This window comes from Anomaloglossus baeobatrachus, chromosome 10 (assembly GCF_048569485.1).
Source record: "Anomaloglossus baeobatrachus isolate aAnoBae1 chromosome 10, aAnoBae1.hap1, whole genome shotgun sequence".
NCBI lineage: Eukaryota > Metazoa > Chordata > Amphibia > Anura > Aromobatidae > Anomaloglossus > Anomaloglossus baeobatrachus.
This window is the reverse complement of record NC_134362.1, coordinates 88,161,149-88,233,237: the sequence shown is the minus strand read 5'-3', so window position 1 is coordinate 88,233,237 and position 72,089 is coordinate 88,161,149. Positions and strand designations below refer to the sequence as shown.

At 47.3% G+C, this 72,089-nt stretch overlaps 1 protein-coding gene across 2 annotated transcripts; it reads left to right on the top strand.

Moving 5' to 3' along the window:
- The first annotated feature begins 21,320 nt into the window (after nt 1-21,320).
- LIN7C (lin-7 cell polarity scaffold C) lies at nt 21,321-48,794 on the top strand. 2 transcript variants are annotated; one of them, XR_012727229.1, is made up of 6 exons: nt 21,321-21,414; nt 25,483-25,601; nt 27,538-27,609; nt 41,184-41,393; nt 43,864-47,668; nt 47,715-48,794. XR_012727229.1 is itself a non-coding variant. In XM_075325500.1 (5 exons), the coding sequence occupies exons 1-5, from the start codon at nt 21,378-21,380 to the stop codon at nt 44,017-44,019; spliced, it is 594 nt and encodes a 197-aa protein (XP_075181615.1). In that variant the 5' UTR covers nt 21,321-21,377; the 3' UTR covers nt 44,020-48,794. The 2 variants fall into 2 exon arrangements, 1 of the variants encoding a protein (XP_075181615.1); XM_075325500.1 differs by having other exon boundaries at nt 43,864-48,794.
- The last annotated feature ends 23,295 nt before the right edge of the window (nt 48,795-72,089 follow it).

The following is a 72,089-nucleotide window of genomic DNA, read 5'->3' as shown; positions in this document are numbered from 1 at the left end:
AATCGGATCTGATCTTGCGTAATACTCTGGGCAAGAGTGCCAGAGGCGGGAATACATATGGGAGGCGGAACTGCGACCAATCTTGCACCAAGGCGTCTGCCGCCAGAGCTCTTTGATCGCGCGACCGCGCCATGTGCTTTCCTTCCAGCCACTGTTGAAAGGCTAGTAGGGCAAGATACACTGCCCTGATTTCCAGAACATTGATCTGAAGGGTGGACTCTTGCGGAGTCCACTTCCCCTGAGCCCTGTGGTGTAGAAACACTGCTCCCCACCCCGACAGACTCGCATCTGTCGTGACCACTGCCCAGGATGGGGGCAGGAAGAATCTTCCCTGAGACAATGAGGTGGGAAGGAGCCACCATTGTAGAGAGTCCTTGGCCGTCTGGGAAAGAGAGACTTTCCTGTCTAGGGAAGTTGTCTTCCCGTCCCATTGGCGGAGAATGTCCCATTGAAGTGGACGCAGATGAAACTGCGCAAAGGGAACTGCTTCCATGGCTGCCACCATCTTCCCTAGGAAGTGCATGAGGCGCCGCAAGGGGTGCGACTGGCCCTGAAGGAGAGATTGCACCCCTGTCTGTAAGGACCGCTGCTTGTTTAGCGGAAGCTTCACTCTCGCTGCTCGAGTATGGAACTCCATGCCAAGATACGTTAGTGACTGTGTCGGTGACAGATTTGACTTTGGAAAGTTGATGATCCATCCAAAAGTCTGGAGAGTCTCCAGCGTAGCATGTAGACTGAGTTGGCATGCCTCTTGAGAGGGTGCCTTGACAAGTAGATCGTCTAGGTAAGGGATCACCGAGTGTCCCTGAGAGTGCAAGACTGCTACCACCGCCGCCATGACCTTGGTGAAGACCCGGGGGGCTGTCGCCGGACCGAATGGCAGAGCTACGAACTGAAGATGGTCGTCTCCTATCACAAAACGTAGAAAACGTTGATGTTCTGTAGCAATTGGCACGTGGAGATAAGCATCTTTGATGTCTATTGAGGCAAGGAAGTCTCCTTGAGACATTGAGGCAATGACAGAACGGAGGGTTTCCATCCGGAACCGTCTGGCGTGCACATGTTTGTTGAGCAGTTTTAGGTCCAGAACAGGACGGAACGAGCCGTCCTTTTTTGGCACCACAAAGAGATTGGAGTAAAACCCTCTCCCTTGTTCCTGAGACGGTACAGGAACCACTACTCCTTCCGCTCTTAGGGAGTCCACCGCCTGCCGCAGGACATCTACACGGTCTGGATGTGGGGAGGTTCTGAAGAACCGAGCTGGAGGACGAGAACTGAACTCGATTCTGTACCCGCGAGACAAAATGTCTGTCACCCACCGGTCTTTGACCTGTGACATCCAAGTGTCGTAAAAGCGGGAGAGCCTGCCCCCGACCGGAGATGCGGAGGGAGGGGACTGGAAGTCATGAGGTAGCCGCTTTGGAAGCGGTTCCTCCATTTGCTTTCTTGGGGCGTGAGTGAGCCCGCCAGGAATCTGAGTTTCTTTGCGTCCTCTGAGTCCCTTTGGACGAGGAGAATTGTGTTTTGCCCGAACCTCGAAAGGACTGAAACTTCTGCTGCCACTTTCTCTGCTGAGGTTTGCTTGATCTGGGCTGGGGTAAAGAGGAGTCTTTACCCTTGGACTGTTTAATGATGTCAGCCAATGGCTCGCCAAACAGTCTATCTCTAGATAAAGGCAAGCTGGTTAAACATTTTTTGGAACCAGCATCTGCTTTCCAGTCCTTTAACCACAATGCCCTGCGCAAAACTACCGAATTGGCAGACGCCATTGAGGTGCGGCTGGTAGATTCTAGGACCGCATTGATAGCGTAAGAGGCAAACGCAGACATCTGCGAGGTAAGGTGCGCCACTTGCGGCACCGCTGGATGTATGATAGCATCCACTTTTGCTAAACCAGCTGAAATAGCTTGGAGTGCCCATACGGCTGCGAATGCTGGAGCAAACGACGCGCCGATAGCTTCATAGACAGATTTTAACCAAAGGTCCATCTGTCTGTCATTGGCATCCTTAAGTGAAGCGCCATCCTCCACTGCAACTATGGATCTAGCTGCAAGCTTGGAAATCGGGGGGTCCACCTTTGGACACTGGGTCCAGCGCTTGACCACATCAGGTGGGAAAGGATAACGTGTATCCTTAGAACGTTTAGAGAAACGCTTTTCTGGATGAGCGTCGTGTTTCTGGATTGATTCTCTGAAGTCAGAGTGATCCAACAGAGCACTTAATTTACGCTTGGGATAGAGGAAACGAAACTTCTCCTGCTCTGCCGCTGCCTCTTCTGCTGAAGGGGCTGGGGGAGAAATATCTAACAGCCTATTGATGGCTGAGATAAGATCGTTTACCATGGCGTCCCCATCCGGGGTATCCAGATTGAGAGGGGTTCCAGGATTAGACTCCTGATCACTCTCTTCAGACACATCACATGGAGACTGATTGCGCTGAGACCCTGAGCAGTGTGATGACGTTGAGGGTCTTTCCCAGCGAGCCCGCTTGGGGTGGCTGGGGCAATCATCTGAGTCATTATACTCATCCTGAGAAGCCGGGGACCCCCTTGCAGTCTGGATTAAATCCAACTGCGGAGGATTAGAGGACATAGACCTCGCCGTGTCCATAGACTGAGCACCAGGCATGGATTGCAAAGTTTCCAGGATTTTTGCCATAGCCACAGACATATTATCCGCAAAAACTGCAAAGTCTGTCCCTGACACCGGGGCAGGACTTACAAGCGTCTCAGCCTGGGTCACTACCTCTCCGGACTCCGGCTGGCGAAGCAGCACCGGATCTGAGCATTGCACACAATGGGGGTCATTGGAGCCTGCTGGTAGAGCAGTCCCACATGCAGCACACGCAGTGCACACAGCCCTAGCCTTGGCAGCCTTGCGTCTTGTGGATGACATGTTGCTGCCTCCTCAGAGCGATCTGGGGTATTCAGCCAGGAAGCGACCTCACAGTGCAAGAAATCAATAAATATCTATGTCCAGTGACACAGTACACTAATACACAGTAAGGCACTAGAGGGGCCAGCTGAAAAGCCGCTTACCGCCCGCTTAAGAGCGGGTGTGTGGTCTCCCAAAGCCCCTCAGTCTAGGTCTCCCAGAGCCTTGCGTCCTTCCTCCAGCCAGACATGCATGTAATGGCTGCCGGCGTCCTGAGAGAGGAAGGGGGGCGGGCCCTGGGCGTTCCTGACCAAGAGCGGGAAGCCTGCTTCCCTCTGTGCATAGTGAGAGGGCTGGAGCATGTAAATCAGGCTCCAGCCCTCGTCGCTGCCGTGAAACAGCGTCTCTCCCCCACCCTGATTGACAGGGTGGGGGCGGGAACGATCGGAGCTGCCGGCGTCCTAGGCCCAAAAACCGGGGACTAGAGTTATAAACGCCCCCGCCGTAAAAGCGCGGTCGGCGTATCCCCGGCGCACCACAAGTCACAGCAGCGCCGCCGGTCCAGTGAGGGTCGGCGCTGCGTTCCCAGAACACAAAGTCCCCCAGATAACTGTAGGAACACCAGCTCAGTGTACGGTCCCCGGCGCACTACAACGCCCAGCCAGCCCGGAGTGCGTCTGTGCCTGCCGGGGACACAGAGTACCTGTATGATGCAGGGCCCGGTCCCTGATGGTACTCCTGCTCGGCATCCACCAGGTTCTCTGGGTCTGTGGATGGAGCCCGGCGTCAGAGCTTTGAGGCCGGCAGGATCCCACTTCCACAGAGCCCCCAAGGGGATGTGGAAGGAAAACAGCATGTGAGGCTCCAGCCCTGTACCAGCAATAGGTACCTCAACCTTACAACACCATCCAGGGGTGAGAAGGGAGCATGCTGGGGGCCCTATATGGGCCCTCTTTTCTTCCATCCGAAATAGTCAGCAGCTACTGCTGACTAAAATCTGTGGAGCTATGCATGGAATGTCTGACCTCCTTCGCACACAAAGCTAAAACTGGAGTACCCGTGATACCACGGGGGGGTATAGCCAGAAGGGGAGGGGCCTTGCACTTTTGGTGTAGTGCTTTGTGTGGCCTCCGGAGGGCAGTAGCTATACCCCAATCGTCTGGGTCTCCCAATAGAGCGCTGAAGAAATACCCTCGTTCACCAATTTATTATGCCTCAAATACCCATCCATGTCCGGCGTAATCCACGGAGGTCCCGCGTGGCTTCCAGCTCAGCTACATGAAGGTGACAGGAGCTGCAGAAGCAAATACAAACTGGATACAGCCGCACACTAAATACCATCAATGTATAAGGGAACTCTGGTACTGCATTACTGCTATATGAAAAAATTAGATTTTTAGTTTATGAATTGGCCAATGCATGTAAGCCTGGAAACCAACAGCAAGGTAAATCTCAATATTCCGGGTCCCTAACTAAAATGCCACTATCTAGGTTAAAAACATCCATGTCTGGGCAGCTAGACTAAAAATCTAACTTGAAATGCCACTATCTGGACTAACCTCCATGTCTGGGCAGCTAGGACTCCTGGTATAAGGATTATGAACACAATCTGGTTTATAGGGCGGAGTGCTCAGTCTGAAATATTTGCAGTGAGTTTCTTTCTGACTGAGCACTCCGCCCTATAAACCAGGCTATGTTCATAATCCTTATACCAGGAGTCCTTGCTGCCCAGACATGGAGGTTAGTCCAGATAGTGGCATTTCAAGTTAGATTTTTAGTCTAGCTGCCCAGACATGGATGTTTTTAACCTAGTGACAGCGATGAAGTCACAGGTGAGTTGCGGTCTCGGGGGGAGGATCCAGCTAGCCGCGGGTAACCTGAGTGACAGCAGCACTAATCGCGCTGCTCAATTCAGTCACTCAGGGGATTAGCGGTCACCGGTGATCCTTCACGGGTGACCGCTAATCAGTACGCAACACAGACAGAGCTGCGGTATGACAATGAAGTCGGGTGAAGTTCACCCGAGTTCATTCTCATCGCGCAACTCTGTCTGCTGTCAGCCGACATGTATCAACGACATTTTACATCACATACACGAACATTCCACGTACACATACACGGACATTTTACACGCACACACGGACATTTTATATGCACACACGGATAGCATACGCCAAATGACAAACGTACCAGAGAAACACCCATAAAAAACGGAACACGGACCTGAAAAACGGACCGTGTCACACGTACGTTTTTTATGCGGAAGTGTGTCTTAGGCCTTAGGAACATTCTTAGGAACTTATTTCTCTTGTTGCTACATGGGGGCCACCACTCATAGCACTAGATATGACATATTAACACATGTGACCAGTGCACCCTATCAATAAAACCAGTGATGACCCAGTAATATCGACACTCCACCCCTAGAGTGATTAGCTGCAGTCGTCATGTGTCAAAACACCAACAAAACACCATGTCGTTACGTCATGTATACATTTGACCAGCACATTCTACATCACAAATTATTCTGCCCTTATTGAAGTGTACGCCATAGTGTCTTACATAGAGCAGGGGAAGGCAAGTCCAAAAATCACTTATCTTCATCTTTCTCGCTAGGATCTGGCATTATCGCTTAGTACCTTGTATATATTTGCAGGATGTACTCCACCTTCACTCATCATGTAATAAATTCTTCATCACTCCTCAGGGCAAGATACCAGATCCTATGTCCTAAAAATGTGGTATGTATACCACTAAGGACACACATCTTCTTTAGGAGTACATGCAGTAGCTTTGTGCTGTACACACAGGTACACAACTGTATATTATCTTGGCTTTGGGGATACTTTGATGTTATTTATTTGAGCAGAGGGTACTTGGACACACAACTTTGAGAAACTTTGTAACAGATCTGTGAGAGGCACCTCTTTTCCAAAAACTTGAATTGAGATCTAGGATTAAGTAGGAATGGCAACATGTACATTTCTGATCATGATTTACAGGCAGAGCATAACGGTGGTTGTAATCTTCGATTTTTACTTTTCTACATTTTGGGAGACTTGGAAGGAAGACCACTGAGAAATCCACTATTCATCATGCCATCCCTGTTAACAGATCAGGGACTAAAGGGTACTTTACATGCTGCGATATCGGTACCAATATCGCTAGCGAGCGTACCCGCCCCCGTCGGTTGTGCGTCACTGGCAAATCGCTGCCCGTCGTGTACAACATCGCTTACACCCATCACACGGACTTACCTTCCCTGCGACGTCGCTCTGGCTGGCGATCGCCTTCTTTCTAAGGGGGCGGTTCATGCGGCGTCACAGCGACGTCACACGGTAGCCGTCCAATAGCAGAGGAGGGGCGGAGAGATGAGCGGCCGGAACATGCCGCCCACCTCCTTCCTTCCTCATTGCCGGTGGACGCAGGTAAGGAGATGTTCGTCGTTCCTGCGGCGTCACACATAGCGATGTGTGCTGCCGCAGGAACGACGAACATCATCGTGCCTGCAGCAGCAACGATATTTGGAAAAGGAGCGACGTGTCAACGAGCAATGATTTTTCACATTTTTGCGCTCGTTGATCGTCGCTCCTTGGTGTCACATGCTGCGATGTCGCTAACACCACCGGATGTGCGTCACTAACGACGTGACCCCGACGATATATCGTTAGCGATGTCGCAGCGTGTAAAGCACCCTTTACACTAGCTGGATGTATAGTCGAAACCAGAAGTTTACAGACGCTATCTAAAAATACACATCTGCATGTTCTTCTCACTACCTGACATAAAATCAGAATAAACCTTCCCCAATTTAAGGTCAATTAGGAACCAAAATTATTTATATTTCCCAAATGCAGGATTAAAAGAAATCTGCCAAGATCTCAGGAAGAGAATTGTGGACTTGCACAACTCTGGCTCATTCACAGTGAAACGAGTACTGTATCAACATGGGCTGAAAGACCACTGTGCCAGGAAGAAGCCATTGCTCCAAAAGAAACATAAAAAAGCCAGATTAATGTTTACAATTGCACACAGGAACAAAGACCTTCATTTGTGGAGATGTCCTGTGTTTTGATGAAACTAAAATTGAACAGTTTGGCCATAATGACCATTGTTATTTTTGGAGGATATAGGGAGAAACTTTGAAGCCTAAGAACACTATCCCAACTGTGAAACACAGTGGTGGTAGCATCATTATGAGGTTGTTTTGCTGCAGGAGGACATGGTGCACTTCACAAAAAAGATGTCATCATGAGGAAAGAAGATTATGTGGCAATACTGAAGCAAGATCTCAAGACATCAGCCAGGAACTTAAAGCTTGGTCGGAAATGGGTCTTCCAAATGGACACTGACCCAAACCATACTGCCAAACTGGTTACAAAAGTTGCTTAAGGATAACAAAGTCAATATTTTGGAGTTGCCATCACAAAGCCCTAATCTCAATCCTATTGAAAATTTATGGGCAGAGCTGAAAAGGCAGGTGCGAGCAAGGCGACCTACAAACATGGCTCAGCTACACCAGTAATGTCAGGAGGAATGGGCCCAAATTCCTACCAACTATTGTGAGAAGCTTGTGGAAGGATATCCAAAATGTTTCACCCAAGTCATACAATTTAAGGGCAATGGTATCAAATACTAATGAAATGTATGTCAACTTTTGACTTTGCAATCTGATGTGTGATAGCATGTGTGATCTGATATGTGTGTGTGTATGCAATCTGATGTGTGTGGGTGTGCAATCTGATGTGTGTGGGTGTGCCATCTGATGTGTGTGGGTGTGCAATCTGATATGTGTGGGTGTGCAATCTGATGTGTGTGGGTGTGTGACCTGATATGTGTGGGTGTGCGATCTGATGTGTGTGGGTGTGTGACCTGATATGTGTGGGTGTGCGATCTGATGTGTGTGGGTGTGTGACCTGATATGTGTGGGTGTGCGATCTGATGTGTGTACATTCCACCGCAGGTCCTTCCGTTCGGCAACTGATATGATTGCGGGGTCTTCTGTCTTCTCTCTTTTGGGGGTGTCTGCTTTCTCTAATGAAGTGTCCTGCAATATTTTTTTACTTTTGTAGCAGCATGGACACTTCATTATTGAACCCCAACTAGAGCTTATTTTCAGAGTAGGGTTTATATTTAAGCCTTAGGCGGGCTTTACACGCTGCGACATCGCTAGCATCGGCTAGCGATGTCCAGCGCGATAGCACACGCCCCCATCGTACATGCGATATATGGTGTTTGCTGCCGTAGCGAACATTATCACTATTGCAGCTTCACACGCACATACCTGGTCGGTGACGTTGCTGTGACTGCCGAACAATCCCTCCTTCAAGGGGGAGGTGCGTTCGGCGTCACAGCGACGTCACCGCGACGTCACCAAATGGCCAGCCAATAGCAGCGGAGGGGCGGAGATGAGTGGGACATAACATCCCGCCCACCTCCTTCCTTCCACATAGCTGGTGGACGCAGGTAAGGAGATGTTTGTCGTTCCTGCGGCTTCACACACAGCGATGTGTGCTGCTGCAAGAACGACAAACAACATCGTACCTGCAGCAGGAGTGACATTATGAAAATGAACGACGTGACACAAATCAGCGATTTTTGTCACTTTTGTGCTCGTTCAATGTCGCACCTAGGCTTTACACATAGCGATGTCGCTACCGGCGCCGGATGTGCGTCACTAACGATGTGACCCCGATGATATATCAGTAGCGATGTCGCAACGTGTAAAGCCCCCCTTACTCCAGAAATGCTGAAAATTCCTGCTAAGGCTTATTTTCGAGGTAGGGGGTATTTTCGGTGAAACACAGTAGGTGCATTACTGTACATTTATCAACATTAAATCTCATTGGCTAAGTGTTTGCCCATTCCAACATCTTATCTAGATCGTTTTGTAATACTGTTTCATGTGTAGGTCAGTTTTTAATATCCTACATAGTTTGGTGTCATTACCAAAGACTGACACTTTACTCTCAATCCCATCCACAAGGACATTAATAAAGAGATTCAAAAGAATCAGTCCTAGCACAGATCCCTGCAATACTCAACTGTTGACTATAGTCCAATTAGAGAATGTACCATTTATGACGACTCTTTCTTTCCTAAATTTTAGCCAGTTCCTTACCCATCTGCTGTGGATGTAGGACAGATGTATTGATGATTGGTCAGTGGTGTAGACTGATCAATGCAGTGTGTTTCCAGGGCCACCATCAGGGCATTAGTGCCCAAATTGGTGTATGGGGCCCAGTGAAGAAGGGAGTATGGCCTAGGGTAATTACTTAGCTCTATTAAGCCCCAGGCCGGCCCCCAATCATAGCACTATATCCACAGCCGCAGATACTGGATGATGTGCACTGTTCTGCCCCAATACCACTGGCGCCACCACATGGCTAATTTGCATGTGACAGCGCATCACATGCAAATTAGCCATTTTGTGGCGCACACTGACGCAGCGTAAAGTATCCACAGTAAAGACGGTCGGCCGTCTCTGACATTATCAGTGACGTCAGACACTGGCAGCCACACCCTGTTGCTTCAGGCGCATCACATGCAAATTAGCCATGTGGTGGCGTCAGGGACAATGGGCCAGAGCAGTGTGCGTCATCCTTGTCAATCTCATCACACTGCTGCGGGCCACAAGGAGGTGGCAAGGAATGGTAAGTGCTCCATGTAGGAGCTAAAAATTATATGTCCTACCATTTACTCTGGAGGGGAGGGGACGGAAAGGAAGAGGGCAAAGTGTTACTACAAGGGCACATTATAGGGCGATCAGGGAAATTGTGAAAGGGGGCACAATATTGCCAGGAGCAGTTTGTGTGGGGGATTGTTATGAAGTGGGAACCATGGACGATCACAAAAAATCCCATTAATCAGGAAAAAACAAAAAAACGCAAGAGTAGTTGGAAACTAAGCTGACCGCAATCCCCTATCTATCGGACAACACTAGAAGTAGCAGTGGGATGTTCCTAATACACCTAGACACCTCGTCACTGCCGGGGAAACTTTCTACACCTCAAAGATAGGAATGAGGAATCCTAACTTGCCTGCCTCAAAGCAGTCCCCAAAGGAATAGCAAGCCCCCAACATGTAACAACAGTGATGTAAGAAAACACAATACACAGATAGATAATATGGATTAGCAAAGGTGAGGCCCGACTTACTAGATACAACAGTATAGAAAAGATAACTGATTGCGGCCAGCAAAAAATCCTGCAAAAAATACCAAACTCTTGATAGAAAAAATACCTAAGACCACATGGTCTTTCCCCCACTATATCAGGTACTCTTGTGCCAGACACTTTAAACAGAACTGCAGATATAAAGGGAAGGAACAAAATCACTGAACAAATAATATTCAAAAGTGCAAACAATCAAAATCAGAACAGAGAGAAACTCCCTTTCTTGCTGAAGGAACTGCCCTCTCAAACATAGCAGAGAGCCAGATCCTCACATACAAGAAAACAAACACGGAAAAAAATGGAAACAAAAACACAAACACCCATAGGTGCAAATTCAGCAACTTGGCAAAGAAAACCAGCAGACTTATCTGGAGTGAATTCTGGCGCAGGATAAATGGAGGAAACTGAAGGACAAACTCCAAGCCATCTTCAGAGGCAGAAGGAACATTTATCACCGGCAGCAACTAAGCAGAAGCTGCTCTCCTATATACACCAGGCTGGTCAGCAATAGGACTTCCTGGATTCCAAATTAACACCAACGCCTGTTTGAGTCACAGATTCAGACTCAGCTTCATTAACATTCCTGGCACTAGAGGGAGCTCCACACCAGCACCCATTCGGATGAAAATTCACAACAGTACCCCCCCCCTTGAGGAGGGGTCACCAAACCCTCACCAGAGCCACCGGGTCTGTTAAGATGTGCATGATAAAAGGCACGAACCAATCTGTCAGCATGAATGTCAGAAGCAAAAACCCAAGAATTGTCCTCCTGACCATAACCCTTCCACTTAACAAGGTACTGAAGCTTTCGTCTATTAAGACGTGAATCCAAAATTTTCTCTACTTCATACTCTAGATCCCCTTCTACCAACACAGGCTCAGGAGGCGCCGACGTAAGAACTGCTAGTTCCACATGTTTCTTTAACAAAGACTTTGTGAATTTTAAAAGACTCAGGAAGAGCCAAACAGAAAGATACGGGATTAATAATCTCCGAAATCTTATAAGGCCCAATAAATCTTGGCTTAAATTTAGGAGAAGAAACTCTCATAGGAACATTTTTGGAGGACAACCAAACCATGTCCCCCACTTTAAACCGGGTACCAACAGTCCTATGCCGGTTGACAAACTTTTTGGCATTCTCCTGGGACTGAAACAATGCATCCACCACTTAACCCCAAATCTGCTGCATTCTCTCCACCACAGAAACAACTCCCGGACAGGCCAAAGCCTCAACTTGCCCTTAAGAAAACCTGGGATGAAACCCAAAATTGGCGAAAAATGGAGACATCAAAGTAGCAGAGCTAGCCCTATTATTGAGAGCAAACTCTGCCAATGGCAAAAACGAAACCCAGTCATCCTGATCCGCAGATACAAAACACCTCAAATAGGTTTCCAAGGTCTGGTTTGCTCTCTCAGTCTGACCATTGGTCTGAGGATGAAACGCAGAAGAAAAAGACAGCCCAATTCCTAATATAGAACAAAATGCTCTCCAAAATCTGGACACAAACAGAACTTCTCTGTCTGACACAATATTCTCAGGAATACCATGTAAACGAACCACCTGTTGAAAAAACAAGGGCACCAACTCTGTTGAAGACGGCAATTTAGGCTTTGGTACCTACCAAATGGACCATCTTAGAAAATCTATCACCAATAATTGAAATAACCGTCATCCTCTGAGAGACAGGAAGATCTGAAATAGAATCCATAGTGATATGAGTCAAAGGTCTCTTAGATACAGGCAATGGCAATAACAACCCACTAGAACGTGAACAACAAGGCCTGGATCTAGAATAAACCCCACAAGATTGCACAAAACTCCTGACATCCCAAGATAACAAAGGCCAACAAAAAAACCTACTCACTAGATCCCTCATACCAAAAATCCCAGGATGACCAGCCAAGATGGAACAATAAATCTTGGACATAACTCTACTCCTCCATTGATCAGGAGCATACAGTTTCACCACAAGACATCTCTCAAATTTGTCCCCCTGAAATCTCTCAAGTGCTAACCTCAAGTCGGGCGAAACGGCGGAAAGGACCACACCTTCATTCAGGATGGTAGATGGCTCAGCAACATCAAAAGAATCAGCAAAGAAATTTCTAGAGAGGGCATCTGCTTTAATATTATTGGTGCCCGGTGTGATGGTGGGCTATGGGGGAGGTGTATCTTGCTGTACAGATTCCTATTTCAAGCTGGGTTCATTGTCTTATTTGAACTACTTCTGTGTACATTTCTATTGTTGTAGGTAATCACCCCCTAAAATGCAAGGTTATATCCTCTTGAGGCACTTCCATCCCTGGGAGTAGGGGGAGGTGGGCCTAGAGTCCAACTAGTGTAAACTCTGCTTACCTGGGAGATTCTGGCAGAGTGAGCTGAAACTTGAAGGGAGCAGGAGCTCCAGCCTGTGTGGCTGTGGACACGGACGGAGCTAGGCCTGTGTGGCGGCCCGTGGGATTGTGTGGAACTCTTTGGACTACTGTAAGGACGATTGCTTTGTAATCCGGTCCGAGGATTGTCGGGAAGGGCCCCCGAATCTGTTTTACGTGGACTTATCGTGTGCTGTTCCAGTGTTCTTGTGAATAAACCTGTTCGATCGTTCCTCGGCCTGTTGTCTCTCCTTGCTCTGCTGTACACCCCGTCACAAACTGGTGGCAGCGGTGGGATCAGAGCAGAAGAAATGGAGGACAACAGTCAATCGACATCTGAAACCAGAACCTCAGGATACAGGCACTGGACTGTGGCAAGTCTACAAACAAAGGCCCGTGAATTAGGTGTCGGCTACAAAGGACTCTCTAAGGAGCAACTACTTGAGGCATTGGAACACGCTTGCCTGCAAGATGGCACCGAGGAACAATTTCCACAGCAAGGGGAGCAAAGACGGGAGCCGGAGGTGAATACCCAAAAAAGTCAATGGGTTGTGTGGTACAAGGAAAAGATGGCACTGCTTGGAGATGAGGCCACCATAGAAGATAAGAGGGAGGCCATGCGTGGAGCTGAAGAGAAGGAGCGCAGGATGGAGGAGATGGCATTGCTGGATAAGCAGCTCGCTGTGGAAGCCGCGAGAGGTTCCAGACAGACTGTAACCCCAGCACCCACCATGAGGGAACTTCCCAGGGTGTCCCGCAAAGACTTTAAGCCGTTTAATGAGGCTGCAGGCGACATTGAGGGCTTCTTCCAAGACTTTGAGCATCAGTGTCGATTAATGGAAGTCCCGGACAGGGAGCGTGTCCGGCATCTGGTTGGGCTCCTAGAGGGGGGAGCTGCTGAAGCCTATAGAGCTATGGACCCTCGGTGGAACTGTGAGTATGCGGATATTAAACAGACTATTCTAGAACATTATGCTGTGACCCCAGACACTTACAGGACTCAGTTCCGTGCTTTAGCCTGTGATGGGGAAGTGTCTTTTAAAATATATGCTCATAGACTCAAACAAATATGTAATCGCTGGCTGGAGGCAGAGGAGGCCTTATCTTGGGGGACCTTCATGCAGGTCATCCTAAAAGAGCAGTTCTATGCCAGGTGCCCAGCGGAAATCAGAGAATGGGTGCGTGAGAGAAAGCCGTCAACTGTGGAACAAGCTGCTGCTCTCGCTGATGAGGTGCTCACCATCAAGCCTCAGTGGAGGGTTCTGTTGGAGGATGGAGAGACGCCTAATAGCTCCACAACACCGGATGCCCCCAGTTATTCTGTCCCCATTGTTCCCCGTTCCTCTAAGCCACCACATGTTGATACCCGTGTTAATGTGCCTCCAGTTGCTTCTACTGCACTTTCTGGAATACGCCGGGGAGAGGAAGTAACAGAGCGCAGGTGTTATGTTTGTAGGCATCCCGGGCATTTGCAGGCCTCATGCCCAGCCAGGCCATGGAGGAATCATCCTCAAACCCCTACAGCACCTTCAGGTGGGAGCCGGCCTCCAAGTTCCCCTACCCCTTACCCAAGAGGACGCCTTGGATGGAGGGAGACTCAGCTCAGATGCTATCAATGTGGACAGCCAGGGCATCGGCAAGTCTCCTGCCCAGCTGTTCAAATGAGGACTGATCCTGCACCCAATCGGATTGTTAATTATTTACAGCCCAGTGCCATGGAGGAAGATGTGGCACCGTTATGTGAGGACTGGCCTAGTGACTCAGCCCCCCATGTTGCACCACCAGGAGTTTACGGGGTGCGACCCGCAGTTATGACGACTTCTGCTCATCGAGGTAAGCACTTGCAGGAGGTTGTGCTGGATGGACAGAGACTTGTTGGATTTTGTGACTCGGGTGCTTTCCTCACACTGGCTGATCCCCGAGTGGTTCGGCCTGAGGCAATCCATAGAGGACCTGGGATTGTTATTGAACTGGCTGGTGGACAATGGAGGACTATTCCCACAGCCACTGTGGATCTGAACTTTGGTTTTGGGGTCAGGCGATGTGTGGTTGGGGTGATGGGTGGTCTGCCTGCAGACATTCTCCTAGGCAATGATGTGGGAGATATACAATGCCGATTTGTGGGTGCAGAAAGCAGAGTTTGAGTGAGGGAATACACAAAAGGAACCTTGTCCTTCCAACCCTATCGCTCTACAGGGGATTACCTACACCTTTTCCATCCAATACAAGTGTGGAAGCCAACACCAGAATGCTGATGGACTGTCCCAGCCAGAAGAACCATAGACTATTCACAGCTGAGCAACATGGACGTAAGTGAGATGGCCAGAGGTCTGTGTAGACCTCGTGGCATACTCACTTATTAAAAAGGGGGGACAGGTTGTGATGGTGGGCTATGGGGGAGGTGTATCTTGCTGTACAGATTCCTATTTCAAGCTGGGTTCATTGTCTTATTTGAACTACTTCTGTGTACATTTCTATTGTTGTAGGTAATCACCCCCTAAAATGCAAGGTTATATCCTCTTGAGGCACTTCCATCCCTGGGAGTAGGGGGAGGTGGGCCTAGAGTCCAACTAGTGTAAACTCTGCTTACCTGGGAGATTCTGGCAGAGTGAGCTGAAACTTGAAGGGAGCAGGAGCTCCAGCCTGTGTGGCTGTGGACACGGACGGAGCTAGGCCTGTGTGGCGGCCCGTGGGATTGTGTGGAACTCTTTGGACTACTGTAAGGACGATTGCTTTGTAATCCGGTCCGAGGATTGTCGGGAAGGGCCCCCGAATCTGTTTTACGTGGACTTATCGTGTGCTGTTCCAGTGTTCTTGTGAATAAACCTGTTCGATCGTTCCTCGGCCTGTTGTCTCTCCTTGCTCTGCTGTACACCCCGTCACACCCGGTATAAAAGAGACCACCAAATCAAAACGTGTAAAAAATAGAGCCCACCAAATCAAAACGCGTAAAAAATAGAGCCTGCCAAGGATTCAGTCTCTTGGCAGATTCAAGGTAGGTCAGATTCTTATGATCAGTGAGAACCACAATTTGATGTCTAGCCCCCTCCAACCAATGTCTCCATTCTTCAAAAGCCCACTTCATAGCCAATAATTCCCGATTACCCACATCATAGTTTCATTCAGATGGAGAAAATTTCCGAGAGAAGAAGGCAAAAGGCTTCAGTTTGGAAGTTATAGGATCTCTTTAAGACAAAACAGCTCCTGCTCCAATCTCTGAGGCATCTATCTCCACTTGAAATGGAATAGAAACATCAGGTTGCTGCAGGACTGGGGCAGAAGTGAACCTCTTTTTAAGCTTCTGGAAGGCCATAATGGCCTCTGGGTCCAATTCTCAACATCAGCTCCCTTTTTGGTCAAATCCATCAAAGGCTTAACAATACTAGAGAAATTGCCTATAAATTTACGGTAGAAATTTGCAAAACCCAAACATTTCTGAAGGGATTTCAAAGAAGTAGACTGAACCCTGTCATGAATGGCCTGAACGTTGACTGGATCCATTTCAATAGAAGACAGGGACAAAATAAATCCCAAAAACGAAATTTTTTTGTACGCCATTTTGATCCCTTACCGTACAATGCATTGTTCTTGAGAACTTGAAAAACAGTCCGAACTTTCTCAACATGAGTCCCAATCATCAGAAAAAATTAAAATATCATCCAAATAGACGATCAGAAAGACGTAGGGGGCATTAGTGATCCCAAAAGGCATCACTAGGTACTTAGAATGCCCCTCAGGGGTATTAAAAGCTGTCTTCCGTTCATCACCATCCTTAATTCGAATGAGGTTGTACGCCCCCTTAAGATCAAGTTTAGTAAACCATGTAGCCTCCTTAACTCTGGAAATCAGATCTGACATCAGGGGCAAAGGATACTGATATTTAACAGTGATTTTATTAAGGAGGCGATAGTCAATACAAGGTCTCAATGACCTATCCTTCTTGGACACAAAGAAAAAAACGGCACCCAGGGGTGATGATGACGGTCTAATATGACTTTTTTCCAATGACTCCTTAATATAAGTTCACATAGCATCATGTTCGGGCACAGACAAATTGAAAATCCATCTCTTAGGAAATTTGCAACCTGGCACTAAGTCAATGGCACAATCACACTCCCTATGGGGAGGCAAGGAATCAGATCCAGTCTCATTAAACACATCAAGGAAGTCTGACAAATATTCAGGTACATCAAGTGTCTGAGCAGAAATAGACAACACAGAAAAGTCATTATGCACAAATTGACAACCCCAACTAACCACAGACAAGGATCTCCAATCTAGAACTGAATTATAGGTCTACAGCCATGGGAATCGCAGTACCAAAATATCATCCAAGTTGTGTAGTACCAAAAATTTACAATTCTCCTGATGAGCTGGTGCAACCCTCATAGGCACCTGAGTCCAAAATTGGGGTTTATTCTCAGCTAAGAGAGTAGCATCAATGCCCCTTAAAGGAATAGGAGTTTGCAAATGTACCATGGGAAAGCCACAACTTATAGCAAACCCAAAATCCATTAAGTTCAGGGATGCCCCTGAATCAAAAAAAGCCATAGCAGAAAACGAGCATAACGAACAAATTAAAGAGACTGACAAAATAAATTTAGGTTGCACAGTACCCACAGTAAATGAACAAGCAAATCTTTTTTTCTCGTTTAGGGCAGACAGAGATAGTGTGAGAAGCGTCTCCACAATAGACAGAACTTGTTTCTCCATCTAAAACCCTGCCGCTCAATATTAGAGAGAGCCCTATCACACTGCATAGGTTCCAAAAACTGTTCCGCAAGCAATATATCTGCACGTATCGTTTTGCGCTCACGTAAACGCCTATCAATCTGAATGGCTAAGGTCATAAAGGCATCGAGACCCGAAGGGATAGGAAATCCAACCATAACATCTTTTACAGTATCCGCAAGACCCTTCCGAAAAAGTGCTGCAAGTGCATCATCATTCCATTTTGTAAGGACTGCCCACTTTCGGAATTTCTGGCAAAAAAATTCAGCGGAATCCTGACCCTGGACCAATGCCAACAAGGCTTTCTCAGCTTGATCCACAACATTAGGTTCGTCGAACAACAATCCCAGGGCCTGAAAATAGGAATCCACATCAGCAAGAATCGGATCACTAGGAACCAAGGAAAAGGCCCAGTCCTGAGGATCACCACGCAAAAAGGAGATGACAATCCTAATCTGCTGCACGGGACTGCCTGAGGACTTAGGTCTTAAGGCAAAAAATAATTTACAATTATTTTTAAGTTCAGGAATTTAGAACTATATCCCACCAAGAACAATTCAGGAATGGGAATTTTAGGTTCTACAAATGGAGTCTGTCTAAGATAAGCCGATATACCCTGAACCTCAGAAGCAAGATGCTCAACACGATCAGACAACTGGTTAATATCCATGTCAGCAAAAGACCTTCCACAGAACCCAAAGAATAATAAGAAAAATATACAGAATAAAAAAATGTTTTTTCCTTCTTTTGAGTACCTTTTTTTGTGTGGCCGGTGATACTGTTATGAACTGGTAACCGTGGACGATTACAGAAAATCCCAATAATCAGGAAAAAAACAAAAAAACACAAGAGTAGTTAGAAACTAAACTGACCGCAATCCCCTATCGGACAACACTAGAAGTAGCTGTGGGATGTTCCTAACACACCTAGACACCTCGTCACTGCCGGTGAAACTTGCTACACCTCAACGATATAAAATGAGGAATCCTAACTTGCCTCGGAGCAGTCCCCAAAGGAATGGCAAGCCCCCAACATGTAACGACGGTGATGTAAGAAAATACAATACACATATAGAAAATATAGATTAGCAAAGGTGAGACCCGACTTACTAGATACAACAGGACAGGAAAGATAACTGATCGCAGCCAGCAAAAACTCTGTAAAAAATACCAAACTCCTGATTTAAAAAAGACCTAAGATCACATGGTCTTTCCCCACTATATCAGGTACTCTTGTGCCATACACTTTAAACAGAACTGCAGACATAAAGGGAAGGAGCAAAATCACTGAATAAATAATATTCAAAAGTGCTAATAATCAGAACAGAGAGAAACTTGCTTTCTTGCTGAAGGAACTGCCCTCTCAAAAATAGCAGAGAGCCAGATCCTCACATACAAGAAAATAAACACGGAACAAAATGGAAACAAAAACACAACACCCATAGGTGCAAAACCAGCAACTTGGCAAAGAAAACCAGCAGACTTATCTGGAGTGAATTCTGGCGCAGGATAAATGGAGGAAACTGAAGGACAAACTCCAAGCCATCTTCAGAGGCAGAAGGAACATTTATCACCGGCAGCAACTAAGCAGAAACTACTCTCCTATATACACCAGGCTGGTCAGCAATAGGACTTCCTGGATTCCCAATTAATACCAACACCTGTTTGAATCACAGATTCAGACTCAGCTTCATTAACATTACTGGCCACCACAGGGAGCTCCATACAAGCACCCAGTCGGATGACATTCACAACAGGGGATATTATATAGAGGGGCAGTGTGTGTGGGGTTATATTATACAGAGGGGCAATATATGAGGGTATATTATACAGAGGAGCAGTGTGTGGGGGGGATATTATACAAGGGGGCTGTCTGTGGGGTTATATTATACAGAGGGGCAGTGTGTGCGGGAAATATTATACAGTGGTGCAGTGTGTTGGGTAGAATATTATACAGAGAGGCAGTGTATGTGGTGGGATATTATACAGAGAGGTAGTGTGTGGGGGATATTATACAGAGAGGCAGTGTGTGGGGGGATATTATACAGAGGAGCAGTGTGAATACAGAGAGGCAGTGTGTGTGGGATATTATGCAGAGGGGCAGAGTATGGTGGTGTATTATAAAGAGGGGCAGAGTGTGTGTGGGGATATTATATAAACAGGCAATGTGTGGGGGAATATACAGAAAGGCAGTGTGCGTAAGGGGATATTGTACAGACAGGTAGTGAGTGGGGGGATATTAAACAGAGAGGCAGTGTTTGGGGGGATATTATACAAAACGGCAGTGTGTGGTGGAATTTTATACAGAAAGGCAGTGTGGGGGGGATATTATACAGAGGGCCAGTGTGTGGGGATATTATACAGAGAGGCAGTGTGAGTGGGGGATATTATAGAGAGGGGCAGTGTGGGGGGTATTGTAGAGATAGGGAGCATGTGAGGGGTATATTACACAGATGGGCAGTGTGTGTAGGGGGATATTATACAGAGAGGCAGTGTGAGGTGTACTATGCAGAGGGACAGTGTGTATTGGGAGATATTGTACAGAGAGGCAGTGTGGGGGTGTTTTATACAGAGGGGCAGTGTATGGGGGATATTACACAGAGGGGCAGTGTTAGAGAGATTATGGAGAGGGGTGGTGTAGGTGGGTGTATTATTTTTATTACTTTTTCTGGGGGAAATACTTCAAAATCTGGAAAAATTTGAAGGATGACAACACTTTCAGCCATGATTGTGTTTTTCCAAGAGTGGCAGTGGGACTGGGGAAGGTTTGAGGGGTGGAGGCAGAGCTGGGGTAGAGCCTGTGAGGAGTCTTAAGGGGGCTATAAAATTTTGCCAGTTGGAAGCTCTGAAATTCCTTGTGGCGACCTTGTGTATCAGTGGATCATTACCCAACCCAATGGTCCCTAGCTGCATAAGTGCACACCAGCACTAGGAGTGTCACATGGATGTACTGAATGGTGGTTAAAGGGGTTGCCGTATGGGGGCCAATAATAGCACACGGCAGGATATGTTATAGATGCCGAGAGACATTGGCCTCCATCACCCTCCTGCCATAAGTGGGGAGGTGGCAGCACCTGCACAGATCTCCCTATGACAACTACGAAAACTGCAGAGCAATGTATCACACAATTTGGACATTACCTACTGATATTCCAGAACTGTTATCTCACATTACAGGAAGGTTTTGAGCTTTACTTTTCTATAAGTGGAGAACCCCTCTATTAATGAAGGTAAGGAAACCAATTACAGGCATGCATCCCTGCAGAGTTCACTATTATTTAACCCCTTTACAACCTTGGAAGTACCTGTACATCCAAGGTCAGGTCTGTCTCTTTAATGTGGGCTCATGTGGTGAGCCTGCATGCTTCCCTTCAAATGTTGGCTGATCTGATCAGCATGCATGGCAGCTAACAGGCGCAGGTGGATTGGAGATCCACCAATGTCTGTTAAATAGTTAAATCCCATTGTCAATCTCTGACAGCAGGACCAACGTGGTCCAGCAGGGAGCGCACTGTTTCCTCCTGCCATAAGCGCCCCCATGACACGATCACAGGGCATACATGTTTAGTATCTACACACTCGTACTGATCCGGGGAATCACACTGACACATCAGTTTTATCATATAGTGAACACGGTGAGTAAAAAAAACAATTCTCAAATTGCACTTATTTTGCAATTTCACCGCACTTGGATTTTTTCCCCCATTTTCCAGTACACTATGGAGCAGGATGAATGTTATTGTTCAAAAGTACAACTCGTCCCGCAAAAAACAAGCCCTCATATGGCTGTGCTGACGGAAAAATAAAAAAAAAATATTTCTCTTGGAAGGAGAGGAAAAAACGGAAAATTGCCCAGGGGGTGAAAGGGTTAAGTATCACCTCCAGAGCTTAGATGCAGAGCGCAGTCAGAAGCAGCAGCATTAGGATAATGCGTGTGTATTGAACTATGCTGTAAACTAGTTGATAACCCTCTGTCTATTAAATGTGACACGTCCCCTTTAAGGAATATGCACTTTGGCGTCTATAGACCGTGGTTGCGCCGTTACTATGACACCACGTCCCGCCATCAGCGGCCGCCTCTCTCACCAGTCTGACCTCGCACAGCAGCGCTCACAGGCCACACCCACGGACTACAATACCCAGAAGCCTCAGGACACGAGAGCTTATCATTACTACGTCACTTCCGCTCGGTGATTTCCGAACAGTTCATACAGCTGGAGACAAGATGGCGGTGTCCGGGGAGCCTGTCCGGCTGGAGAGAGGTGAGCGGTGCCGGGCTTGTGACGGGACCTCGGCGGCCGGAGACTGACAGCCACAGTGATCCTCCGTGGTTACTGCTGATCTATGTGTATGGGAGGATGTGGAGGAGCAGGGACCCGGTGCAAGGAGCCGCTGTGCCCGGCTTATCCCAGCGCAATGTCTTCTGTGTCTGAGCGCTGATCCTGGATTAGGGGCCGCAGACAGGAGCAGTGGATTCCAGATAAAGGAGATCTCCTGTCACAGATCCTTTCCCCTGTCACAGATCCTTTCCCCTGTCACAGATCCTTTCCCCTGTCACAGATCCTTTCCCCTGTCACAGATCCTTTCCCCTGTCACAGATCCTTTCCCCTGTCACAGATCCTTTCCCCTGTCACAGATCCTTTCCCCTGTCACAGATCCTTTCCCCTGTCACAGATCCTTTCCCCTGTCACAGATCCTTTCCCCTGTCACAGATCCTTTCCCCTGTCACAGATCCTTTCCCCTGTCACAGATCCTTTCCCCTGTCACGGATCCTTTCCCCTGTCACGGATCCTTTCCCCTGTCACGGATCCTTTCCCCTGTCACGGATCCTTTCCCCTGTCACGGATCCTTTCCCCTGTCACGGATCCTTTCCCCTGTCACGGATCCTTTCCCCTGTCACGGATCCTTTCCCCTGTCACGGATCCTTTCCCCTGTCACGGATCCTTTCCCCTGTCACGGATCCTTTCCCCTGTCACGGATCCTTTCCCCTGTCACGGATCCTTTCCCCTGTCACGGATCCTTTCCCCTGTCACGGATCCTTTCCCCTGTCACGGATCCTTTCCCCTGTCACGGATCCTTTCCCCTGTCACGGATCCTTTCCCCTGTCACGGATCCTTTCCCCTGTCACGGATCCTTTCCCCTGTCACGGATCCTTTCCCCTGTCACGGATCCTTTCCCCTGTCACGGATCCTTTCCCCTGTCACGGATCCTTTCCCCTGTCACGGATCCTTTCCCCTGTCACGGATCCTTTCCCCTGTCACGGATCCTTTCCCCTGTCACGGATCCTTTCCCCTGTCACGGATCCTTTCCCCTGTCACGGATCCTTTCCCCTGTCACGGATCCTTTCCCCTGTCACGGATCCTTTCCCCTGTCACGGATCCTTTCCCCTGTCACGGATCCTTTCCCCTGTCACGGATCCTTTCCCCTGTCACGGATCCTTTCCCCTGTCACGGATCCTTTCCCCTGTCACGGATCCTTTCCCCTGTCACGGATCCTTTCCCCTGTCACGGATCCTTTCCCCTGTCACGGATCCTTTCCCCTGTCACGGATCCTTTCCCCTGTCACGGATCCTTTCCCCTGTCACGGATCCTTTCCCCTGTCACGGATCCTTTCCCCTGTCACGGATCCTTTCCCCTGTCACGGATCCTTTCCCCTGTCACGGATCCTTTCCCCTGTCACGGATCCTTTCCCCTGTCACGGATCCTTTCCCCGTCACCCAGGGGGGGAGGGGGAATCCATTACCTGTGACCTTTGGAGGATCTGTCACCTGGGGGGGCTGTCTCCTGTCACAGGGATCCGTCAAGGATTTTTCCTATTTAGGAGCACTAACATACTGTACATATTATACAATATTTCTCTTTTCGTAACAGTTATAAATAATTATATATAAAAATTGGCCAAATGTTTTGTTTTTCTCTTTTAAATCCCCGGTTGATGGTGCTAGAAACAGTGACGTGAATTGGCAGTGGGTTATTTTGTGCATTTTTCTTCCTTTATTTTATGTTGTAAAGGGTTTTTGTTTCTTTCCCATGTATGTATGTATGTATGTATGTATGTATGTATGTTGGGAAGGTGTATGAGCCCACAGGGGAGTCTCGGCTAGCTGACCGGATCTCATCGGACGCTCCAGGTCTTGCCGCCCGGCACACTAACCATATGACCACCAAGTCCAGAGAAAGAACCTTCCCTCGTGCTTCCTAGATGGTATACACAGCACAAGTGGCCACTTTATCTGGTCACTGGTTCTGTTTAAGCCTAAATTCACAAAGTGGCACAAATAATGGTGCAAATCTGTTTGCTGATGGGTGTAGATTTCATTCTCTGACACGGCAGCTGTCTGCAAAGGGAAGATTTACTAAAGGGAATATGTCTTTGAATAGACTTAGAGAAGTTTTAATCCAATGGTAGAAATATATCTGTAGCTATAAGTTTTAACTTTTTTTTTTTTTCTCTTAAAGATTAGCATAGGTAATACCAGGCTCCATCCATCGCCCACAGGGCAGCGTGCGGGTCTGATTAGGTGCAGACCTGACTTGTCACCGTTCAGCGCCTATAGGGCCCGCTGGGCATGAGTGCTTCTCCTTGGGGCAGGTCTGAGGAGTGACATATTCCACCTTGTGAGAGTGGCGCTCAGTGGGCATCTATGATGCTCCATGGGTTGAGTCCGAGAAGTCACATCTTCTACGTTGAGAGCGGTGGTCGGTGGGAATCTGGTGGGCGAATCTGAGGAGTCACATCTTCTACATTGTGAGAGCGGTGGCTGCTTAATATATGTGCTTCTCTGTGGTGCATGTCTGAGGTGTCACATCTTCTACATTGTGAGAGCGGTGGCTGCTTAATATATGTGCTTCTCTGTGGTGCATGTCTGAGGTGTCACATCTTCTACATTGTGAGAGCGGCAGCCGGTGGGCATCTGTGCTGCTCCGTGGGACCGGTCTGAGGAGTCATATCTTCTACATTGTGAGAGCAGCGGCGGTGGGCATCTGTGCTGCTCCGTGGGGCCGGTCTGAGGAGTCATATCTTCTATGTTGTGTGAGTGGCAGCCGGTGGGCATCTGTGCTGCTCCGTGGGACCGGTCTGAGGAGTCATATCTTCTACATTGTGAGAGCAGCGGCGGTGGGCATCTGTGCTGCTCCGTGGGGCCGGTCTGAGGAGTCATATCTTCTATGTTGTGTGAGTGGCGGCCGGTGGGCATCTGTGCTGCTCCGTGGGGCCAGTCTGAGGAGTCATATCTTCTATGTTGTGTGAGTGGCGGTTGGTGGGCATCTGTGCTGCTCCGTGGGGCCGGTCTGAGGAGTCATATCTTCTATGTTGTGTGAGTGGCGGCCGGTGGGCATCTGTGCTGCTCCGTGGGGCCAGTCTGAGGAGTCATATCTTCTATGTTGTGTGAGTGGCGGTTGGTGGGCATCTGTGCTGCTCCGTGGGGCCGGTCTGAGGAGTCATATCTTCTATGTTGTGTGAGTGGCGGTTGGTGGGCATCTGTGCTGCTCCGTGGGGCTGGTCTGAGGAGTCATATCTTCTACATTGTGAGAGCAGCGGCGGTGGGCATCTGTGCTGCTCCGTGGGGCCGGTCTGAGGAGTCATATCTTCTACATTGTGAGAGCAGCGGCGGTGGGCATCTGTGCTGCTCCGTGGGGCCGGTCTGAGGAGTCATATCTTCTATATTGTGAGAGCAGCGGCCGGTGGGCATCTGTGCTGCTCCGTGGGGCCGGTCTGAGGAGTCATATCTTCTATGTTGTGTGAGTGGCGGCCGGTGGGCATCTGTGCTGCTCCGTGGGGCCGGTCTGAGGAGTCATATCTTCTATGTTGTGAGAGCAGCGGCGGTGGGCATCTGTGTTGCTCCGTGGGGCCGGTCTGAGGAGTCATATCTTCTATATTGTGAGAGCGGCGGCCGGTGGGCATCTGTGCTGCTCCGTGGGGCCGGTCTGAGGAGTCATATCTTCTATATTGTGAGAGCAGCGGCGGTGGGCATCTGTGTTGCTCCGTGGGGCCGGTCTGAGGAGTCATATCTTCTATTTTGTGTGAGTGGCGGCCGGTGGGTATGTGTCACTTATGTGGAGAAGGGATTGAAGCAGGGGGCACAGAGTTTGCAGGAATCTACACTGTGTGCAATCATTAAGCGATTTGTATACTTGATGATTAATTTAATTATTGAACAATTGCTGAGCTGTCAGTCCAAATATTCAATAAACCTGAATATTAAAGAAATCACCCGAGTGATGGTATAATCTGGCGGGTATTTAGGCTTGTTCCGGGCAGCTTAGCACCATGCAGTAACCCATGGTTGGGCATGTCCCTGAAGACTAAGAATTGTTTTTTTTCTTCCTCAGATATCTCAAGGGCCATTGAGCTGCTGGAGAAGCTCCAGAGAAGCGGAGAAGTTCCCCCGCACAAGCTGCACGCCCTGCAGAGAGTCCTGCAGAGCGATTTCTGCACCGCAGTGAGAGAGGTGAGCCGCAGGAGGTCTCCATGAGGTGGTACAGCTCTGTATTTTTCTCCGCAGTGCCTCCTTTATCCCTGTGGTGTGTTTGGTGCTGCGGCTGTCTCCCACTGGACTGACCTGCAATACAGACTATAGACAGATGTGGCGCTGTGTATGAGATAAAACAGCCATTATTTCCCCTGTTCTGACCATCGCTAACAGGCCTCTGGTTAGGACTTGAGTAGCTGAGTACATATAACTCGTCCGTACACACAGCTGTATAGAGGTGGCTGACATATACGGCACTTCACAAGAACACACACATTCCATGCAGATTTTAGGGCCCCCGTTTTTAATAGATCTGCTTTATGGAGCACAGATTATGCCCCTGTATTGGGATCTCTGCTTGCAGGTGTTTAGGGTTCTGTAAAGGGAATCTGTGCCGTGGATGAAGGGTCATCGCCTTCTATCTGCTCATATCAATCAATGCTTCAGCTACTTAAAAGGAGCCAACCACCAGGATTTTGATATATAACCTAAAGCCAGTGCTATACTGGCACTATCAGCCTGAGTCTATACATACCTGTAGTGGTCAGCTCAGATATTTGGGTTCTGAAATCCAAGAAAATAAAGTTTTTATAAAATCATCAGCTTCTTGAGTGACAGCAGCTGAGGATCAGATAATATCTGGGGGTATTCAGTGTTATCCCCTCCCCTTGGTAGAATTAGCATAAGTATTATACAATCGATTTTACTTTTTCACTAGCAGGACCTGTGTGAGGTCATACCCATGTGACCAGAAGGGGTGGTGCCTCAGCCAACAAAGTTTATACCAGGAAGCCATATTTTTCTGTTTGCTGAGGCCCCGCCCCTTCTGGTCACATGGGTATGACCTCACACAGGTCCTGCTAGGGAAAAAGTAAATCAATTGTATAATACTTATGCTAGTTCTTATTGAGGGAGGGGATAATTCTGAATTCCCCCCCCCAGATATTATCTGCTCCTCAGCTGCTGTCACTCAAGATGCTGATGATTTTATAAACTTTACTTTCTTGGATTTCAAACCCTAAACATCCAATCTGACCACTACAGCTAGGTATAGAATCAGCCTGATAGTGCCAGTATAGCACTGGCTTTAGCTTATATATGAAAATCCTGGTGATTGGTCCCCTTTAAATAAAAATCCTCTAACATAGTGTTAAAGGCGTTTTGTCACTATTAAAGGGGTTCTTCAGCACCGCTTACTTTCACATCGGTAGATGAGGATGACCCTGCCATGGCAGATGCCTACCAGGACGTGAGCACAGCTGGCAGGTATCACTGGAGAACCCTTAAAGGGTAACCGTCGTTTTAATTTTTATATCGTAAATCAGTAGTGCACATGAAAATAAGCAACTTTGTAATATGTGTTATCATACAAATCTGCTTCCTTCTCTGCCAGAATTGCTCAGTCATTATCAAAATTCTCAATTATTTGGTGAAATCTGTATCACTGAAGACTTTCCCAATACTAAGATAGGAGATGGCTGCTGTTACATAATGTGTGTCCACTTAATGACCTGAGGGCTGGTAGCCACACACAATCAGTCATTCTCTGTCAGCCATATCCCTATATAGTGATCGTGTATTCACTGCACAGCAACCAATAAAAAATGTCGTCCTGCCTGCTTGTTAAGAATGGAGCAGAGCTTCTCCAACCCGGTGCAGCTGAAAAGCCAGGACAGTATCATCAGCTGCCAGAGGGGGAAGAAGACTGATTCTGTCCAGTGTTCAGGTGTTCAGCAGCATCAAGATCATCATCTGAAAAAAATAATTTGTATTTATATTGGTAGAATCACTGCACATGGCTCTAAAACCTCTTCTATTAGCCTTTAAGGATTTATACAAGAACTTTTAGTATTATTTCACGATATTCATATTTGGCCATTTTCAGCCGGTTCAGTAACGTTTTGCTTTCTTTCAGGTCTATGAACATGTGTACGAGACAGTGGACATAAACAGCAGCCCAGAAGTTAGAGCCAATGCCACCGCAAAGGTAGAGGCCAGATTCTGATTGATATACGGCCAGCATTTCATTCCATGAGGGTGACACTGCATCCTGTAACCCCACTCCTCCAGTATCGGTTACTTCCCTCCCAAGTGTCCCACATTCGGAGACTATACTTTCCCACAGACATGAGAGGACCTATGAGCCTCAGATCACTGGAAAGTGGAAGAATGGTGTGAACGCCTCCTCTGTTGTCACATTCAGGTCTTCGCCCTCTCATCAACCTGTTTTGTTATAAAGTTCTTGCTCAAGTTTGCTATAAAATGTCTTGGAGGAACCGCACACCAGTGGGCACAAGATTTAATTTAACAGTTATACTGATTCTCTCCTGTCCAGATGTCACCACAAGGAATGAGACATAGAATGACAGAGTGACAAGTAGCAGAAAGGCAGCAACACTTCTAAACCTAAGAATGGGACACCTGCTGCACTTTCCTGTCCAGAATCGTCCATGTTTTCTGGCCTGTCTATCCTTCCACATTGCATCCATGCTTCTTCCAGGGTGTCTTTCCTGTGCGTGACAGCGTTGCTGCTGCTCGTCACCATATGACGGTGCACTATATGTCACATATTGTGGTGTGAAATGTGGACACGAGAGAGAATCAATAACACTGGTGAAGCACATCTGCTGCCTATTGGTGTGCGTTTCCTCCAAGTGATGTTTTAAGGAGTTGGGTGGTCCGCTCCATGGGAACAAGCCTCTGGTCATGTCTTGGCATCAAGTGAGGGTAGTGCAACCTTTGCAGCCCACACTTTCATTGAAATGTTTCCAGCTTTCTTAGACTTTTTCCAGACAAGAAGGTGTGGGACTCATTAAGATCCTGAATCATGTATCTACATCTGCTGAATGGGTGGTAACCCTTCTGTCAGTGTGAGTCCGATCACTGAGACCTCCGATGATTACTAGGTGAGGGTCTTGTTCTGTTACATAGACATGGCGTGTGTCCATCAGGTGAGTGCTTTACCTTCTGGTGTGCAGGTTGAGGCGAGGCTTCCAGGCATCTTATACCTTTGTGTCTCGGGGCTGGTGCTCCCCAGCCTCACATTGTTGCTGGAGAAATTGTACCTTCCAGTTGCAGCCTGTAGACACCCAATGTCAGATCAGGTAAGAGAATTGAGTTGGAGGACACTTTACATATCGCTGCCCACTTGTAGCTGCTACATTTGGGTGTGATAAGCAGGACACACACTGCGGTAGACCATTGCCTACTAAAGTACTGTTATACTGTTATTTTCCCACTGGATGGCAGTATGGTAGACCTCATCATGACTCTGCTGTTAATACAATGTGATGTGCAGGCCGCCTTTTATAGTAACCGTCACACTCCTGCAGCCATTGCACCTGTCTCCCGGGGCATTGAAGGGATGGTCCTCTGTCTATCTTGTGCTGCTAGGCATTATATATGAATGAGATTAGCACTTATGTAGATACCTTTCATTTTCAGACGTGCCTCTGTGCGGCGCTATCACTCCCCATCATGTGGGGCCTGTGCCGGGAATATCATGCTGTGATGTCAAGATAATTCGAGCTCATTTTGCAGGCTCTGGATATTGACGATACAGCCCACGTGACCCAGTCTTACTCTATGACCACGGCACCTTGATTGGCTGTGGGTGATATTTCACCGTACGTAAAAAAAAAAAATCTTTGTCTTGCACCCGCCCTCTTTTTTGGATTACTAGCACCTCGGCAGGCGCCACCCCCAAGCTTGTGCACTCTGGTCTGAGCTCCGTGCCTGCGTGTAACATCACAGTCAATGTATGCTCCATAAATCAGGCAAGACACATACAGATGCATCTCAATAAATTAGAATATCATCAAAAAAGTTAATTTATTTCAGTAATTCAATACAAAAAGACAATGCATATATTATATAGTCATTACACAGAGTGATCTATTCCCAAGTATATATTTCTTTTAATGTTGATGATTATGCCTTACAGCCAATGAAAACCCAAAAGTCATTATCTCAGAAAATTAGAATTACCACAAAATACCTGCAAAGGTTTCCTAAGCTTTTAAATTGGTCCCTTAGTCTGGATCAGTAGGCTACACAATCATTTGGAAGACTCCTGACTTGACTGATGTCCAGAAGGCAGTCATTGACACATTCCACAAGGAGGGTAAGCCACAAAAGGTCATTGTTAAAGAAGCTGGCTGTTCAGAGTGCTGTATCCAAGCATATTAATGGACAGTTGAGTGGAAGGAAAAAGTGTGGTAGAAAAAGGTGCACAAGCAACTGGGATAACCACAGTCTTGATAGGATTGTTAAGAAAAGGCCATTCCTAATTTGGGGGAGATTCACAAGGAGTGGGCTGCTGCTGGAGTCAGTGCTTCAAGAGCCATCACACACAGATATAACCAGGACATGGGCTACAAGTGTCACATTCCCTATGTAAAGCCACTCATGACCAATAGACAACGCAAGAAGCGTTTTACCTGGGCCAAGGAAAAAGACTGTTGCTCAGTGATCCAAGGTGTTGTTTTCAGATGAAAGTAAATTTTGCATTTCCTTCGGAAATCACGGTCCCAGAGTCTGGAGGAAGAGTGGAGAGACCACAATCCAAGCTGCTTGAGGTCTAGTGTGAAGCTTCCACAATCAGTGATGGTTTGGGGAGCCATGTCATCAGCTAGTGTAGGTCCACTGTGTTTTATCAAGACCAAAGTCAGCGCAGGCGTCTACCAGGAAATTTTAGAGCACTGCATGCTTCCCTCTGCTGACAAGCTTTTTGGAGATGGAAATTTCATTTTCCAGCAGGAATTGGCACCTGTCTACACTGCCAAAAATACCCATACCTGGTTTAATAACCACAGTATCACTGTGCTTGATTAACCAGCAAACTCACTTGACCTAAACCCCATAGAGAATCTATGGGGTATTGACAAGAGGAAGATGAGTCACCAGACCCAGCAATGCAGACGAGCTGAAGGCTGCTATCAAAGCAACCTGGGCTTCCATAACGCCTCAGCAGTGCCACAGGCTGATCGCCTCCATGCCACGCCGCATTGATGCAGTAATTCATGCAAAAGGAGCCCTGACCAAGTATTGAGGCATTTACTGTACAGACTTTTCAGTAGAGCCAACATTTCTGAGTTTAAAATAATTTCTTCAGTTGGTCTTATATAATATTCTAATTTTCTGACATAATGACTTTTGGATTTTCTTTGGCTGTAAGCCATAATCATCAACATTAGCAGAAATAAACACTTGAAATAGATCACTCTGTTTGTAATGGGCGGCACGGTGGCTCAGTGGTTAGCACTGCAGTCTTAAAGCACTGGGGTCCTGGGTTCAATTCCCACCAAGGACAACAACTGCAAGAAGTTTGTATGTTTTCCCCGTGTTTGCGTGGGTTTCCTCCCACACTCCAAAAACATACTGATACCTAGATTGTGAGTCCCAATGGGGACAGTGTTGCCAGTGTATGTAAAGCGCTGTGGAGTTAACAGCGCTATATAAATGAATAAATATTATTATAATGACTCTATATAATGTTTCCCTTTTTTGTATTGAATTACTGAAATAAATTAAACTTTTTGATGATATTCTAATTTATTGAGATGCACTTGCATAGAAGTGTGAGGCCTCTGCTTGCTGCCTCCGGGTCGGAGCTTTCTGACTGTCACTGAGCTTATCTATGCTGCTGTGGACAGTAAGATATATACCGTATTTTTCGGACTATAAGACGCACCGGACTATAAGACGCACCCTGGTTTTAGAGGAGGAAAATAGTAAAATAAAACCTTAAGCAAAAAAATGTGGTCATGACACACTGTTATGGGGCGAGGATCTGCTGCTGACACTATTATGGGGGTAATGTCCCCAAATTCTCTACTAAGGTACCCCATCCTGGTGATGATCCTCTTGCCTTGTATATGATCCTGCTATAAACCCCCATCCTGCTCATATACCAGCATCCTGCTCATATACCCCCATCCTGCTTATATACCAGCATCCTGCTCATATTCCCCCATCCTGTTCATATACCCCCATCCTATTGATATACCCCCCCCATCCATCCTGCTCATATTCCCCCATCCATCCTCATATTCTCCCATCCTGTTCATATTCCCCCATCCTGTTCATATTCCCCCATCCTGTTCATATACCCCCCCATCCTGTTCATATACCCCCCCATCCTGTTCATATACCCCCCCATCCTGTTCATATACCCCCCCATCCTGTTCATATACCCCCCCATCCTGTTCATATACCCCCCCATCCTGTTCATATACCCCCCCATCCTGTTCATATACCCCCCCATCCATCCTGTTCATATACCCCCCATCCATCCTGTTCATATACCCCCCATCCATCCTGTTCATATACCCCCCATCCATCCTGTTCATATACCCCCCATCCATCCTGTTCATATACCCCCCATCCATCCTGTTCATATACCCCCCATCCATCCTGTTCATATACCCCCCATCCATCCTGTTCATATACCCCCCATCCATCCTGTTCATATACCCCCCATCCATCCTGTTCATATACCCCCCATCCATCCTGTTCATATACCCCCCATCCTGTTCATATACCCCCATCCTGCTCATATACTCCCATCGTGCTCATATACCCCCCATCGTGCTCATATACCACCCCATCCTGTTCATATACCCCCACATCCATCCTGTTCATATACCCCATCCTGTTCATATACCCCATCCTGTTCATATACCCCATCCTGTTCATATACCCCATCCTGTTCATATACCCCATGCTGCTCATATACTCCCATCCTGTTCATATACCCCCATCCTGTTCATATACCCCCATCCTGTTCATATACCCCCATCCTGTTCATATACCCCCATCCTGTTCATATGCCCCCATCCTGTTCATATGCCCCCATCCTGTTCATATGCCCCCATCGTGCTCATATACCCCCCATCCTGTTCATATACCCCCCATCCTGTTCATATACCCCCCATCCTGTTCATATACCCCCCCATCCTGTTCATATACCCCCCATCCTGTTCATATACCCCCCATCCTGTTCATATACCCCCCATCCTGTTCATATACCCCCCATCCTGTTCATATACCCCCATCCTGTTCATATACTCCCATCGTGCTCATATACCCCCCATCGTGCTCATATACCCCCCATCGTGCTCATATACCCCCCATCCTGTTCATATACCCCCCATCCTGTTCATATACCCCCCATCCTGTTCATATACCCCCCATCCTGTTCATATACCCCCCATCCTGTTCATATACCCCCCATCCTGTTCATATACCCCCCATCCTGTTCATATACCCCCCATCCTGTTCATATACCCCCCATCCTGTTCATATACCCCCCATCCTGTTCATATACCCCCCATCCTGTTCATATACCCCCATCCTGTTCATATACTCCCATCGTGCTCATATACCCCCCATCGTGCTCATATACCCCCCATCGTGCTCATATACCCCCCATCGTGCTCATATACCCCCCATCGTGCTCATATACCCCCCCCATCGTGCTCATATACCCCCCCCATCGTGCTCATATACCCCCCCATCGTGCTCATATACCCCCCCCATCGTGCTCATATACCCCCCCATCGTGCTCATATACCCCCCCATCGTGCTCATATACCCCCCCATCGTGCTCATATACCCCGCCATCGTGCTCATATACCCCCCCATCGTGCTCATATACCCCCCCATCGTGCTCATATACCCCCCCATCGTGCTCATATACCCCCCCATCGTGCTCATATACCCCCCCATCGTGCTCATATACCCCCCCATCGTGCTCATATACCCCCCCATCGTGCTCATATACCCCCCCATCGTGCTCATATACCCCCACATCCATCCTGTTCATATACCCCCACATCCATCCTGTTCATATACCCCCACATCCATCCTGTTCATATACCCCATCCTGTTCATATACCCCATCCTGTTCATATACCCCATCCTGTTCATATACCCCATCCTGTTCATATACCCCATCCTGTTCATATATCCCCATCCTGTTCATATATCCCCATCCTGTTCATATATCCCCATCCTGTTCATATATCCCCATCCTGTTCATATATCCCCATCCTGTTCATATATCCCCATCCTGTTCATATATCCCCATCCTGTTCATATATCCCCATCCTGTTCATATATCCCCATCCTGTTCATATATCCCCATCCTGCTCATATACCCCCATCCTGCTATATGCCCCCATCCTGCTCATATACCCCCATCCTGCTCATATACCCCCATCCTGTTCATATACCCCCCATCCTGCTCATATACCCCCCATCCTGCTCATATACCCCCATCCTGCTCATATACCCCCATCCTGCTCATATACCCCCATCCTGTTCATATACCCCCATCCTGTTCATATACCCCCCATCCTGTTCATATACCCCCCATCCTGTTCATATACCCCCCATCCTGCTCATATACCCCCCATCCTGCTCATATACCCCCATCCTGCTCATATACCCCCATCCTGTTCATATACCCCCATCCTGTTCATATACCCCCATCCTGTTCATATACCCCCATCCTGCTATATGCCCCCATCCTGTTCATATACCCCCATCCTGTTCATATACCCCCATCCTGTTCATATACCCCCCCATCCTGCTCATATACCCCCCATCCTGCTCATATACTGCCATCCTGCTATATGCCCCCATCGTACTCATATACCATCCTGGTATATGGCCTGTATCCTATAGCACAGAGAAAAAAAAAAACAAACGTTTATACTCACCTTTTCCTCACTCCGTGCAGCACCGATCATCTTCCTCTCTGCTCCACTGACCTGTGTGTGTGTGTGTGTAGCCGTTCCCCCTGCAGCACGCGATGTCTTCCTGTCTGTGCCGATCAGCTGATCAGCACAGATCAGCTGACCGGCACAGACAGGAAGACATCGCGTGGTGCAGGGGACGGCTCCACACATGGGGACGGGTGAGTGCACCGATTCACTACTCCCCGCGCTGATGACGCCGCCGCGCGGGGGGCAGTGAATACAGCCGCACATGATCACTCCAGGCTGTAATTGCCAGAGGTGATCATGCGGACCGGCTCTTTACTATGCGTGCGTCCCCGCTCGTCCTCCCGCCCACCTGTCAGCGCCGGCTTCTATGCTGAGAAATGGGCGGGAGGATGGGCGTGCATATGTAATGAGCGGGCCCACGTGGTCACAGCAGGCTGCTAGAGCCTGCTCGTGCCCCCGATGACCCGCTCCACCACAGCACCTCATTCCCCGCAGCCACAGTCAGACCATAAGACGCACCCCCAACTTTCCCCCAACATTTGGGGGAAAAAAAGTGCGTCTTATGGTCCGAAAAATACGGTATATATTACTGAGCAGCATGACCAGCATTCAAGGCTGTGCAGCTTGCTGCCTAAAGTAATGGAGCAAAGATTGTCAGCTCACTGGGTGGGGAGCATCATGGTAGCTTCTAGTTGCTTATTTTGTTCTTCGCATAGTCTGTAATATCCACTTGGTGTGGTCCTGCACCCCGCTGGACAGCTGTTACGGGCAGCAGACAGACGTTCTCAGATGCTGACAGAACACCGCAGCTCCATCAGGTGCGTATGGTTGGTGGTGAGGATTGGAAGACCTGCTATTTATGGTGCATAGGATAGGAGAATTGTGTTGAACATCGCAAAAAAATAAAAATTGAAGCTATGGCTGCTGGTGTCGTGTTCTCTCCTCTAAGGTTTTCAGTGACCACAGGACTTTTATGAGACTGAGCTGTAGGAGCGCACGGCTGACATGTGCAGTGGGTACAGAAAGTATTCAGACCCCTTTAAATATTTCACTTTTAGTTTCATTGCAGCCATTTGGTAAATTCAAAATAGTTCAATTTTTTTTCTTATTAATGTACACTGCAGCCCATCTTGACAGAAAAAATAAATGTAGACATTTTTAAAAATGTATTAAACAAAAAAAACTGAAATGTCACATGATCATAAGTATTCAGCTCCTTTTCTCAGACACTCATATTTAAATCACATGCTGTCCATTTCCTTGTGATCCTCCTTGAGATGGTTCTACTCCTTCATTGGAGTCCAGCTGTGTTTAATTTTACTGATAGGACTTGATTTGGAAAGGCGCACACCTGTCTATACAAGACCTCACAGCTCACAGTGCATGTCACACCATATGAGAATCATGAGAACAAAGGAACTGCCCAAGTAGCTCAGAGACAGAATTATGACAAGGCACAGATCTGGCCAAGGTTACAAAAGAATTTCTGCAGTACTCCAGGTTCGTAAGAGCACAGTGGCCTTCATAATCCTAAAATGGAAGAAGTTTGGACCACCAGAACTCTTTAGACCTGGTCGTCCAGCCAAAATGAACAATCGTGGGAGAAGAGACTTGGTGAGAGAGGTAAAGAAGAAACCCAATATCACTGTGGCTGAGCTCCAGAGATGCAGTAGGGAAATGGGAGAAAGTTCCACAAAGTAAACTATCACTGCAGCCCTCCACCAGTCAAGCCTTTATGGTAGACTGGCATGATGGCCCAATGAAAGCCTCTCCTCAGTGCAAGACATATATAAAAGCCCACATAGAGTTTGCAAAAAAACACATGAAGGACTCCCAGACTAAGAGAAATAAGATTCTCTGGTCTGATGAGACGAAGATAGAACTTTTTGGTGATAATTGTAAGCGGTATGTGTGGAGAAAACCAGGCACTGATCATCGCCTGCCCAATACAATCCCAACAGTGAAACATGGTGGTGGCAGCATTATGCTATGGTTTGTTTTTTTTCAGCTGCAGGGACAGGACGACTGGTTGTAATTGAAGGAAAGATGAATGTGGTAAAGTACAGCAATATCCAAGAAGAAACCCTCATCCAGAGTGCTCTGGACCTCAGTCTTGGCCAAAGGTTCACCTTCCAACGACATAAGGACCCTAAGCACACAGCTAAAATAACAAAGGAGTGGCTTCAGAACAACTCTGTGACCATTCTTGACTGGGCCAGACAGAGCCTGACCTAAACCCAATTGAGCATCTCTGGAGAGACCTGAAAATGGCTGACCACCAACGTTCACCATCCAACCTGATGGAATTAGAGAGGATCTGCAAGGAAGAATGGCAGAGGATCCCCAAATCCAGGGATGAAAAACTTGTTGCATCATTCCCAGGAAGACTCATGGCTGTACTAGCTCAAAATGCTGCTTCTACTCAATACTGAGCAAAGGGTCTGAATTCTTATGATTATGTGATATTTACATTTTTATTGTTTAATAAATTTACAAAAATGTCTACATTTTGTTTTTTTTCTCTCAAGATGGGGTGCAGAGGGTACATTAATGAGAAATACATGAACTACTGTATTTTTCGCTATAAGACGCACCTGACCATAAGACGCACACTGGTTTTAGAGGAGGAAAATAAAATTTTAAGCAAAAAATGTTGTCATGACACACTTACGGGGCAAGGATCTGCTGCTGACACTTATGGGAGTAATGTCCCCAAATTCTCGGCTAAGGTACCCCATCCTGGTAATGATCCTCCAGCCTTGTATATGTACTCCATCCTGGTGTATGCCGCCATCCTGCTATATACCGCCATCCTGCTATATACCGCCATCCTGCTATATATTCTCATCCTGCTATATACTGCCATCCATCCTGCTATATACCCCCATTCATCCAACCTGCTATATACCCCATCCATCCTGCTATATGCCCCCATCCTGATATATACTGCCATCCTGCTAAATATTCCTATCCTGCTATATACCGCCATCCATGCTGCTATATACCCCACCCATCCTGCTATATGGCCCTATCCTGCTATATACACTCATCCTGCTATATACCCCCATCCTGATATATGGCATGTATTCTGTATCACACACAAAAAAAAAAACGTTTATACTCGCCTTTCCTTGCTCCATGCAGCATTGCTTCTCCCCCTGTCTGTGGCGGCAGCAGCGCCGCTGGAGTGTGGGGTAGTCACCGGTCACTTCCCTGCAGCATCGCTCGTCCTCCTGTCTGCTGGTCAGCTGACCTGCGTGACTAGCGGCGCGCACAGCGATGACCTCATCACTGTGGTCACAGTTCTCTACACAGATCAACTGACCGGCAGACAGGAGGACATCGCGAAGCTGCAGGGAACGGTGAGTATGCCGTACTGATTCACTGACCCCCGCGGTAATGATGATGCGCGGGGGGCAGTGAATACAGCCGCACAAGATCACTCCAGGCTGTAGTTGCCAGGGGTGATCACGGCCGGCTGTTTAATATGCGCGCACGTCCCTGCCCATGGGCGTGCATATGTAATGAGCGGGCCCACGTGGTCACGGCAGGCTACTACAGCCTGCTCGTGCCGCCGATGACCTGCTCCACCGCAGCACCCTCATTACCGGCCGCAGCCCTATAGTCGGACCATAAGACGCACCCCCCACTTTCCCCCAACATTTGGGGGGAAAAAATGTGTTTTATGGTCCGAAAAATACGGTATTTTGAATTTACCAAATGGCTGCAATGAAACACAGTGAAAAATGTAAAGGGGTATGAATACTTTCCGCACCCACTGTATCTCCTTGTTTCTAATACAATCCTCAGCATTGGAATTGTAATACAAACAAGATGAAATTCTGCAAATCACAGGAGGAATACACATGTTAATGTTATGTAAATGATGAAAAAATAGAAACAAATGTTTGAAACCTCTCCATTATGCCACATGCCTAAATGCCCGCACTTGCCCGTCTTGGTGTGCCATCACTGAGGTTATTGATGTTGGTATGCGGAATGTTCTGCCACACTCAATGCACTTGAGCAAATCAAAATCCGCTGCTGGCGTTTCCTGTGTAATTGCTGCTCAGTGCTGTCCCAAATGAGCTCAAGGGGAGACAGGTCCAGAGACGCTACAGATCATGGTGTTGTGTGTAATTGATGTAGCGTTGAATATGGCTCTTGAGACACTTTAAAGAAATGGTCGTACACTGGTTCCACAACCAAATCCGCTTAATGCCGAGCTGATAATGTACCACGAATGAATACTAGAGCGGTTCGTCTACTGTATATTATGCCCATTTTATCTCCTGGGAGTACCACCAGTGTGACATTCCCTCATGAAGATCTCTTCACGGTGCTGCCCATGAAGTGTCCAAGTCTATCTCCGGCTATCATTATGTCTAAAGACAACAGCACGGTTTATTTCTGTAGACAATAGGCCGCCATTGTGTCCTGCTCTGCACCATATAGCCTTTGGGAGCGGTGATGGGAGGGCATTGAAATGGCCTTCATGAGGTGCTTCTACTCAATACTGAATTCATCGAGATGGTTTGAAAATTTTATTTCCATTTGTTTGCAGATCATTAACATGTATCCAATCTGTGATGTAATGCCACAGACTGTTCCTCTTGGTATTGCAGTGTTAGAGGAGTGTTACTCTATCCCATGCTTCATAGCTTTCTCTATTACCCCATACTTCTGCGTCCTTCAGTAACCAGTATAACATAACTATTAATAAACGTAAATGTAACTTATACCGTATATTTGTAACTATTCCTATATCTTGTGCCTTACATCCTTCTGTAACTATTCCTATATCCTGTGCCTTACATCCTTCTGTAACTATTCCTATATCCCGTGCCTTACATCCTTCTGTAACTATCTCTATATCCCGTGCCTTATATCCTTCTGTAACTATCTCTATATCCCGTGCCTTATATCCTTCTGTAACTATTCCTATATCTTGTGCCTTACATCCTTCTGTAACTATTCCTATATCCCGTGCCTTACATCCTTCTGTAACTATCTCTATATCCCGTGCCTTATATCCTTCTGTAACTATCTCTATATCCCGTGCCTTATATCCTTCTGTAACTATTCCTATATCTTGTGCCTTACATCCTTCTGTAACTATTCCTATATCCCGTGCCTTACATCCTTCTGTAACTATCTCTATATCCCGTGCCTTATATCCTTCTGTAACTATTCCTATATCTTGTGCCTTACATCCTTCTGTAACTATTCCTATGTCCCTTGCCTTACATCCTTCTGTAACTATTCCTATGTCCCGTGCCTTACATCCTTCTGTAACTATCCCTATGTCCCGTGCCTTATATCCTTCTGTAACTATCCCTATATCCCGTGCCTTATATCCTTCTGTAACTATTCCTATATCCCGTGCCTTACATCCTTCTGTAACTATCCCTATGTCCCGTGCCTTATATCCTTCTGTAACTATCCCTATATCCCGTGCCTTATATCCTTCTGTAACTATTCCTATATCCCGTGCCTTACATCCTTCTGTAACTATCTCTATATCCCGTGCCTTACATCCTTCTGTAACTATCCCTATATCCCGTGCCTTACATCCTTCTGTAACGATCCCTATATCCCATGCCTTACATCCTTCTGTAACTATCCCTATATCCCGTGCCTTATATCCTTCTGTAACTATTCCTATATCCCGTGCCTTATATCCTTCTGTAACTATTCCTATATCCCGTGCCTTACATCCTTCTGTAACTATCCCTATATCCCGTGCCTTATATCCTTCTGTAACTATCCCTATATCCCGTGCCTTATATCCTTCTGTAACTATTCCTATATCCTGTGCCTTATATCCTTCTGTATCTATTCCTATATCCCGTGCCTTACATCCTTCTGTAACTATTCCTATATCCCGTGCCTTACATCCTTCTGTAACTATCTCTATATCCCGTGCCTTACATCCTTCTGTAACTATCCCTATATCCCGTGCCTTACATCCTTCTGTAACGATCCCTATATCCCGTGCCTTACATCCTTCTGTAACTATCCCTATATCCCGTGCCTTACATCCTTCTGTAACTATCCCTATATCCCGTGCCTTACATCCTTCTGTAACTATCCCTATATCCCGTGCCTTATATCCTTCTGTAACTATTCCTATATCCCGTGCCTTACATCCTTCTGTAACTATCCCTATATCCTGTGCCTTACATCCTTCTGTAACTATCCCTATATCCCGTGCCTTACATCCTTCTGTAACTATCCCTATATCCTGTGCCTTACATCCTTCTGTAACTATCCCTATATCCCGTGCCTTACATCCTTCTGTAACTATCCCTATATCCCGTGCCTTACATCCTTCTGTAACTATTTCTATATCCCGTGCCTTACATCCTTCTGTAACTATCCCTATATCCCGTGCCTTACATCCTTCTGTAACTATTCCTATGTCCCGTGCCTTACATCCTTCTGTAACTATCCCTATATCCCGTGCCTTACATCCTTCTGTAACTATCCCTATATCCCGTGCCTTATATCCTTCTGTAACTATTCCTATATCCCGTGCCTTACATCCTTCTGTAACTATCCCTATATCCCGTGCCTTATATCCTTCTGTAACTATCCCTCTATCCCGTGCCTTACATCCTTCTGTAACTATTTCTGTATCCCGTGCCTTATATCCTTCTGTAACTATTCCTACATCCCGTGCCTTACATCCTTCTGTAACTATCCCTATATCCCGTGCCTTACATCCTTCTGTAACTATTCCTTCATCCCGTGCCTTACATCCTTCTGTATCCCATGATTTGTTCTTTTCTGTCTCTTCTCGGTGATTTATGTGTGGTTTCCTCTTTTCCAGGCTACGGTCGCTGCCTTTGCTGCCAGTGAAGGACATTCTCACCCTCGGGTTGTTGAACTCCCCAAAACAGAAGAAGGTCTGGGATTCAACATAATGGGAGGAAAAGAGCAGAACTCCCCCATTTATATATCTCGTATTATCCCAGGTGGCATAGCAGATAGACATGGAGGCCTGAAGCGTGGGGACCAGTTGCTCTCCGTTAATGGGGTGGTAAGGAACCTTCGCTTGCTTTCTTTGCTTTTAATGAATGTCAGTCTGTACAGTAGTGCAGCACAAAACAAGATCCTACAAAAGCAATGGGGTCTTTCAGTTATTTAAGCTTCTGCATCAAAATAATAGGAGCAGACAGCTGCATGGCAGACTAGTGAGATAGGTGGATCCCTGGCGACTTTCCGTCCCCCCATCTTGCGTGTACAGGGAGAGCCTTGCTATTCCAGGGCGGGGAGAAGCCCCCCGGGGATCCAGCTTTCTGACTAGTCTGTTGCGCAGCTCATTCCCCGTTAGCTTTTCAGTAGGTTTTTGTCTGGGACACTGCAGCGTTTCAGAATTAAATATGCCTGGCTGAGATAATGCCGCCTGTTGGTGACACATGGTGACCACAGATCGGGCAGCATGAATCCGCTGTCAGGTTCACTTTAATAGGGAATACACTTTTAAAGGGGTTATCCAAGCTTTGTGAATGTTAAACAGAGCAGCAGATGGGGTAAAATGACAACATAAATAAGTATTGAACATGTCACCTATTTTCTAAGTAAGGGCTCTTCTCCACTGGCGTTTTATAAATCACAGTGATACTCGGCTCAAAATGTGAGTCTGGTGTCTTGTGTATGTCCTGTGTGTGATATGCGTACGGTGTGTGTTTTTTTCCTCACATAGCATCCGTATGACATGCGAGCGTCATGCGAGTGCTATGTGTTTATGCATACCGCGTCAGACTGGCTACCGGAGGAATCTCCAGTAATACCAGTCCTGGCCGCGGTTACCTGCACTGAACCCCGGAGCTGTCACCTGAGCTCCAGAGATCAGCCCGGTCTGTCTGCAGCTGTGCTGAACTGAACAGCAATCGCTGGGGAATCAATCACTCGGCGCTCGCTGTTCAGGCTGCACTCCGGAGCTCAGGTGACAGCTCCGGGGTTCAGTGCATGTAACCGTGGCCAGGACTGGTATTACTGGAGATTCCTCCGGTAGCCTGTCTGACGCGGTATGCAAGTGTCAGGATCCGTGTGACATGCGCATGCCACCTGGATTATGACTTTTTTTCTCGCTCCCATAGGATTGCATGGGGGTGAGAGAGCTGAGATTCGCATCAAATCGCAGCATGCTGCCATTTCAAGGAGAGCCCGTGTAGAGTCGTAAAAATACGGGGAAAAGGAGACTGCATCATAGTAAATCAGTAGACAGATTGCAATCCGTTTTTCCATGCGATGGGATTTAGAGAAAAAAAAAAAACACCAGTGGAGAAGAGCCCTAAATATATTTCTCGAAGAGATATTGACATGAATTTCTCACCAGACGTCAGTAACAACCTATCCAATCCACACAGGCAAAGAAATCAAACCATAAACGTCCATAAATTATATGTAATAAATAGTGATGAGTGAGCACTACCATGCTTGGCTACTTGTAATGTGCAGTCGGACGAACTCGACTTGTGTACCAAGTACTTTCCTATTGACTTTCATTAAACTTTGTACATGAGTTGAGCACCCTATGGGTGTCTGACTGCTCGTTACATGCACAGAGCATGGTAGTGTTAGTAATAAAAATAAATGACAGGAAGGGAAAAAGCATTGAACACATGAAGAAAACAGATGCAAAAAACCATGGAAATTCATGACACCAGTTGAAATCTATCAGTAATTAGAAAGCAATCCTGCCACTTAATGAAAAATATAATCTGTTTCAACTTATGGCCTATATTAAGGTGTCTCATTACCAAGGTGCTACACAAGAAACATCTCATGATGAGTAAAACTAGTGAGTTGTCTCAAGGCCTTTTTGTTGCAAAACATACTGATGACCTTGGTTACAGAATAATTTCTAAACTACTGGAGGATCCAGTGAGCTCTGTTGGGGCTATTACCTGGCAGTAGAAAGGACATCATTTCACCATAAACCAGGGACTAACAGGTGCTCCCCACATGATTTCTAAAAGAGGAATGAAAATAAGAGTTGTCCAAGGACCACCTGTGGAGAGCGACATGTTACAGAGCTTTATTATGTAACCGTCTGGGGTTATATTTCTCGAGTGTGTAGACATTGGTGTTTTTTTTCCAGACCTGGTGACAAGATTTATTAGAAAATAGCAGTAATTGTTTTCCATAGAGATAGAAATAGTTTATTTTAAAGGGGTAGTATGGGCTAAACTTTAGAGGTTCTCCAGGATTAGAAACATTCTTTTGAAAAAGAAAAAAATAAAGGGGGTCACTAGTGTGTTCAGGTTGTGTATGGTATTACAGCTCATCTCCAATTCATTCACAGCAATGGAGCTACACTCCCATGCACAATCTATATCATATATGGCGCTGTTGGTTTTTCTAATCCTGGACAACCCTTTTGCACCATTACACCCGTCACTACGACTCCATGTGCCCCCCATCTTCTGTCTATAACTGTAAGCTACATAGTAAGACAAGTGTACATGATGGCGGTACAATGCTGATTATCGTCTTCTCTGCAGAGTGTGGAAGGTGAGCATCACGAGAAAGCTGTCGAGCTCCTGAAAGCTGCCCAAGGGAAGGTAAAGCTGGTGGTCCGGTACACCCCTCGAGTCCTGGAAGAAATGGAATCACGCTTTGAAAAGATGAGATCAGCAAAACGCAGACAGCAAAACTAGGACAGAGCCCGATGTGCACACAAGACACAAACTGTTCTGTATCACTGACGAATAGATGACGTTCCCCTGTGAACCACCAATACAGCGCACGCTCTAGACTCAGCCGGACAGACGATCCAGGAATGTTCACACGTTTACAGGGCGCTTTTTAACTACCCTCATTTTTTTAAAAGTCAAACAACCTAAAAGAATGCATCTTAATATGGTGATGTAATTACACATTTGTAAGCTTTGTGGTTTTCCTAAATGTATTCTGCAACCAGTCATATTCCAGGGGCTCATAGTGGCCGCAGATTGGAGTCTGTATATGGGGGGTTATAGGGCCCATAGGACAGGTCCCACCGCAGATAACATTCCTCTGTCCCTTTCTGAAGCCCTCATCTCCCATCAGCTTCAGGAGGAGAGACTTTGTCATGGGGGCCTGGACACGAGCTCATCGCCCCTGGGGAGGAGGTGGCTCATTCAATGTATTTTGGGTAAGCCGGACGTTCGGATGTCCCTGTACTCCTGCCCACTGTGCAATGAGGCAGTGATGAAATGTTTTAGGAGTTAACTTAGAACAGAGTCTTACCATTATGCACCGCTGGGGTTTCATTTTGCTGATTCAACTGGGAATATGGCATCTTAAAGGCAATTTACCATGTGAAAAAAGTCTACTTTCCTCCAGAAGGAAGAAACCATCTCCATATGATGGGTATACACCAAGAAAGTCCATTAGAGAGCCCAGGGATATCGGCCAGCTGTAGACGGCACAATTTCTGAGTATTTGCTCTTTATTGGGGTTCTGGCTGGATGAGATGCCTTCACATCTCATGTGTGAAGTCCATGTCTTCCTTGAGAGGCGGTATTCTCCATGGATCATTGTATATGAGACTTCCTTCATCTGCTGCGTCTCTGCTCAGAGGACCAGCACTTTCCAGGAGCTTGGTTGGAGGCATCTCACCCAGCCCACCAGTGATGAGGAGCGCAAACTGCAGGACAGATGACCCATCCGCCTAGTCAGGAACTGGTTTTCCTAAGATTACTGAACAAACCATGATAACCCATCATTAGGATAAGTGACAAGCCTGTATAGAACTACCAGAGCTGCCAGTTAGATTTGCCCATATAAATGGACTGTGGCCCGGATTCTACATATCAGAGTTTTGGTTTTTTTGCCTTGCGCTATTTGTTTGGTTTTTTGCACCAAATTCTTCTAAATATTTACAATGTGCAACATCAAAAATGCTGTTTTTAATTTACATTGTTTTTGTAACTTATTATCTAGCGTTAGTATTCAATAAAAATCCAGCAAAACCCTTACTCTGGTCCGAGGACTGGAGTGTGATGAGGCCCCTTCCCCGCCAAAAGAATGCAACATTTTATAGTTGTTAGGGTTTCAGCCAACGATTTTCTGGACAGAAACTGGAAAAGCAAATTGCAGTTGATGCCAATAATAAAGTAGGGAACTGGTGTAACAGGAAGAGGGTGGAAGTGTCCCCGGATTACCCCGTGTGTTGCAATTACCTTCGCTAATAATTATTTCAGCTCTTGGGAAACAACATTCTGCTGCTTTAGAATAAAACCAAATGATGAAAGAAAGCGCCACCAGAGAGAATATTGTCCCTGTTGTAAAGGGAGCAGTTAAACTGAGTAAAATATATCCATTCCCCAAAAATGAGTGTAATATATATAGTAGGTAAAGGAATAATTTTGTAAGCTGCATTTCAGTGTTATGGCCACTAGATGGCAGGCTTGTCTCCCGAATATCCAGCGGTACTGACACTAATAGATCGGGCAGCTGCTGCGTCTCACAGATCTGTCCAGGATCAATGCTTAGTAGAGAATTTTAGCATATTTATGATTGCACATATTATATATGAATAACATTTTACAATATTTTTAACAACTTTACATGTAGGTCAATTTTTTTTGCATATCTGTAAGTAGCAGCCATGTCTTTCAAAAGGTGGTTAGACTGGCCTCGTGGTGTGATGTTGGTGGCACTTCTTAAATTAAGCAAAAAAATTGCTTGTAAAATGTTTTTCTTCCCTGCATGTGTAAGTCGGAGTTGTACATTTTGCATCTCATTCTGGTTGTTATTTAAAATGGAAAGCCACCAAGTGACCGACCCCAGTGAGGCCATCTAGAATATGGTCACGTTCATTTTATTGCCAGGACTCTGGGAAAGCTTTACTAAAGAGTCAGACATTGGTAAGTGTAAAAATCAGTAATCATTTCAGCACAAAGAACCTCTAGTGAAAAGTGGGTGTAATACACTCTCCTCACCAGAAGGTGGCAGCTCACACTGTAGACCGGTGGTCTCTGATACCTGCTGGCATGCTGGAAATTGTCTTAAAGGCCAGTATATGTTACAGGAGTATTGTAGAAGGCTTAAAGGGGATGTTCACTACTTGGACAACATCTTCTCATTCCCCTTGTTCACCCCCGTAAAAATAAATATGCCTATACTCCCCTCCGATGCGGCCGCGTTTCCAGTGATGTCTTAAGCTGCGTTCTTGGGGCCCATATCACATTGGTTGCGCTGCTTGCACGTCATAACAATCAGCGCCAGCTTCCTTCTCCCTGCCTTCGGACGTGTGAGCAGGAAGTAAGAACTGCACTCACATCCTGCTCAATGTCAGAAGGCGGGGAGAAGGAAGCTGGCGCTGATTGGTCACAGTGCTCGCATGTCATAACAATATTAGGTGGTTTCATACATCATTGGAACCACGGGCACACAGGAAGTGAGTATAGGCTTTTTTATTTTTACGGGGGCAAACAAGGGGAATGAGTAGCGGTAGTGGATATCCACTTTAACCTTCCTTCCAAATAACCCGCTGTCCTTATCATACATTTTATGTGCATTTCTGAATGGGCTGTTGTTATGGTTCCACCTTAATTGTTCTTACAAAACTGTGAATATTCTGTTATGGGGCAGAGTAAGAAATCACAATTTTAGTTCTAATGGTCTACAAGTCCCTTGTTTGCCTCTTGCTCTGCACCAGTTTTAGGGCTTTCATCATATCAGTTCGTGGGCTTTGTGCACATGGAATAATTTTACTGAGTTAACTGAGCAGAAACTCATCATTTTTGAGATCTAAAGAATATCTGCTCCAAAAAGTCCTCGAAAAACTGTGCAGACCACCTTAAACCCCAATTCATGAAGGTGTTTTGCAGGTTTTCTTATGTAGAACACCTTTAAATATCATTACATTTTTACACCACTTGGATTTGCGCAAACGCGACTTTTGTAGATTTTTATGCCACTTCCAGTTTGCTCTGCCAAAAAGGCTAAGCCTGTCCTTCTACTTCACGAAAAATTAGAGAATGTTCTCCAATCCCTGTCCAGAGTGACATCGCTGGCGGAGTCTTGGTGAATCAGAGACTCTTAATGAATCGGGCCATGTTTTCTGATAGAGGCTGCCATGTGTCTAGTGTCAGAATGTCCAAAAAGAGCTGGGGCAGCGGCAGGAAGGCAGTCAGTGAGTCCAATGAGCCAGTCTGTAGAGTATTGTACACTAAGGCTATGTGCGCACTAGAGATGTGAAGTTTCTCAAGAAACTTTCTCGAGAAACTTCTTTGAGTGAAAGATTTCCGGACCTCCGGAAAAAATCCGCGTCAAATCCGCATGCGGATTTGACGCGGATTTGCCGCGATTTTCCCGCGGGTGGTTCCCTGCGGATTTTTGCAGGCTGTACTGCAGAAATCCGCAGGGTACCCGCGGAAATAATGGACATGTTCATTTTCTCGAGAAAATCCGCATGCGGAAATTTCTCGAGAAAAATCCGCACCAGTGCGCACAGCTTTTTTTTTTTGCCATAGAAATTGCTGGGAAATGTCTGCACAAAGATTGCAGACATTTCTCAAGAAATTTCCGCGGCAAATCCGCGGGTAAAAAGCTCTAGTGCGCACATAGCCTTAGAGTGGACAATCCAATAGTGGTCATAGGGAGGAATTTCCTCAAGGTTTCCCACCTAGGATGTGGCTATGGCTTTATGACTTGATGATCCTAGCCTTCATTAAAATTATTCTGAATTTTGGACCTATTAAAAAAAAAGAAAAATTACATGTTGAAGATTCACTTTAAGGGTTGAGGTGTGATTAATCGGAGACTTTCTTGCTATGGTCACAACTGCCTGATACTCCATTGTAACCTGTCTCTGCAGCCTGAGCCCTGGATCAGCACTAGGGAGGGAGCTGTTGGCAGTGGTTACTCCATGCTGTTCACCAGCTCGGCCTGAGATACTCGGCATGGTCCAGGACCACACTTAGATGGTTGGTGTGCCCTTCATATGGTACCACTGTATCAGTCTTCTGAGCTTAGTGGTCATGTAACAAGGTCTCAGGAAGGTGACCACACAGTACTGCCCCCGAGGGACCGACTTCTCTAAAGAGAACAATCATTTGTAACTACGGTTCTTTTATAATGGTAGATTTCTAGATTTTCTTCAAATATTTTTGAAGGGGGTTTTCTTATCACTGACCTTCTGTACGCAGCGTGCGTGTAGTCACTGTATAGTTGTCCCTGTGTACCTCCTGTGATGTGGTGTATACGTGTGTAGTGATGGTACCTTGGTGCTTCATATGTAACGTGGTACTCGGATCACCGACCTGAAGCGGCTTAGATTCTGCAGCTAAGGATTTATAAATATATTGCATTTTTTTGTTACACGGATGCCATTGTAATGTATCTCAGCTTTTATATGTGGTAAACCGTAGACTAAATGTGATTACTGATGGTGATGGCTTTCATGATTGATTTTCCACTGATTGTAATAAAGGAATATTGTGTATGTGTGATCTATTCCTCTATATCTAATCATAGAAGAACAACCAGGATAGATTTATGCCCTTGGATGTGTAAGAAGGTAAGTGAAGCGTATGTTCTCATTCTAGCAACCGTGTACAGTCCACATGCAGTAGATGGGGCATTTCCAAATACCCTATTATGGACGAGAGCCCCCCCCCCCCCATAACTCTGAAGGGCCCACACATCCATGTATCATATGTACACAGTATATCACAGAAGTTGAATTGTTGGACTAGTCTGACAGTCAGATCTGATGTCCTACTGGGGGGCTCCCCCGCTGCCCTCAGTGAAAGCTGAAGCTGCTGTTGGATTGCGGGTCAAGGCCATGATTCGTAATTCGAAAACCAGAAGCACTTTCATTGAGGGGAGCTGGAGAGCTCCCAGTTTGATCTAGTCCGGCAGTCAGGTTACCTGAGTTCACACCATTGGAACCTGGTTGTGACCGCTGCTGAACTGAGTCATGTCACCCACTTGCTCACAGCCAGGTTCCCCGTCGGCTGTCAGTCGTTCCCGGAGAGATGACATGTTTTCCCTTTTTTCAGGCTGTGGATGTTGCAGAGCCAGGATCGTCGTGGGGCTTCTCATGGATTACATTGAATCTGCAAAGATATTTTGAGGGGGTTACTAAAGGGGTGAAAGAGGGTATGTGTATTTTTTTATGGGGGGTGGTGTTGTTTTATTTGATTTCACGTACAGCCTTATTAATGGAGGTGTTTCATAGATGCCGCCCATTAATCCAGGGCTTGGTGGCAGGTGTTATTTTTTGACAAATCACAGCTGTCATTAACCCCTATTATGACCCCTGATTGTCACTGTACCAGGGCAATCAGGGTGAGCTGGGTAAAGTGCCAGGATTGGCACATCTACTGTAATGTGGATGTGCCAATTCTGTGCAGATGGGCTGGTAGTTTTAGGCTGGGGAAATATATCCATGGCCACTCCCATCCTGATATCAGCCCCACCTTTCTGCTCTACTGTTGCTGGATATAAAAAAAAATGGGAGGAACCCTATGCTTTTTTATTTAAATAATAGATTTTTAAAAACTGCGTAGGATCCCCTCTATTTTGATATTCAGCCACAGTCAAGTTCACAGGTGTGGCCTGTAGCTGTCTGTTTTACCACTACTGGCTATAAAAATAGGGCGGGAGCCTATGGGTTTTATCTTTTAATGATTTCCCTTGCCAATAACGGCCATGCCAATATTTGACATGGCTGTGATGAGGCCGATAGTGTCCACAACGAAAAGCTTGGTGATTGGCTGCTCAACAAGCTTTATTTGGCTGATAAACCTGAATAGGAACTGGACATACTGGTAAAAGTCTGTGTTCATGGTCTGATAAGACCCCGAACTTTACAGTTTGGGTTCACTCATCCCTATAGGTGACACCTTAATATACAGTAGATAATGCGGGAGCCACCATTCACAATAGGTGATGTTACTGCTCCCTTTACATTTGGTCAGATCAGAGGATGAACAGACAGCGCTTCTATAGAAAAATTCAGATCCAAGCCAGGCAATTGTTGCTAGTATACATGTGAATAACACAGTAGTTGTCTAATAATGTTCCTAATCGCCCCTGAGTACCGTATAGTGCAGGGTTTATCTTTGAATTTTTTTTCTTATTATTTTTAACCACTTCTCTCTGTTTTCACCTTCCAGACCAGGCCAAATTTTTCAAATCTTTTGTGTCACTTTACATAGCAATAAGGCTGTAATACTTCTACATTTGACAAGAATTCTGAAACTATTTTTCATAAATCATTGGACTTTGTGGTAAATTTATTACAATATCTGATTTTTGAAAAAAATTTAAAAAAATGAGCTAGTTTAAAAATTCTAATTTGTATGTCATTAAAACAGATATGGAGAAACTTAGGCGGAAAACAAGCGCAATATGGTCTTAACTGGTTACAATAGGCGTAGGGATGAGATGATTATCTTCTCACCTGGGATAACTGTGTGACACAACTACAAGTGCGTGTGTGGTGTGACAGGCTTCTGCAGATCCACGGGAGATGCACACTGAGATAGGAGACAATAAGGATAAAATCGGTTCATCTGCTGCCTCAATGGACAAAAAGGACTCCAAATGGAATAAGTTGAAAATTGTTTATTAGGCTACATGTTGCAAGGCAATCTACCTCCTTCCTCAAGACAAAACTATAGTATGGTTGTGTGGGAGAGCGAGTCCGTGGGAGGGCTAGTGTACACGATCTGCGGATCACCGCACCAAAGCTCAGAAGATGATGAAACAGGTGTCAACTGCTTCGGATTTTGTCAGCAAGTGGGTTTCCATGCAGGATCTGTGTGCCGTATTACGCTGATTTAAACACTATCAACAACGGTAGCTCTGACGATGCTATAACCAGCGTCACTATACCAATTTAATGCCTGCTGGAAAAAATGCTGGAGGCTATGATGGACCAGATAGTGGCACTGGAGGAAAAAGAGCAGGAGGAAACATTGACTCATTTATCTGGGCTGTTGTCCACACAGGGCTCTGAGGTATGTTTTCTGGTCTGAAAGTGGCCACGTCCTCAAATTTCCAGCCACGGGGACAGTTTTGGAGGAGAAGGAACTGTCTTCTTAGCAGGGTGGTCAGCAAGTTAAGTCAGGGGCATCACTGCAGCGTAGCTGGGGGGATACAGAGGAACCAGTCTACACACCTGCGACTGAGGATAACTCGTTGACTCTGGGAAGCCTGGCCCTCATGAGCCATTACATGCTGTTGTGCCTGTGCAACGACCCTCAAGTTGCAAGGATTCTGACCAGTGGTGATTACTGGGAGGTGACCCTGCTGGACCCACGCTGCAAAGACCACAAACTTTTGCCACTGGAGTGGGATCTAAAAATGCGCAAATATAAGTCCAAGCTGTGTAACTCTGTACTTATGGCATTCCCACCAGACATTGGGGACTTGTTGGAACAATAAGGCAGCATAGGAGGAAGTAAATACACAGCGGTTGCACCAGCCACACCTAAAGAGGGAGGGTCATTATGTCTGCAGTTTGGTAACAATCCATGTGCAGCCCTCCACACCATCCAGCAACACCATGTGTTAAGGGATGTATTTCCAGGAGTCCACGTTTAGCAAGCATGGTGGAAGTACGTGTCCACACGTATTGCAGTGCTAGCTAATTGTCCTGCACCATTTAATTTTTCGATGGCAAAATTGCATACATGGCCTGAGCTTGCACAATACACTTTGGAGATGCTGGCCTCCCATGCCGCAATTGCACTGTCTCAACGTGTGTTCAGCACGGCAGGGGCGGTCATCAAAGACAGGTGCAGCCGCCTGTCCTCAGCTAATATGGACAAGCTGACTCTCATTAAAATGAATAAGTTGTGAATTACACTAGACTTATCTATACTTTTGTCCATACTGTTGGCTTAGTAGACAACTAGACCACCCGCAAACAGACATTGTATACTCTCTTTGCCATCTCCAGTGTTTGGGAGAATCCATAAATACCGTAACCCCTGAATATAATATCACATTGAAAACCCAATAAATAAATGGTTTGCTGCCTCCTCTTTCGCTTCCAAAATTCTACTTCTTGCCAGTGTGCAGCCTGATCTTTGGCCTTAAAGGGAACCTGTCAGGTCCCTTAGGCTATGTGTCCACGGTAGAATGTTGCTGCGGATTTTTCTGCATGAAAATCCGCGACTTTCGCGGCAAATCCGCACCTTTTTTGCCGCGGAATTTGATGCGGTTTTTGGTTTTTTTCCCCATTCTATAGCCAAAATCCGGATCAAAATCCGCAACAATAATTGACATGCTGCAGATTTTTCCGGATCAAAATCCGCGGCAAATCCGCCACGGAAAAATCCGCAGCATGGACACAGCATTTCCAAAATGCCATTGAAATGGCTTGGAAGTGCCGCTGCTGCAGATTTTCGGAAAATCCGCGGCTTTTCCACGAGAAATCCGCGGCAAAATCCGCGCATTTTCCGCAGCGTGGACACATGGCCTTATACGTTCTAACCTACAAGCAGCGTGTTGTGTGGCCTAGTAACCCTTCCTACACATCCCTGTGTAGTAATATTGTGTAATATGATTTTATAAAAAAAAAAAAAAGTTTTAGTACTTACATGTTCCCCATGTAAATAGGAGAGGGTCTAATCCCCTGGGCGTTGCATCACCCCTTGGGCGTTTGCATACTTTTTGTGGTATCATGCCCCTGTGGGCGTGATACCATGGATTTACAGGAGTGACGTCACCATCATCCTTCATATCCGGGTGTCTACTTGCTAGCTTCATAAGCACACTGCGCATGATCAGAAGACTCCTGCGGTTCCAACCATGCACAGAGTGCATCTAAAGCTGGCAAGTAAACACCCAGATATGAAGGCTGCACTAATGGCAAGCGTGCACGTGCGGGATTTCCAGGAGCTGATGGTGTAAATCCATGGTATCACGCCCACATGGGCCTGATACCACAGAAAGGTCCTGGAGATCCCTGCACGTGTGCACTTTGCATTTACGCAGCCTTCATATCCGGGTGTTTACTTGCTGGCTTCACAAGCGCAGGTCGCTCATGTACCGCCATAGTATCACGCCCACAGGGACGTGATACTACAGAAAGTATGCAAACGCCCAAGGGGGGATGCAACGCCCAGGGGACTAGACCCTCTCCTATTTACATAGGGAACATGTAAGTAATAAAACATTTTTTTATAAAATCATAATACATATTATTACAACACAGGGATGGGTAGGAAGGGGTTACTAGACCACTCATCACCTTGCTTGTAGGTTAGAATGCATATGGGACCTGACAGGTTCCCTTTAATTGTTTTGAAAAACAACCTCCACCACTTCTCACCAGGGTCTGTGCCCTTATTGTTTGGTAAAAACTACCTCTTGCCACTTCTCACCAGTATCTGTGCCCTTATTGTTTGGTAAAAACTACCTCTTGTCACTTATCACCATGGTATGTGGCCTTGGTTTTTAACAAACGTCTACTTGTCACCAGTTTGTAGCCGGGTCTGTGAAATTAGTTTAAAAAAAAAAAATGAGTCACTGTGCACCAGGTATTGCAGGCTTTATCTGTCACAAACCTATAACTGCGCTGTGGCAGGCATAGTGCTGTGGAGCTCTGAAAACCATCTATATTCCAGCACTGTGTAAGAGTGTTGTATCTCGGGCAATCTTTGGTTTGACGGTTAACCGGGTAAAGATGCTGTTTAGGGGAAATCTGTAAATTGTAAACTGCTATACACATCCAACTGATGACAGCTAGTTGTTTCCTCTTGGCAGCGTGGCTAACATGAGCAAATCCTTTCTGCAGTGACCGCCAAGTTCCCTGGACTGTTACCAGTGCTGATTACTGGGTGGCCGCTCTGCTGGATGCCACTACTACATCAAGGTGCCACAGTAAATTCCATCACTGAAGCATGGCCTAGGCACCTCTTCATCACGGCCACAGTACCACCAAACCCAAAAACAGAAACAGAGTGTTAGTCCATTATTCTAAGTTGTCATATTCAGACAGAGCTGCTGTGCTTTGACCATTAATTTTTTTCAAATTAAATGCTTCGGATTCACTGAATACAGACTGAGCAGCATGGGTGGGCCGCTTCAAGTCAAACAAACAAAACAGTGTGTGTTCCTCGTGCACTGCTTTGTGAATATCTGTGATACTTGATGAAGCTTTGTGTAGCTGTCCAAAACTGCTGCGTACAGGCAGCGTAATCTCTTAGTGGCTACAGTACCACCAGGGCCTGGGATTCAGCCGGTTCGGGCGAATCGGTAGTTAAAATTTCAGCCGGTTCCCCGAACTGGCAAGAAACTAATCCAGTGATCCAGTTCTCTATATTCACTTGTGTTAGTGAAAACACTAACACAAATTAATCCCCGTACCTCCGTACGCGCTGCACTTCCGGGTTCAGTGGAGCCTGTCTGCTCCCTGACCTGGCGTGTAGCGCCGCGCTGACGCTGCAGATGTCATGGCAGTGTGGTGATGTTGCTCCTCCTGCTGCCACCTGCCAGCATCAGTGTACCTGCAGAGTGCCGCGTGGAGGACGGAAGACAGTGGAGAGACCGCCGATGCTTGGAGCAGGTAAGCGCTTAGTGAGCTGAAGATGTAGGAAGACAAGAATCTGCAGGGGATAGGAGCCACATGGGACGAGATCTGCAGGGGAGAGGAGCCGAATAAGATGGGAACTATATGAGGAAAGGAGCCACATGGGATGAGATCTGCAGGGGAGAGGAGGCCGCATAGGATTGGAAATATATGGGAAAAGGAACCATATGGGACAGGATCTGCAGGCGAAAAAGAAGCACGTGGGAGGACATCTGCAGGGGAAAGCGGCCATGATGTGATTTGCAGGGGAAAGAAGCCATGATGGGATGGGATGGGATTTACAGGGGAAAGAGGCCATAATGGGATGGGATCTGCAGGGGAAAGTGGCCATAATGGGATGGGATCTGCAGGGGAAAGAGGCAATAATGCGATGGGATCTGCAGGGGAAAGAGGCCATAATGGGATGGGATCTCTAGGGGGAAAGGAGCCACATCGGATGGGATCTGCACTGGAAAAACAGCCACATGGGATGAGATCTGTATGGGGAAGGTCGTCCGTTCCAATTTTAGCAGTGCTCCTTTAGTAATAATTTTTAAAAATTGTAGAAAAACCGTTTCATACAATATGACTGACAGTGACGGGAACAACTGGTGCTGGACAGGAAAGTGAAGGTATAGGAGGGTAAGAAGGGGAAAAAGATTTTACTTTAAATTACATGTATTTTTTGGTTAAAGAAAGTGCGTGAAAATGGGTCTGGCTAACAAAATGGGTGTAGTTACAGAATGGGTGTGGTTTTCAAATGGGCGGGATTTACAGAGAACTTGTTAAAAATTTGAATCCCACCTCTGAGTACCACCAAACCCAAAATGGAGTCTTAGTCTAATATTCAAAGCTATCGTATTCAGACATAGCTGCCTGTTTTGAACAATACTTTTTTTCAAAATAAATACTTTGGATTCCGGGATAGACACTGAGCAACATGGGTGAGCTGCTTCAGATCTAAATGGCTGGGACTGGCAGTAGCAAGTTTAGCTGGCATACATCCGGCTCAATTCCAAATCCAACTACAAGCTTTTTAAATGCAGCAACTAGACTGTCCTCCACTGGAGCAGGAAATTGGCTCCTGTGTGGGAACTGTTAAAACAGGCCGTCCAAGAATCGGTTCCTTGCTGACAGCGCAGAGTTGGCACCTGAGGAGCATGGGCATCTTTTGTCAACATTACCCCCTTTACAATGAGCAAAGCAGTGGGACTCTCAACAAGTCAGGCACCTGTCACTTCTGGTTTTGAGCACTCTGTTGAATGGGGTTCTGTGGCCTATCTCTGTTTTAATTGTGTGCTGTGTGGTGGATCTCGGGCAATGAGAACTGTGAGAGTCAACCGGGTAAACAGGCTGGTTAGGGACCTCTTTAAACATTGGGCGTGGTGTGGTGGATCTCAAGCAATCTTGGCTGTGAGAAATAGCCTCATAAAGAGGCTGTTTAGGGGCCTTTTTTTTACAATTCGGTGGTCTGTGGTGGCTCTGGGGGAACTGAGAATACAGGCTACATAGGGCAACTATGTCAAACTTCTTGCTCTGTGGGGGAAATCTGGCAATCTTGGATGTGTGGGGAAACTGTTTAAAGAAGCTCTGTTGTGTCCTTGATTTGAAATTTACACCTCCTGGTGCCATGTTCCTTAAGCTCGCCACTGGGAGATAAATGGGCCGAAGGCAGCGCATGCACAGATGAGTTCTGGAGCCGAGTGCTCCATCTGCGCACACGCTGACTCTGGGCATCATTGTTTGAAGCCCATCTTCAGGATGGCCCTTGCCTCACCACATCTTGCAGCGTACCACCCACCCACCCGCCACACAGAGCAGAGCACTGCACCACACGCCCACAGCACAGAGCAGAGCACTGCCCGAAGCACAGAGCAGCGCACCGCCCTCAGCACAGATTAGAGCCCCCGCCGCAGCACAGAGCAGCACACCACTCACCCACAGTAAAGAACAGCCCACAGCATTGGCCTTGCCTGCTGCAACTCCTCTCCACCACCCCATGGTAAGCTACATTCGCATTAAAAGATGCACCCCTAATTTTCCTCCCAAATTTTTGGGAGGAAAAGTGTGTTTCTTCAGCGCTCTATTGGGAGACCCAGACGATTGGGGTATAGCTACTGCCCTCCGGAGGCCACACAAAGCACTACACTAAAAAGTGCAAGGCCCCTCCCCTTCTGGCTATACCCCCCCGTGGTATCACGGGTTCTCCAGTTTTCAAGCTTTGTGCGAAGGAGGTCAGACATCCACGCATGGCTCCACAGATTTTAGTCAGCAGTAGCTGCTGACTATTTCGGATGGAAGAAAAGAGGGCCCATATAGGGCCCCCAGCATGCTCCCTTCTCACCCGTGGATGGTGTTGTAAGGTTGAGGTACCTATTGCTGGTACAGGGGCTGGAGCCCCACATGCTGTTTTCCTTCCACATCCCCTTGTAGGGCTCTGTGGAAGTGGGATCCTGCCGGCCTCTAAGCTCTGACGCCGGGCTCCATCCACAGACCCATAGCACCTGATGGATACGGAGCAGGAGTACAATCAGGGACAAGGCACTGCATCATACAGGTACTCTGTGTCCCCGGCAGGCACAGACACACTCCGGGCTGGCTGGGTGTTGTAGTGCGCCGGGGACCGTAACGATTGAGTTGGTGTTCCTGCAGTTTACTGGGGGACTTTTGTGTTGTGGGAACGCAGCGCCGACCCCCACTGGACCGGCGGCGCTGCTGTGACTTGTAGTGCGCCGGGGACACGCCGACCGCGCTTTTACGGCGGCGGCGTTTATAAATCCAGTCCCCGGCTTTTGCGGCCTAGCTCCGCTTCGTTCCCGCCCCCACCCTGTCAATCAGGGTAGGGGAGAGACGCTGTTTCGCAGCAGCGACGAGGGCTGGAGCCTGATTTACATGCTCCAGCCCTCTCACTAGGCAAAGAGGGAAGCAGGCTTCCCGCTCTTAGTCAGGAACGCCCAGGGCCCGCCCCCCCTCCTCTCCCAGGACGCCGGCAGCCATTACATGCAGTCTGGCTAGAGGAAGGACGCAAGGCTCTGGGAGACCTGGACTAGGGGGCTTTTGGAGACCACACACCCGCTCTTAAGCGGGCGGTAAGCGGCATTTCAGCTGGCCCCTCTAGTGCCTCAGTGTGCATTGGTGTACTGTGTCACCAGATATATATATTTATTTATTTCTTGCACTGTGAGGTCGCTTCCTGGCTGGATACCCCAGATCGCTCTGAGGAGGCAGCAACATGTCATCCACAAAACGCAAGGCTGCCAAGGCTAGGGCTGTGTACACTGCGTGTGCTGCATGTGGGGCTGCTCTACCAGCAGGTTCCAAAGACCCCCATTGTGTGCAATGCTCAGATCCGGTGCTGCTTCGCCAGCCGGAGTCCGGAGGGGTAGTGACCCAGGCTGAGACGCTTGTAAGTCCTGCCCCGGTGTCAGGGACAGACTTTGCAGTTTTTGCTGATGGAATGTCTGTGACTATGGCAAAAATCCTTGAAACTTTGCAATCCATGACTGGGGCTCAGTCTATGGACACGGCGAGGTCTCTGTCCTCTAATTCCCCTCAGTTGGAATTAATCCAGACTGCAAGGGGGTCCCCGGCTTCCCAGGCTGAGTATTATGACTCAGATGATAGCCCCAGCCACCCTAAGCGAGCTCGCTGGGAAAGACCCTCAACGTCATCACACTGCTCAGGGTCTCAGCGCAATCAGTCGCCCTGTGATGCGTCTGAAGAGAGTGATCAGGAGTCTTATCCTGGAACCCCTCTCAATCTGGATACCCCGGATGGGGACGCCATGGTAAACGAGCTTATCTCAGCCATCAATAGACTGTTGGATATTTCTCCCCCAGCTCCTTCTGCAGAGGAGGCAGCTGCAGAGCAGGAGAAGTTTCGTTTCCTCTATCCCAAGCGTAAATTGAGTGCTTTCTTGGATCACTCTGACTTCAGAGAGTCAATCCAGAAACACGACGCTCATCCAGAAAGGCGTTTCTCTAAACGTTCTAAGGATACACGTTTTCCTTTCCCCCCTGATGTGGTCAAGCGCTGGACCCAGTGTCCAAAAGTAGACCCCCCGATTTCCAAACTTGCAGCTAGATCCATAGTTGCAGTGGAGGATGGCGCTTCACTTAAGGATGCCAATGACAGACAGATGGACCTTTGGTTAAAATCTGTCTATGAAGCTATCGGCGCGTCGTTTGCTCCAGCATTCGCAGCCGTATGGGCACTCCAAGCTATTTCAGCTGGTTTAGCAAAAGTGGATGCTATCATACATCCAGCGGTGCCGCAAGTGGCGTCCCTTACCTCGCAGATGTCTGCGTTTGCGTCTTACGCTATCAATGCGGTCCTAGAATCTACCAGCCGCACCTCAATGGCGTCCGCCAATTCGGTAGTTTTGCGCAGAGCCTTGTGGTTAAAGGACTGGAAAGCAGATGCTGGTTCCAAAAAATGTTTAACCAGCTTGCCTTTATCTAGAGATAGACTGTTTGGCGAGCCATTGGCTGACATCATTAAACAGTCCAAGGGTAAAGACTCTTCCTTACCCCAGCCCAGATCAAGCAAACCTCAGCAGAAAAAATGGCAGCAGAGGTTTCAGTCCTTTCGAGGTTCGGGCAAGACACAATTCTCCTCGTCCAAAGGGACTCAGAGGACGCAAAGAGTCTCAGATTCCTGGCGGGCTCACGCACGCCCCAAGAAAGCAAATGGAGGAACCGCTTCCAAAGCGGCTACCTCATGACTTCCAGCCCCCCCCCTCCGCATCTCCGGTCGGGGGCAGGCTCTCCCGCTTTTCCGACATTTGGATGTCACAGGTCAAAGACCGGTGGGTGACAAACATTTTGTCTCGCGGGTACAGAATCGAGTTCAGTTCTCGTCCTCCAGCTCGGTTCTTCAGAACCTCCCCACATCCAGACCGAGCAGATGCCCTGCTGCAGGCGGTGGACTCCCTAAGAGCGGAAGGAGTAGTGGTTCCTGTACCGCCTCAGGAACAAGGGCGAGGGTTTTACTCCAATCTCTTTGTGGTTCCAAAAAAGGACGGCTCGTTCCGTCCTGTTCTGGATCTAAAGCTGCTCAACAAACATGTGCACGCCAGACGGTTCCGGATGGAAACCCTCCGCTCTGTCGTTGCCTCAATGTCTCAAGGAGACTTCCTTGCCTCAATAGACATAAAAGATGCTTATCTCCACGTGCCAATTGCTACAGAACATCAACGTTTTCTACGTTTTGTGATAGGAAACGACCATCTTCAGTTCGTAGCTCTGCCATTCGGTCTGGCGACAGCCCCCCGGGTCTTCACCAAGGTCATGGCGGCGGTGGTAGCAGTCTTGCACTCTCAGGGACACTCGGTGATCCCTTACCTAGACGATCTACTTGTCAAGGCACCCTCTCAAGAGGCATGCCAACTCAGTCTACATGCTACGCTGGAGACTCTACAGACGTTCGGATGGATCATCAACTTTCCAAAGTCGAATCTGTCACCGTCACAGTCGCTAACGTATCTTGGCATGGAGTTTCATACTCGAGCAGCGAGAGTGAAGCTTCCGCTGAACAAGCAGCGGTCCCTACAGACAGGGGTGCAATCCCTCCTTCAAGGCCAGTCGCACCCCTTACGGCGCCTCATGCACTTCCTCGGGAAGATGGTGGCAGCCATGGAAGCAGTTCCCTTTGCGCAGTTTCATCTGCGCCCACTTCAATGGGACATTCTCCGCCAATGGGACGGGAAGTCAACGTCCCTGGACAGGAAAGTCTCTCTTTCCCAGACGGCCAAGGACTCTCTACAATGGTGGCTCCTTCCCACCTCATTGTCTCAGGGAAGATCCTTGCTGCCCCCATCCTGGGCAGTGGTCACGACAGATGCGAGTCTGTCAGGGTGGGGAGCAGTGTTTCTCCACCACAGGGCCCAGGGGACGTGGACTCCGCAGGAGTCCACCCTTCAGATCAATGTTCTGGAAATCAGGGCAGTGTATCTTGCCCTACTGGCCTTCCAACAGTGGCTGGAAGGAAAGCAGATCCGAATCCAGTCGGACAACTCCACAGCGGTGGCATACATCAACCACCAAGGAGGGACGCGCAGTCGGCAAGCATTCCAAGAAGTCCGGCGCATTCTAATGTGGGTGGAGGACACAGCATCCACCATATCCGCGGTTCACATCCCGGGCGTAGAAAATTGGGAAGCAGACTTCCTCAGTCGCCAGGGCATGGACGCAGGGGAGTGGTCCCTTCACCCGGACGTGTTTCAGGAAATCTGTCGCCGATGGGGAGTGCCGGACGTCGACCTAATGGCGTCCCGGCACAACAACAAGGTCCCGGCATTCATGGCGAGGTCGCGCGATCAAAGAGCTCTGGCGGCAGACGCATTAGTTCAAGATTGGTCGCAGTTCCGGCTCCCATACGTCTTCCCACCTCTGGCACTCTTGCCCAGAGTGTTACGCAAGATCAGATCCGATTGCAGCCGCGTCATACTCGTCGCCCCAGACTGGCCGAGGAGATCGTGGTATCCGGATCTGTGGCATCTCACGGTCGGTCGACCGTGGTCACTGCCAGACCGACCAGACTTACTGTCCCAAGGGCCGTTTTTCCATCAGAATTCTGCGGCCCTGAACCTGACTGTGTGGCCATTGAGTCCTGGATCCTAGCGTCTGCAGGATTATCCCAAGGAGTTGTAGCCACAATGAGACAGGCTAGAAAGTCGACTTCTGCTAAGATCTACCACAGAACGTGGAAGATTTTCTTATCCTGGTGTTCCGCTCAGGGAGTGTCTCCCTGGCCATTTGCATTGCCCACTTTTCTTTCTTTCCTGCAATCGGGGTTAGAAAAGGGCTTGTCGCTCAGCTCCCTTAAAGGGCAAGTATCGGCACTATCCGTGTTTTTTCAGAAGCGTCTAGCACGTCTTCCTAAGGTGCGCACGTTCCTGCAGGGGGTCTGTCATATTGTGCCCCCGTACAAGCGGCCGTTAGATCCATGGGATCTGAACAGGGTACTAGTTGCTCTCCAGAAGCCGCCTTTCGAGCCTCTGAAGGAAGTTTCCTTTTCTCGCCTGTCACAGAAAGTGGCGTTTCTTGTTGCGATCACATCGCTTCGGCGAGTGTCGGAGCTGGCAGCTCTGTCATCCAAGGCTCCCTTCCTGGTGTTCCACCAGGACAAGGTAGTGCTGCGCCCCATTCCGGAGTTTCTCCCTAAGGTCGTCTCCTCGTTTCATCTTAATCAGGATATATCCTTGCCTTCCTTTTGTCCTCATCCGGTTCACCGGTATGAAAAGGACTTACGTTTGCTGGATCTGGTGAGAGCACTCAGAATCTACATTTCCCGCACGGCGCCCATGCGCCGTTCCGATGCACTTTTTGTCCTTGTCGCTGGTCCGCGCAAGGGGTTGCAGGCTTCTAAAGCCACCCTGGCTCGATGGATCAAAGAACCAATTCTAGAGGCCTACCGTTCTGCGGGGCTTCTGGTTCCTTCAGGGCTAAAAGCCCACTCAACCAGAGCCGTGGGTGCGTCCTGGGCATTACGACACCAGGCTTCGGCTCAACAGGTGTGCCAGGCAGCTACCTGGTCGAGTCTGCACACTTTCACCAAACATTATCAGGTGCATACCTATGCTTCGGCGGATGCCAGCTTAGGTAGAAGAGTCCTGCAGGCGGCAGTGACATCCCCGTAGGGGAGGGCTGTTTTGCAGCTCTAACATGAGGTATCTCTTTACCCACCCAGGGACAGCTTTTGGACGTCCCAATCGTCTGGGTCTCCCAATAGAGCGCTGAAGAAGAAGGGAATTTTGTTACTTACCGTAAATTCCTTTTCTTCTAGCTCTTATTGGGAGACCCAGCACCCGCCCTGTTGTCCTTCGGGATTTTTTTGTTGTTTGCGGGTACACATGTTGTTCATGTTGAACGGTTTTTCAGTTCTCCGACGTTATTCGGAGTTAATTTGTTTAAACCAGTTATTGGCTTCCTCCTTCTTGCTTTGGCACTAAAACTGGAGAACCCGTGATACCACGGGGGGGTATAGCCAGAAGGGGAGGGGCCTTGCACTTTTTAGTGTAGTGCTTTGTGTGGCCTCCGGAGGGCAGTAGCTATACCCCAATCGTCTGGGTCTCCCAATAAGAGCTAGAAGAAAAGGAATTTACGGTAAGTAACAAAATTCCCTTCTTTATAATCTGCATCTTATAATCTGAAAAATACAGTCCATTTTTTTAACTTAGCCAAAAATGTTTCAATTTCACAAGGGGTAATAAAAAATGAACCTCAACATGTTTTTTTATACAAGTGGGAATAGACCATATGTAGTTGAAAGTGCTAATAAGGCAAATGGAGTGCTCGGGAGAGAAGAAGCGCAATTTGTCTTTTGTAATGAAAGTTAAAATGCAATTTACTGTGGATGTCATGTTGTATTTATATTGCTCCACAGACGCCAAATTTCTGGAGCTGCATTCACATTGCAATGATCGCATGCATTATTTTGGAACATAAAACACCACAAGATATAGACATCCACCATTGCTGGGGTGCTTATGTGTGGACGGGGCTCAGGAGCAGAGGTCATACACAGTATATGCCATCTACAGTTGAAACCAGAAGTTTACATACACTATCTAAAAAGACACATCTGCATGTTTTTCTCACTATCTGACATGAAATCAGAATAAACCTTTCCCATTTTAGGTCAATTAGAAACCAAAATTATTTATATTTGTCAAATGCCAGAATAATGAGAGAGAGAATGTTTTAAGGCATTTTTATTACTTTCTGCAAAGTCAAAAGTTTACATACACTAAGAGTATTAAGCCTTTAAACAATATAGGACAGCCCATATGATGATGTCATGTTTTTTGAAGCTTCTGATAGGTTTACTGGCAATATGTTTATAGTTAGAGACACACCTGTGGATGTATTTAATGCACACCTGAAACACACTGCTTCTTTGTGTAGCATCATGGGAAAGTCAAACGAAATCAGCCAAGACCTCAGGAAGTGAATTGTGGACTTGCACAAGTCTGGTTCAGCCTTGGATGCAATTTCCAGATACCTAAAGGTGTCTCTTTTGTCTGTACAAATAATTATATGTAAGTACAAACAAGATGGGAATCTCCAGCCATCATACCCCTCATGAAGGAGATGGGTTCTGTGTACCAGAGATGAACATGCTTTGGTCAGACATGTGCATATCAATCCAACAACAAAAACAAAAGACTTTATGAAGATGCTGGTGGAAGCTGGTAAGATTGTGTCATTATCCACAATGACATGAGTACTGTATCAGCATGGGCTGAAAGGCCACTCTGCCAGGGAGAAGCCATTACTCCAAAAGAAACATAAAAAAACAAGATTAATGTTTACAAATGCACACAGGAACAAAGACCTTCATTTTTGGAGACTTGTCCTGTGATCTGACGAAACTAAAATTGAACTGTTTGGCCATAATGACCATCGTTTCATTTGGAGGAAAAAGGGAGAAGCTATAAAGAACACCATCCAAACTGTGAACCACGGGGGTGGCAGCATCATGCTATGGGCTTGTTTTGATGCAGGAGGGACTGGTGTCACTTCACAAGAAAGATGTCATCATGAGGAAAGAAGATTATGGGGCAATACTGAAGCAACATCTCAAGACATCAGCCAGGAACTTAAAGCTTGGGAAGAAATGGGTCTTCCAAATGGACAATTACCCAAAGCATACTGCCAAACAGGTTACGAAGTAGCTTAAGGATAACAAAGTCAATATAAGACTGATGCAAGCAAGGCTACCTACAAACATGGCTCATTTACACCAGGTCTGTCAGGAGGAATAGGCCCAAATTCCAACCAACTATTGTGAGAAGCTTGTGGAAGAAGATCCAAAACGTTTGACCCAAGTCATACAGTTTAAGGGCAATGGTATCAAATACTAATGAAATGTATGTAAACTTTCAACTTTGCAGAAAGTAATAAAAATGCCTTAAAACATTCTCTCTCTCTCTCATTATTCTGGCATTTGGGAAATATAAATAATTTTGGTTCCTAATTGACCTAAAACAGGAAAGGTTTATTCTGATTTCATGTCAGATAATGAGAAAAACCTGCATGTGTCTTTTTAGATAGTGTATGTAAACTTCTGGTTTTAACAGTATATCTAACAGCAGTGGTAGAGCACCAATCACTGCTGTTAACCATTTAAATGCCACTGTCAGGGCCATTTAAATAGAGAGGTTTTTGGGGCTTGTGCACACCTATCTTTCCATTATGACTTGATCATTGGGCACCGATGGGCTATCATGAAAGCCAGATGCCTGCTGAAACCCTCTATTACTGCCATCTTGATACTCCTGTGAAGCTCAGCCATAAGTTGAGCTTTATAGGAGATCATGCTTTCACTATATACTGCAATACCACATTATTGCATTTGTATTAACAATCAGATAACTGCAAAAAGTTTTTAAAAATGTCAGTCTCATTACAAGTTGGTACTAGAGAAGACAGGAGATCATTGACCCTGCCTGCAGGGCGATTATATAAGGACAGAATTTTGCTTGGGGTAACCCAGCTCATTTTACAGTGGAGTTGAATATAAATGCAGATTTTATACACAGGTGTCAGTCTCACCTGGTGAGGTGGACCATCCAAGCCCAAAGTCTGGGTGGGCACATAGACCACAAGCATCTGTACAGAAGATGGGAAATGGGTAGTAAAAATACTGGGAGCCAGGAAGCAGGTAAGAGATGTACCAGAAGCCCCAGTCAGACAGGAGACCGGTAATAGTGGAACTGGAAGCTGAATGCAAACAGGAGACTGGTAGTAGAGGTACTAGAAGCCGCAGGCAGACAAGAGATGTGTAGCACATGTACTGGAAGCCAAAGGTAATGAAAGCCGCAGGCAGGGAAATCTCAGGAACACTATAGTCTTAATACCTTACACTGATAAGAAAAAAGGTAACAATGTTTTGAGCTTTTGAATTTCAGGCTCCATATCTCACCATCCACTACAGCTTCGAATATGAGACTACCATCATTTTAGAGACCATCATCTTGGCTATCTCATACATAAATTTGACTTGAAAATAAATTTGACTTAAAATTATTTAGCATATGATTAGTTATGCAGATGCTTGTCATGTCACTGCATGGTTACCATTTTGCTCCTAAAAAATAAAAAAAATATTTTTTATGATTTTGGTAGTATTTCATCTATAAAATTGTTAGTTTCACGTTTGAAGCTGTAGTAGATGCTGAGATGTGGAGCCTGATAGTGAAAAGTTCAAAATATTGTTACCCTTTTCCTCGGCAGTGTAAATAGGCCCAGGTAGACAATCACATGGGATCATACTGGGTCCCATGCAGAGCCCAACGTGGAGCATAACAAAGTTCCATGGACTGGGATGAGAGGAGCAAAGCCTGGATCCAGGACAGGTGTGTAACAACAGGCCTGTTAGTGGACAGATTTGAGGTGGGTGCCCTTAGCAATGGAACAGTTTAAGGCTATGTGCGCACGTTGCGTACAGTCACTGCAGAAATTTCTGCAGCGATCTGAAGAGCACACGTGCGCTTCAAATCGCTGCAGAAAATGTCCGTAGTGAAAAAAAAAGCCGATTCCATGCGCTCTGCCTGCAGCTCCTACCATAGACAGAGCGGGGGCTGCAGGCAAAGCGCACGGAAGAAGTGACATGTCACTTCTTAGAACGCGCGCTTCGGGCAACAGCCGAAGCGCTGCGCTCTAAGACGCCACGTGTGCACGGCTCCTGCATAATCTTCATAGATTGTGCAGGGGACGCAGGACGCACGCAGTTACGCTGCGCTACATGCATGTAAAGGTCCAGTCACACTAAACAACTTACCAGCGATCCCAACAACGATAGGGATCGCTGGTAAGTTGCTAGGAGGTTGCTGGTGAGATGTCACACTGCGACGCTCCAGCGATCCCACCAGCAACCTGACCTGGCAGGGATCGCTGGAGCGTCGCTACACGAGTTGCTGGTGAGCTCACCAGCAACCAGTGACCAGCCCCCAGCGCTGCGTGGAAGATGCTGCGCTTGGTAACTAAGGTAAATATCAGGTAACCAACCCGATATTTACCTTTGTTACCAGCGCACGCAGCTACACGTGCAGAGAGCAGGGAGCAGCGCACACTGAGCGCTGGCTCCCTGCTCTCCTAGTTACAGCACACATCGGGTTAATTACCCGATGTGTGCTGCAGCTAAATGTGCACAGAGCAGGGAGCAGCGCACACCGGGTGCAGCTGCACAGGGTACATATATAGGGTATAGAGTACAGGGTGCAGCTGCACAGAGCAGGGAGCAGCGCACACCGCTTAGCGCTGGCTCCTTGCTCTCCTAGTTACAGCACACATCGGGTTAATTACCCGATGTGTACTGCAGCTAAATGTGCACAGAGCAGGGAGCAGTGCACAATGCTTAGCGCTGGCTCCCTGCTCTCCTAGCTACAGCACACATCGGGTTAATTAACCTGATGTGTCCTGCAGCTACATGTGCACAGAGCAGGAGCCGGCACTGACAGTGAGAGCGGCGGAGGCTGGTAACAAAGGTAAATATCGGGTAACCAAGGACAGGGCTTCTTGGTTACCCGATGTTTACTGTGGTTACCAGCCTCTGCAGAAGCCGGCTCCTGCTGCCTGCACATATATGTTGCTGTCTCGCTGTCACACACAGCGATGTGTGCTTCACAGCAGGACAGCAACAACTAAAAAATGGCCCAGGACATTCAGCAACAACCAACGACCTCACAGCAGGGGCCAGGTTGTTGCTGGATGTCACACACAGCGACATCACTAGCAACATCGCTGCTACGTCACAAAAGTTGTTCGTTAGCAGCAATGTTGCTAGCGATGTTGCTTAGTGTGACGGGGCCTTAATTACGCAACGTGCGCACATAGCCTTACTCTGGGCAGCATTGTCCACATAATCATTATTTCATTGTACCTTTGCAGCTCATTGAAAGGAAATCTTTGACATTATATTTTTAATAGCACATAAAGGTAAACCCACTATTGAGAAAAACAAAGGGATCTGGAGTTTGTCTCTCTTTACATACCACTGATAGCCCAGGCTTAATGAGGCTCAAACACTTATCCTAAATAATCTGTTGGGATAAAGGGCAGAGTAGGGTTATGCTAGATCAATTCTAGCTCTAGGGCTACACAGAAATGTAAGGTGACCCTATTCTCTTTGTCCTCAAAGACTTTGGTCAAGTAAACAAAACAATGCCCTGTAGTTTCTCACAGATCTTGCAAGACAGCTGAATTCAACCAAAAGCAGGATTAACACTGGCCAATTCGAGAACGATGGTTCCTAGGCACGTTTCATTTTCTTATAATCCGGCAATGTAAATAGGCTGATGAATACCCTATGAATGAACAAAACCCTTATTTGTAGGCTGATATTATTGTTAAACAGGCTTAAAAAGTATTGTTCTTGGGAGCAAATTGTCCAATAGAAGCCTCTGTCCACTGATTGTTCTGTGTGCATCGAGAGAGTGGTCGGCTGGTCTAAACATGTGTCGCCCAGGGTTATGGGGTACTCGGTCCCGGGCGGTGTATAACTGGGGAATGTCACTTGGTGGCCGTTGCCCAGTTCCGTGCCCTGGGTGCATTGTGAAAAGGGGAATATTTACAGGGGATTGTTGAATAAAGTTTATGCGTGACTCCACTTGCGGTTTTGCGGCTATGTGGATGGAGCCGTCGCTGCACAATGTCCACTACTAGGACTGGTGTTAGTGGCAGCCTGGATGTTAGCCCCCGCAAGCAGGGCCAGGCCCAAGAGGATAGGTGATGTAGACGGGTGTGAAAGAAGGTAGGCCATAATGAGAGTTTAAGTGTAACTGGTTCTTTACTCACTCCAAGCTGGTAAATGGTCACCCGAGGCTGGCTAGTCTTAACCGCAGGTCCCGTAGCCCCAGTGCCGGTTTAGTGACCTGATGGCTTCTTTTCCCTGCACCTGTCTTTGGTTGGTGGGTCACCATGGCATGGAGAGGCTGGCGGTCCCTTCCTGGTTGTCTTTTTCAGCAGTCCATATGATGTTAGCGTGAACCCTGTGGGCTTGGAGTCTCTGGTCCTGTCCCCGATTCTCCCTTTGCTACTGAGTCCTGAACTTCAAGGTTAGTGAGATCCTTGATGGTCCCCTCACTGTGCAGATTTTATCAGGTCTGCGTGGAGCTTTTACTTGACCTAGGATTCTGTATCCCGTTGATGCGTAGTTCTGGGAGCACTCCACCGTACTCCACCGGCAACTAACCGCCTGGGCCCTCAGGTCACTGTTCACTCCTGTCAGTCTGTCTGCTCGCTTGCACGGTCTCTACTCGACTGTCCTCCTCTGTCTGACTATCCACTGTCTGCCCCTCCCACCTGGTTGTCTAGTGGACTGGAGTGGCTCCACTTCTAGGCGGCCATCCATTAGTCCAACCTAGCCTTGTACCATTCTATGGGGGATTGTTGGGGAAAACAGGGATTTTTGTGAATGTTTGTGTGTTACCGACACTGGTCTTCTGGGTCCCTAGGGGTTAGGCCCTGCATCCTGATGGCCTCGGGGGTGCTACAAGCATACTGTGACAAGATCACTGCAGGTGGATGTAGGAAGTGGGTGAGCTACGTCCACTCCTACGGGTGAAGTGTTATTGTATTATAAATATAATGTATATGAGAGTATATTGTACTTAATATAAGTTGTTCTAATGAGTGCACTGATGCGTCAGTGATGTAGCAGAGTTGGACGGGTGACACGGTCAGTGCCATCTAGCGACCGCAAGTTTCATATGTTTGATTGCAAGTAATGTATTTGATAATGTGCATGTTTTAGAACGATGTAAATAATGTGTAATGTAAGATGCTGGCCCCTCATGCTGTGTCAGGCGGGAGACATAGTGTAGAGAGCAAGGAGAACTGTAGATATAGGGTTGTAGATAGGATATTTTAGTGTAGTGTAACTATGGACCAAGTGTGCAGGAGTGGGGTGTCAGTGGTAGTTAGTGAGTTTGTTAGGATAGAGCAGGAACAGGTGCAAATATTTAAGTGGTAACCAGGGAGACCAACACAAAGAGGGAGGAGTGAGTAGAAGAGGATTAGGAAGACAGGAAGTTAGTGGTCAGTGAAGCTGCAGAGGTCCAAGTGAGTGGACAGGGCCAGAAGTGAGGACCTGTCCAGGACGGAAGGATTCCTCCCATGTGTCAAAACCTCACTCTGGGGAAGGGATGTGGAGCCTCCTGAGAACGTGGGTCGTCGGGATATAGAGACCACGGGCTGGAAAGGACATTGGACGTTATCGTAAGTGTCGCACTCCCCATCGGGAGCACATACATTGAGTGAACCAGGTGAGCGAGTGACCTTTGGCCGGGATAGGGCACCTGGCTTCATGGAAACTAGTCTTACACGTTTTGTTATTCATCATGGTCCCTCTGCTGTGATCGGATTATTCTCCCTACAGACACTACCTACATGTAGCCTCACAGGGTGCACGGAAAAGGGTGTATTACTTTAGCAAACTTTGTAAAAGGGTTATTGCCTAGTGACAACTGCTAAAATGTTCCCACGGGTAACTGTAATCCACCGTACTGTAAACTTGATCTGACTGCTGTAGGAGACGGCAGCTATTCATGTATTACATACACAGTTCTTAGAGGTTTGTCTCCAACAAGCCATCTCTTCTCTATGAGGTCCATAAGCTCTATACAACACATGGACTGGGCCTGCCCTGATGGGACCACCCCTTAAACTGTAGCGTTGTAACGGGGGCAGGGGGCGCCTCAGGGGGTGTAGTCGGGTCCCCTCGCCTTGTGGGCCGCAGGCTGAACCCCGGCCCGGCCGTTACTTGCAAAACAGGTGTGTTGTTGGGGCAGAGTGTGGATGCATGGGGCCCATTCATGACAGCGTTCTTTCTGTGCTCTCCAGCTCCTTCTTCACTTTCAGGAAAGAGACAATTGCAGGCAGCGGGTAAACCAAACACCGTTTTATTAAAAAAAGCTTCCATCTTTCTGTTTGCAGCAGGCTTACTTTAGTACGTTACAAGTTACAAGTCCTTTTCTACGAAAACGGTTTCCTTTTTCTCTACGGGCACTTTCCTTTGCCTGCAGGGGCCAATTGTTATCCCCCTAGCAGTGGTACTCCTATCCCGATTTTAGTCCAGACCTTTCCCAGGGATTTGTATTGAACTAGGGGACGGCTCCAGTACTCACTACTGGCTCCGGATTAGCTCCAACTTCTTCGCTCCACTGCCACAGCACCCACTCCTGCACTCTGCCCCGGCACTTCTCCTCAGCTCTCTCCCATGTTACATCTCACAGCACACTGCCCTGCATTCAGAGCCCAACCCCCCTTCTCTTCCCTCCTAGGCTGCCCTGCCCCTTCCTTCCCTGTCACTGTTACCAGGGGAACCACTCACTACACTGGCACCTAGGGGGGGAGAACCGTACATAACACATAACATGGTACAATGTGCCACCATACTCCTGTGGCGTCTTCAGGGGGGATTCTCTTTCCCGGTTCGGGGGTCCGACTACCCCTTACATTCCTCCCCTCTTTAACCTCAGCCTCCTGGCGAGGTTCCGCACCTGCAAGACAACGCATATAGAAAACACACACACGTTTCTTCAGCAGTATTCTTTTTCTTTCTTATCAATAAAAAAACATTTTAAAACTAACGTATCAAAGCACACCAGATTGGCACACAAGTCCGGTGCCCGGCGTCCCTCCAGGGGAGCTCCCGGTCTTGGCTGATCTTCTGCCCGGAGGCTCTCCTCAAGCACTCCCGGTCTTAGATGAGCCGCGACCAACAGAAACAAAAGGGTTCTTTACTTAACAGTCGCGGGAGAAGTCCATGCATAGTCCCTGCATTCTTCTATTCCCGGGTTCAGTTCTTTTAACGTAGCTTTAACCATAAACACTCACCGGCTTCCAACAGTACCGGCTTTCGACAAGAAACAGATCTTTTTCTTCCGGATGATTAACCCTCATGCTGGGTGGTATGCACGCAGCCATTCAGCCCGCTGGGCCCTCACAGATTCGGAGAGGGATTGTCCAGGTAAGCAGGGTAGCCTGTGGAACGGCTCGTAACATGGCTGTGGCTCCGGTACTTCTTTCTCCGATTCGGCCCAAACTCCGCCCCCGGCTTCACTCACCGGGTCCATGCTGTGCTGGCGATGCCTTCTGTTTCTTGCAGCACCGCCCACATCTCCGGACCTCTGCAGCTTCTTGGGGCCGGTACCTCCCCTCTTTGGGCGGTGCACTCCTCTCACTCTGGGCTTCTTCCTCCGCCCAG

Coding starts and splice junctions, on each gene's coding strand:
- LIN7C (XM_075325500.1), top strand. CDS start 21,378: ATGGCGGTGTCCGGGGAGCCTGTCCGGCTGGAGAGAG. Junction 21,415..25,482: donor GCCTGTCCGGCTGGAGAGAG/GTGAGCGGTGCC, acceptor TTTCTTCCTCAG/ATATCTCAAGGGCCATTGAG. Junction 25,602..27,537: donor TCTGCACCGCAGTGAGAGAG/GTGAGCCGCAGG, acceptor GCTTTCTTTCAG/GTCTATGAACATGTGTACGA.